The 68,728-nt window shown below is 53.2% G+C and overlaps 4 protein-coding genes and 1 long non-coding RNA gene across 16 annotated transcripts in view; 4 read left to right on the top strand and 1 right to left on the bottom strand.

Annotated features, from left to right (window-relative positions):
- LOC136161762 (uncharacterized) overlaps positions 1–2,278 on the bottom strand; it is a 7,004-nt gene extending 4,726 nt beyond the window's left edge. The window contains exons 1-2 of the long non-coding RNA XR_010661775.1: positions 2,213–2,278; positions 57–223 (exon numbers count right to left, since the gene is read on the bottom strand). This is a non-coding gene — a long non-coding RNA (uncharacterized lncRNA). The remainder of the gene's footprint in view (positions 1–56; positions 224–2,212) is intronic.
- Positions 1,021–9,857, top strand: LOC136161760 (leukocyte-associated immunoglobulin-like receptor 1). 11 transcript variants are annotated; one of them, XR_010661773.1, is made up of 10 exons: positions 1,293–1,444; positions 1,667–1,702; positions 5,137–5,521; positions 6,069–6,119; positions 7,212–7,331; positions 7,426–7,468; positions 7,553–7,590; positions 7,783–7,835; positions 8,234–8,852; positions 8,915–9,837. XR_010661773.1 is itself a non-coding variant. In XM_065926827.1 (9 exons), exons 3-9 carry the CDS (start codon positions 5,137–5,139, stop codon positions 8,378–8,380), a joined length of 837 nt encoding a protein of 278 aa, XP_065782899.1. In that variant the 5' UTR covers positions 1,021–1,266; positions 1,667–1,702; the 3' UTR covers positions 8,381–9,838. The 11 variants fall into 11 exon arrangements, 6 of the variants coding, with proteins under 6 accessions (XP_065782899.1, XP_065782898.1, XP_065782896.1 ...); XR_010661772.1 differs by having other exon boundaries at positions 8,884–9,837; XR_010661770.1 differs by having other exon boundaries at positions 8,234–8,945; positions 8,977–9,837.
- Positions 9,858–25,319: 15,462 nt separating this feature from the next.
- On the top strand, positions 25,320–28,455 carry LOC136158965 (leukocyte immunoglobulin-like receptor subfamily A member 6). 2 transcript variants are annotated; one of them, XM_065920813.1, is made up of 7 exons: positions 25,320–25,403; positions 25,557–25,592; positions 25,957–26,050; positions 26,182–26,484; positions 26,691–27,002; positions 27,210–27,512; positions 28,221–28,455. In XM_065920813.1, the coding sequence occupies exons 3-7, from the start codon at positions 25,957–25,959 to the stop codon at positions 28,340–28,342; spliced, it is 1,134 nt and encodes a 377-aa protein (XP_065776885.1). In that variant the 5' UTR covers positions 25,320–25,403; positions 25,557–25,592; the 3' UTR covers positions 28,343–28,455. The 2 variants fall into 2 exon arrangements, with proteins under 2 accessions (XP_065776885.1, XP_065776886.1); XM_065920814.1 differs by having other exon boundaries at positions 25,355–25,403; positions 25,766–26,050.
- A 5,523-nt stretch (positions 28,456–33,978) lies between these two features.
- LOC136157690 (leukocyte immunoglobulin-like receptor subfamily A member 6) lies at positions 33,979–37,329 on the top strand. Its single transcript, XM_065919495.1, has 6 exons — positions 33,979–34,027; positions 34,437–34,721; positions 34,874–35,179; positions 35,383–35,664; positions 35,947–36,246; positions 37,208–37,329. The coding sequence occupies exons 1-6, from the start codon at positions 33,979–33,981 to the stop codon at positions 37,327–37,329; spliced, it is 1,344 nt and encodes a 447-aa protein (XP_065775567.1).
- Positions 37,330–56,472: 19,143 nt separating this feature from the next.
- On the top strand, positions 56,473–58,156 carry LOC136157689 (tetrapeptide repeat homeobox protein 2-like). The gene is made up of 3 exons (XM_065919494.1): positions 56,473–56,476; positions 57,030–57,181; positions 57,626–58,156. The coding sequence occupies exons 1-3, from the start codon at positions 56,473–56,475 to the stop codon at positions 58,154–58,156; spliced, it is 687 nt and encodes a 228-aa protein (XP_065775566.1).
- Positions 58,157–68,728: the final 10,572 nt, after the last annotated feature.

Here is a 68,728-nt window from a genome sequence, read left to right as displayed (position 1 = left end):
TTCCAGGGGTAGGCAGTCACAAGGCTTTTTCAGCAATTCCAGGAGTTTCTACAAACCTTAGATCTTGTATTCTTTCACCTCAGTGTGATCAGTATCTCTGCTGTTGTAGTCAAGCTTGTTGCCTCATGGCTGCAAGATGGCTGTTGCAGCTCCAGATATCACATCATCATCATATAGCTGCTCATGGACAGGATTAAAGGAGGCAAACGTCTTATGAGACCCTCTGTTAATAAGAGAGAAATGTGACTCCAGAAACCCTGATATATTTCACATTAAGTATCATTGACCATCCACGGTCTTGTGGCCCCTCTGGATCAGTCACTGCAAATGGGATTGTTGGATTGCCTTAGCCCCAAACCGCATCCTCTCCACTCCCCCTTCCCCAGTCCAGGGTGGGAGCACAGCCCCTCGGACAGAACTAGGCTTCTGTCAATAGGAGACTGAGCCCCAGCTGCTGTGGAGACCGCCATCACGGTCTGGCGGAGCTCCTCCCAGGAGAGGCGGCTGTTCCCTGGCCTCGGGGACAGAGGACAAGGGATTCCACGACGGGGCTCCTGTCCTGCAGACTCCGTGAGCACACACACCCTCCCATCCCCCGCCCTGCTCTCATTTCAGCACCCAGCTGGGGGCCCCAGCGGGTGCCAAGCCCAGGGCCAGGTCCCGAGGTCTGTCTCCCCATCACTCAGCTCTGGGATTTTGTGTGTGCTCATTGGCCAGCCCCGCCTTCCCTGGTTCCAGCACCGCCCGGGGAAACGGGCAGAGAACCCACGTGATAAGATATTTTTAATGCACTCGATCCCTCCGGGAATGTACCATATATCGCAATATTAAACACTCAGAGGAGGATGTCGGGGTTCTCCATTTTCAACACGAGGAACCGTTGGCATAGAGTGATGTAACTCTTTGCCCAAGAACAGAGTCGGGACTGACGGTCAAGTTGGCGTGCTGCACAAAGCGTGTTCTGCTCACGGGGGGGAGAATGGGGCTCCCCCCTCGGGGTGCACCCGGAGAGAAGTTGAACCTCGTGGGGGCCCAGAGGGAGGAACAGCTAAGGGGCGCTGCGGCCCCTTAGTGGGAAGTGTGCCGGGCGGGGAGGGCGCTCTTCCCCTTTGTGTGAGGCTGTTGGTGTGGAAACGGCCCCAGAAAGGCCCGGCGGCACATCCCCTTCTCCCGCGGGCTGCAGGCTCCGTCCCTCAGCACGACTCCAGGACGCCCCGGGACAGGGCTGGGCCATGGCGCCCGGACCCTCCACCCTCCTGGGCCTGGGTGAGTCCGGGGGTGCCGGGGCCGGATTCCAGGGGCAGAGGGGCTCCGCTCAGCCCTGACTCCAGCCCAGGAGACGCCGGGGCAACGCGGTTCCCCCTCCATCCCCGGGGGACCCTCAGCTTTGGCCCAGACCGAAGTGATGGGAAGGTTCGGTCCTGGACGCGGGGTCGGGTGTGGGGTGAGTGCAGAATGAGCCGGGCTGGCCTGGAGGAGGGTTGGGGTTGTCTGAGATTACTTCAGAGCGAGGAGACGGCTTGTACTCAGACGTAATGTTGGGGCGGGGGGCGTTGGGACATCATGGGAAGACGCCCGCCCACCCCACGGCTCCTCGAGGCCCCGGGACTGCAGCCCCTGAGGAAACCGCGAGGCGGGCATCTTCTCACTAGCGCTTCTCTTCCAGCGCTCTGTCTGGCCCAGATGGCCTGCACCCAGCAGGGTGAGTCTCCCCCAAACCCCTGTCTCCCCAGGGCGGACCTCGATGAGAGCGGAGCGAACTCTGGGGGTCTGGGGGCCTTGGCTTATACCCCGAGCTGCTAACTGCCCCAGTGCGGGACCGTGGCCCGGGTCTCCCCTGTCCCCTCTCTGCCCTCGATGGCCCCACAGGGACGACCCGACCCTCAGGACCGGGCTGAGCCGGCGAGCTCGCCCCGAGTAAGCCCAGACCGCCCCCGGCAGCCCAGGGCAGAGAACAGTGCTTGCCCTGGCAGACGGCCTGGGTCTCCTCCAGCCTCCCCTGCACATCCCAGTGAGACAGGCCACTCTCTGGGTTTTCTTTCACTTTCTGAATCTCCCCGCCCAGCCTGGCCCTCCCCACGGTGACCCCTCCACCCTGCCCCTCAGCCCGGACCGTCCTCCATGTCTGCTTAGCTCAGGAACCCCCTCCCTCGATCCCCGAGGAGGCAGCTTGGCCTCCCGTCTGCCCCCTCCCTGAGATTCCCACACTCACCCCCAGGGCACGCATCACCACCCGTACCCATGGGTTTGCACAACTGTTTGTGAACGTCTGTCGTCCCTCTGGACTGTCAGCCCCAAGGGGGCAGGCGCCGGGGTGTTTCCTGTATTTGTGAAACGGGAGGCGCCAGTAAATGGATGGGCGGGACTAGATGTGGTGGAAAGAAAGAAGGAGGGGGGTGAGGGGTGAAGGGTGAAGGAGGGGGTGAAGGAGGGGGAGGTCTCCCAGTGTGTGTTGCTGAGTCTGAAGGACAGCTGCCTGTCCTGGGTGTGAAAGTGTGAGGTAAGGGGAACAGTCTGCAGGACGGGGAAGTGAAGGGTGTGTGTGTATGCAGGGGCTTGTGTGTGTGTGTATATGGGTGTATGTGTGTGTGTGCAGGTATGTGTATGTGCATGTGTATATGTGGGTGTGTGGATGAGTGTGCACGTGTGTGGAGGAGTTGGAGCACAGGTCTGGCCCCACATTCCCTGGCGGGTGAGGGTCAGTGTCCAGGGTGAGTCTGCAGAGACCATCCCTAGGTTTTCTCAGCATTCTGTGCCTCCATCCCAGTGTATTTCCATGTCCTTGTCACTGAGGCTTCTGGAAACCCCACGTATCTCATCTAGGGGCGTGGTGGGGGGTGTGGTGGGGGCTTGCAGCCCTGAAGCAGGAAGTTGGCTTCAGAGTCAGTGAAGTCCCCACAGAGGCAGGGGCCGGCAGAGCTCACTCCTCACTCACTCACTCACGTTGTTGTCTTTATTTGGAGGTTAGGTGTGGTTTCAGGAGGTGCACACAGGTGTCAAGTTGATGCTGTGGGGGATGATGGAATTTGTGGTATTTAATTTTGTGTCTTCTCGGCTGGCCCATGGTCATTTACATGGTCAAACATTCTGGGTGTGTCTGCAAGGATGTTTTGGGATGGTCTTAACATTTAAATCATTGGGCTTTGAGCAAAGCAAATTGTCCTCCACAATGTGGGTGGACCTCATCCATTCACTGATAGCCTGAACTGAACAAAAGCCTGACGCCCCCTGAGCGAGGGGGCTGCGCCAGCAGACTGCCTCTGAACCTGAACCACAGCACCAGCTCTCCCGGTCTCCAGCCGGTGGCCACCCTTCAGATTCCGGGCTCGCCCGGGTGCTGTGGAGTGGGCACAGGGACCCTCACCCCCTGGGGTCTATGGGACCAGATCTGTGCTGCAGGTCCTCCACACACACACCCCTGCACACACACATACACACCCCACACACCCCTGCACACACCCACACCCATACACCCCCCACACCCCTGCACACACCCCCACACCACACACATACACACCCCACACACCCCTGCACACACCCCCACACCTGCACACACCCACACCCATACACACACCCCCACACATACCTGCACACACCTGCACACATACACCCCCCCACACACCTGCACGCATGCATACACACATACCTGCACACACACAACCCCCCACATTCATACCCACACCCCAAGCCCCCCACATACATACACACACCCATACACATACACCCATCCACATCCTCCCCACACACATGCACATGTACACCCTCCCTGCACACACACAAATCTGCACACACACACATATCCATACACACCCCTACACACATACACCCCCCCACACACCCACACACATATATACCTGCACACACACACATACACCCACACACACACCCCCACACGGACACACACACGTATATACACCCATCCCCCCCCACACACACCTGCACGTACACTTACCCCCCGACACACAGTCTCTCCCAGGACAGGCAGCTGCCCTTCCCTTCAGACCCAGCCCAGGTCACTCCCACCCACTCAGAGACCTGCTTTCCTCGTCCCAGGAATGACCCGCTCATTCCCACCTGTGTCCCCTCCCCCTCTCTCTGGAGTGGCCGTGAGCAGGGAGGGAGCCGCCCCCACCCCCAGCGGACATGTCCAGGCCCCCAGCTGCTCTGTCACCTCCCATGTCACCCTGAGCGAGATGTGACCAAGTCTCAGGGTCCTACGTCAATGGGAAACTAACCGCAGTGACGGGAATTCACCTGCTCCTGGGGTGGGCGTGGGGGTGGGGCTGTCCACAGCGGGGGTGATGGGAGCGTACTGAAACTGGATTGTGGTGAACACTATACAACTTTGCAAGTTTCCAAAAAGAAAAAGAAGCGAGAGAGTAAATTGTGTTGTGTGGTGACCTCCACTGAGAGAATTGTGTTGTTCAGTTCAATTCAGTCACTCAGTTGTTTCCAACTCTTTGCGACCCCATGAATCGCAGCATGCCAGGCCCCCCTGTCCATCACCAACTCCTGGAGTTTCCTCAAACTCACGTCCATTGAGTCAGTGATGCCATCCAGCCTTCTCATCCTCTGTCGTCCCCTTCTCCTCCTGCCCCCAATCCCTCCCAGCATCAGAGTCTTTTCCAATAGTCAGCTCTTCCCATCAGGTGGCCAAATTATTGGAGTTTCAGCTTCAGCATCAGTCCTTCCAGTGAACACCCAGGACTGATCTCCTTTAGGCTGAACTGGTTGGATCTCCTTGCAGTCCAAGGGACTCTCAAGAGTCTTCTCCAACACCACAGTTCAAAAGCATCAATTATTCTGCACTCAGCTTTCTTCACAGTCCAACTCTCACATCCATACATGACCACTGGAAAAACCATAGCCTTGACCAGACGGACCTTTCTTGACGTTTGGTGGTGTGTGGTGATGTCTACCAAAGTGACTGGATTGTGTTGTGTGGTGATTCTCCACTAAGATGAGTGGGTTGTGTCGTGTGGTGATTCTCCACCAAGGTGAGTGGATTATATTTTGTGGTGATCTCCACTGAGAGAATTGTGCTGTGGTGATTCTCCACTAAAACGACAGAATTGTGTTTGTGGTGATTCTCCACTAAAATTAGCGGATTGTATTTTGTGCTGATTCTCCACCAAGATGAGGGAACTGCGTCGTGTGCTGGTCTCCCCGGGACAGACTGTGGGGTCCTGCTCTCCCCTCCCAGGGACCCTGCCCAGACCCTCCATCTCAGCTGAGCCGGGCTCCGTGGTGCCCTGGGGGCGGCCGGTGAGCATCGTGTGCCGGGGCCCTGCCGGGGTTAGGAGCTTCCGCCTGGAGAAGGACGATAGACACAACTACACGGATGTAGGTATCACGTCCCGAGGTGAACAGGAGACAAAGGCCAGATTCCACATCAACGCCCTGCGTGAAGACGCCGTCGGGCGTTATTGCTGCATCTATGAAACAGAGTCTGGCTGGTCTGAGCGCAGCGAGGCCCTGAGCCTGGAGGGGACCGAGGAGGCTGTCTCTGCCCTGCCCACAGGTGTGCCCGGGACCCCACTGCGCCCTCTGCCCACCGCCCCACCCTGCCCCCCGGGCCCTCTGCCTCCGTCCCCTCTGCCCACGTGTCCCCTGCCTTCATGCCTGGCTCAGCTCCCTGAGCCTGGTCTCACCGGGCAAGTCAGGGACCCCTGACCAGGGTTGGATGGCGCTTCAGGGCACCTTTGGGGTGAGGCCGTCCGTGTCCTGTGTGTGGTCAGCCCCCAGGGTGTCCTGGAGTCGGGGTCCGTCCAGCACATCTGACCACCCCCCTCAGAGGAGGTCACCATGAAGAGTCTGGGCAGTGATGCGGGGCACAGCTCCGGGAGGTGCAGAGGGTGTGGCCCCAGCGCGATGGAGCAGGGGGCTCCGCCTTGCCTGGCCGCGGCCCCATTTTCTCGGGAGTCTCGGGGTGTTGTCCGGGGTTGAGTGAAGGCCATGGGTGGCCCGCGGTCGGATGCTCAGGATGGAGAGGCGCCAGGCTGAGTGGGACAGACCCTGGGCAGCCCACACACAGCACCAGCCCTTCTTCTGTCCCCCCACCGTCACAGGACCCCCTGCAGGCGGCAGCTCCCCCACCGCTCAGTGCTGCTCCTCCACTGGTGAGTAGCTGACCCCGCCTGGAGGGGTGTCTGGGGGAGGGGATCTGTGCTGGGATCAGGGCGCAGCGCCCTCCCGGGCTTGGCTCAGGGACTGCGGGAGCTCAGCACGGGCTGGCAGGCGCAGGGCGCCTGCGTGTCTCTGACTCCTGAGGACCCCGGGAACAGCACCCACGAGGCTGGATGACCCTGCACCGGGCCCCTGATGGAGTCATGCCAGGACGGCCCATCGTGGGCGGCACTTTCCGGACCTTCTCAGAGCCTCCGCCCCTTTTCCTGTGCGGAAAGGAGCTTGCAGGTTCCTGTCCAAAGGCCCAGGCATTGGAAGGGAGGAACCAGCCCAGGGCAGCCAGACTGGACCCAGACTCGGGGGCTGGCCGCCGCTCCGCACCACCCCCTTGTGGTCAGGTCCACGGCGGGCCCGGCTCCGCGCTGAGAGAGGGACGGGGGCTGGGAGCCAAACGGGAGGGACCGCTGATGGTTGCGCCTGAGCAGCCCAGAAGGCAGACCTGCCCTCCCGGAAGGCCCTGAACCCGCCAGGTGTAGGAGTCTAGCTCAGCCCCCTTCCATCTCGCGCCCTCCCTCCCATTTCACGCTGTGGAGACTCATGTCCAGAGCAGAACCCATCACCGAGACTGCCTGGATCCAGTCTCGCCCTCTGCAGCTCTGGGCCCCCGGAGCAAATCGAATCGCCCAATCATTCCACGTTCCTCGTTGCTCGTGTGGAAAACCGGGAGTAAATGCACCGACCCCGCAGCACTGCCTGAGCCTGGAGAAGTGCTGATCTTACTCATACGAGGAAATATTTTCTTCCCTCCTCGTGGTGTGTGCTCTTTGGGGAAAGAGGGAGAAAATGGGCTTTGGTGTTGGTAGTATTCCAGCTCTGCCAGTGCGCTGTGGACACAGGGCTTCAGCCCTCAGACCCAACTTTGTAAAGCAGCGGATGGCAAGTCCCAAGCCACAGGACTGGTGTGCGTGTGAGAGCTCTATATGTGAGTGTGAACACCATAAGCACCCAGCATGTGTGTGTGTGGGTGGTATGCAGCAGGTGCTCCATAAGGGTGTACCACTGATAATCTGATTCCACCGTCCCAGCTCCCACAGGCCTGTCGACGGAGCAGGTTTATATTCTCATTGGGGTCTCTGTGGCCTTTCTCCTTTGTCTCTTCCTCCTGGTCCTTCTCCTCCTCCATCGTCAGCACCGGAGAAAACGAGGTAGTCTCAGGGACAGGGTGGGGTGGCCGGGCAGGCTGTTTGGGGGTGCTGGAAAGAAGGCTTCTCTTCTTAATTCACACCTGACTCTCCTCAGGGCGGCCCAGAAGCAAAGACGAGGAGCAGAGACACCAGGGGAGGTGAGGACCCTGGTGATGACCTCCCAGTCCACCCGTCCTCTGCCCCCAGGCAGCCCTCAGGGCTCACATGTTCTTTCTCCTCAGGCTCAGCCCAGCTGTGGATGTCCTAGATGGGACCCCAGGTAAAGACAAGGATGGGGGACAGGTCTGGGGGGTGAAGCAGGGGTTCAGGGCATGCAGGAAGCAGTGTGCGGGTGAAGCATTCCAGGGCGTTGCAGGTGGGGAGGAGATGAAATATGAAGCTGTGAGGTCAGGCATGTGTGTCTCCTAAGCTCCACCTCAGAGAACTGAGCCCTGGTCGTCCTCCCCTTCAGATGTGGCCAGCTTTGACAGATTTCCTGACATGGATGGAGAGGTGGGCACCTCGGTAAGTGCTTCATCAGCTAATGCCCTGAACCAAAGCCTCTGGAATTTAGCAGCTTAACAGAATCATCTCAGTTTCTTGGGCCAGGAACTTGGAATTGCATCGGCTGGGTAGTTCTGGCTCACGGTCTGTTCTGAGGTTGCCGTCAAGATGCTGAGCAGGGCTGCACTCATCAGAGGCTTGACCGGGGCTGGAAGATCCACTTCCATGACGCTCAGTCCCCCGGCAGCGGGCAGGATCTCACATCCTCACCACACGGGCTTCTTATGGTGGTCAGACTTCCCCAGAGGGAGGGACCCCAAGAGGGAGGGACAGAAGCCACACTGTCTTCTGTGTCCTCACTGTGGAGGTGACATGCCCTCACTCTGCCACCTAAACCCACCCTGCATCTTTATCCTCAGACCCCTGCTGCAGGAGGCCCCCAAGAGGTGACCTACGCCCAGCTGAACCACAAGCCCCTCACCCAGAGGGCGGCCAGAGCTGTGTCCCCGCCATCCACAGAGCCCCTGGCCGAGTCCAGCACGTATGCAACCATTGCCAGACATTGACCCCGTGCCCACCTGGCCTCTGCACTAAATATGCAGGAAGTCACACTTGCAAAAGCCCGAAGTGGACATTGGGATGGTTTCCCTGTGGAATGATTCCTTTCTGTAAAGACATCCCGTCAATTCTCCTGCAGGCAAGAGCTGGAGTCCTAAGACTCCACATTAACTCCTAGGAGATTCATTAACCATATGGTCCCTCCCACAAGCAACTAGCTCCTTGGAGAGAAGATGTAGCACTTGTTTCAAGAGACCCGGCAATGGTGTTTGTTGGCTATTTCCAGAGACCCAGCTACAGTTCTTGGCTGTTTCCAGAGACCCAGCTACAGTTCTTGGCTGTTTCCAGAGACCCAGCTACAGTTCTTGGCTGTTTCAAGAGACCCAGGTGTGGTGCTTGGCTGTTTCCAGAGACCCAGCTACAGTTCTTGGCTGTTTCCAGAGACCCAGCTACAGTTCTTGGCTGTTTCAAGAGACCCAGGTGTGGTGCTTGGCTGTTTCCAGAGACCCAGCTACAGTTCTTGGCTGTTTCTAGAGACCCAGCTACAGTTCTTGGCTGTTTCAAGAGACCCAGGTGTGGTGCTTGGCTGTTTCCAGAGACCCAGCTACAGTTCTTGGCTGTTTCTAGAGACCCAGCTACAGTTCTTGGCTGTTTCAAGAGACCCAGGTGTGGTGCTTGGCTGTTTCCAGAGACCCAGCTACAGTTCTTGGCTGTTTCTAGAGACCCAGCTACAGTTCTTGGCTGTTTCTAGAGACCCAGCTACAGTTCTTGGCTGTTTCAAGAGACCCAGGTGTGGTGCTTGGCTGTTTCCAGAGACCCAGCTACAGTTCTTGGCTGTTTCTAGAGACCCAGCTACAGTTCTTGGCTGTTTCTAGAGACCCAGGTGTGGTGCTTGGCTGTTTCCAGAGACCCAGCTATGTCCCTACAGCTGCCCAGTGGACTTCAGACATGCCCCGTGAATCTGCCACTGGCCCTGGAGATCTGTTTTGTGTTCTCAGCTGACTCTACAAACCTTCCTAGAGTTCGGGTGGGGATCCTGAATCTGGGCTGCACTCACGCGGCTGGTAGCTGATGCCCAGTTTTCTGGACCACTCTTCACCTTGTTCATCAGTCAATGTTCTCACAGGTCCAAGTGCGTCAGCCCTCCATGCGGCGCTGGGTACACAGGTTCTAGGTCCCAGTCTCTGCCTCCACCGTCCCCCAAAACTCAGTGAGGGAAACAAGGCAAAAACAAGACAATCAGTGTTTTTTGGCCCAAGAGTGTGTCTGAGGGGACTTGTGTCTGGGTGAAGGCGCAGAGCTGCCCCACCGGCATACAGCTCCCATCCCTTCACAAGCACACAGCCATGCATGTGCAAAGGCACTCCTGTGTACCCAAACACACCTGCACAGTGTAAAGGGTGTACCTGCATACATACCCCCTGAATGCACGTTTACACACACAGACATATATGCACACACTGTACACACGCATACACTCATGCAGACACCCACACGCATGGACACGTGGGCTGGCCGAGGGAGCTGGCGAGGACATGACTGCACAGGGAGGGCCCTCAGGCTTTAGGTCCACCCCGAGGAACAGGCAGGCCCCCGTCTCCCACCCCCCCGCCCCCCGCCAGTTCATCCCCACTGGATACTATGCATTCCCCAAACAGGAGAGGCCCCAGAAGGCGTAGGACACTGTCCTTGACCTGACCTTCACCCCTCACCGGGCTAATGCCCGTCAGATTTGGGACTGGAGGCCAGTCATCCCAACAAGCATATAAGTGTTGCTGTAACAAATTACCACTCACATAGCGGCACCAAACGATGCAGCGTACTACCCTACAGTTCCGGACGTCAGAAGTCTGAGATCAGTCACATGGGGCTGAAATCCGAGGTGGGCAGGGCTGTGTTCCTTCTGGAGGCTCCAGGGGAGGCTCCATTCTGTTACCTTTTGCAGCATCTGGGGGCCGTCTACACTCCTTGGCTCATGGCCCCTTCCTCCATCTTCGGCTCCTCCCTCTGACTAGGACTCCTGCTTCTGTGGTCACGTCTCATCTCCTCACTCTCTGACCTTCCTGCTTCTCTCTTGTAAGAACCCTGGTGATTACATTGGGTCCACCTAGAATATCCAAGGTCATCTCCCCTTTAATAACCTTAAGACTGAGCTTTAACTCGGTCACAGCTGTAACGACCCCTTTTGCACCTAAGGTAACACAGAAGCTGGTTCCTGTCTGCCAGAGTGGGTGTCCATCTGCAGCACCACCTCCGTTCGTGGGCTCCTCTGGGCTTGAATGCCTCACTCTGAATTCTACGCATCTCCTTGCAGGGATGTTTCCTTCTGTTTCCACTAGCTTGTGAAAGAGTGAATTCCTGAGAGTCTATTTCCTGTGTCCCTAGAACCTCCATGTAAGAGGAGGTCGGGTAGGAAGCAGGGGAGACTAGAAGCACGCCCACCGTGTGACCCGCATGTGCTCATAGGGCCAGGTGGGCCCGTGTGACAGGACTGTGGCTGCCCAGCACTGTGTCCTCCCTTCCTGGGCTCCCAGCGAGATGATCTTCCAGCCTCCTTGCAGTTATGTGTGTCCTGGGATGGCGTTCACAGTGAGCAGGATGCACGGAGCTGCTTCCAGGTCTGGCCCCAAACCCTCCCTCATGAGATGCTCACTGTTGGTCCTTCTGCTGGCGGATGCGGATGCCCTGGGCGACCTTGGTGGCACACACCGAGTGTGGTGCCTGGCTGCCGGATGCCGTGGAGTACAGTTCCCCGTACCTCTTGTATTAGTCCTGTTTCGGGTTCCTGTAAAGTTGATGCTTTAACAGGTGTGATACAGGCATATTCTGGTGTGAACATTAATAAAGGGAAAGCTTTAAAACGGAGCTGGGAAGCCTAGAGGGGCGCTCTCTCGCCTCTCCCCTCTGTTGCAGCTTAGTTTACATTTCTGGGCAGGAAGACAGTTATCTTACTAGGCAGCAGCGGAAGGATGATTTTCTCCTGGCCCAGCAACAGTCCAGCCAGTGAGAAAGAGCAATAGCTCAGCTAATGAGAAACAGCAATAACTCAGCCAATGAGAAAATAGCAACAGCTCAGCCAATGAGAAACAACCATAGCCCAGCCAATGAGAAACAGCCACAGCCTTGCCAAAGAGAAAAAAAAGCCACAGCCCAGCCAATGAGAAGCAGCCACATCCCAGCCAACGAGAAACCATCAGTGACCTGAATGCTTGCTTTTCTTCAAGGGGCTTTGATTCAAAGCAGCCTCTTCCAGCTTCCTCCTTTTTCTCTGTTAAGTAACATTCCTCTCCTTTGTTCTCTGGATTTGACTGTGGTTTGCCATAGTTTGAATGTCCTGAATTGCAATCCCTCTGCCATTCCTAAATAAACTCATACTAATGGATAAAACAATAACAACCCAAACTGGACTTTGAATTTTAAGGCTGATGCCGGATACCTGTTTTCCTGGATGAGCTGGTGATACGCCTGAGTCAACTGTACAGGTCTCCTGCCTCTCTCATTGCGCCCTTACCCCAATTCCTGAGCAAGAATCCTCTTCCTCGGGCGCACATATCAAACACAAACCAGTCAATCCAGGGTCCACACCCCAACCACACCCTTTACGGGGGTCCACAATCTGGGCCACTATCCACCTGCCCTTGTCACCCCAGGTCCAGGTATAGGCTAAGCAGGGACACCCCCTCCACCCCAGAAGCAGCCAGGAGAGCCCCGATTCCGCTGAGCGGTGTGCGTGGTCACCGCCCTGCTTATTGGGGTCAGACTGTCGTTCCCACACGGATTAAAACAGAAACTTTACCCCCAAATCCCGCTAGGGGGCGGCAGCGTCCAGTTGTCGATGTTTTGGTCTTTAGCTCTTAACAGAAACGTAAGAAACCTGCACGCCTCTTACAGTCCTGGTATTTTGAATGCCCTTATACATCTGAAGCATATTTTAACAATTCATCCTCGATTCAGCCAGCTCCTGCTGCTGCTGCTAAGTCGCTTCAGTCGTGTCCGACTCTGTGCGACCCTATGGACAGCAGCCCACCAGGCTCCCTTGTCCACGGGATTCTCCAGGCTCCTCAGCCAGCTCCTACCATGGCTATTTTAGTTCTGTGCAAACACTGGCACATTTAACCCTGGTAGAACCCTGCACAGAATGTCCTACTCTCTTCTCCACTTTTCTGCAAGAAGCGAGGGACTGAAACATTAGGTTACTTGCCCAAGGTCGGCCAGCTCTGAGTGACGGGGCCACAGACCCACGTGGACACCTGACCTGCCCTGACCTCAGGGCGGGCTGTATCTCCACAGCCGGGAGGTTTCCGTCCTGGCTCAGAGGAGGGTGCCCAGCCCCCAACTCATTATTAGCACTGATCTTTCCTTTCTTATTTGCACGGGAGGTTAGTTCCTGCAGAGATCTGCGTCCTAACTCGGGAGTCTTCATCTTTGGTTCCTCCGCTTCCATTCTTGTGCGCAGTTTCTGTTTCATTCTCTGCCTCTCTGCTCCTCTCTGTTATTTTTCCACCATTCTTGTATTATTCAGGATTCTCCAGGCCCGACAGGTCATCACACAGTTGTAGGGGGATTTGGGAGAGGAGACCATCACGGGAACAGACTCTCGGGGTTCAGGAGGTGGCGAGTCCGCCCCAGGACCGCCCTCTGGAGGTGCAGACCCAGGAGAGCGGGTGACAGCGTCAGTGTGCGTGTGTAACGACGTCAGCGTGCGTCTGTGATGGCGTCAGCGCGGGCGTGTGACGGCGTCAGCATGCGTGTGTGGCAGCGTCAGTGTGGGTGTGTGGCGGCGTCAGCGTGGGTGTGTGGCGGCATCAGCGTGTGTGTGTGACGGCGTCAGCGTGGGTGTGTGGCGGCGTCAGCGTGGGTGTGTGACGGCGTCCGTGCGGGTGTGTGACGGCGTCCGTGCGGGTGTGTGACGGGGTCAGCGTGCGTGTGTGGCGGCATCAGCGTGGGTGTGTGGCGGCGTCAGCGTGGGTGTGTGGTGGCCTCAGTGCGGGTGTGTGACGGCGTCAGCGCAGGTCTGTGACGACGTCAGCGTGGGTGTGTGAAGGCGTCAGCGTGGGTGTGTGACGGCGTCAGCGTGCGTGTGTGAAGGCGTCAGCGTGGGTGTGTGACGACGTCAGCGTGGGTGTGTGACGGCGTCAGCGTGGGTGTGTGACGGCGTCAGCGTGCGTGTGTGGCGGCGTCAGCGTGGGTGTGTGACGGGGTCAGCGTGCGTGTGTGACGGGGTCAGCGTGCGTGTGTGACGGCGTCAGTGCAGGTGTGTGACGGCGTCAGTGCAGGTGTGTGACGGCGTCAGTGCGGGTGTGTGACGGTGTCAGTGCGGGTGTGTGATGGCGTCAGCGCGGGTGTGTGACGGCGTCAGCGTGCGTGTGTGACAGCGTTCGTGCGGGTGTGTGACGGGGTCAGCGTGCGTGTGTGACGGCGTCAGCGTGCGTGTGTGACGGCGTCAGCGCGGGTGTGTGACGGCGTCAGCGCGGGTGTGTGACGGGGTCAGCGTGCGTGTGTGACGGCGTCAGCGTGGGTGTGTGACGGCGTCAGCGCGGGTGTGTGACGGCGTCAGCGCGGGTGTGTGACGGCGTCAGCGTGCGTGTGTGACGGCGTCCGTGCGGGTGTGTGACGGGGTCAGCGTGCGTGTGTGACGGCGTCAGCGTGCGTGTGTGGCGGCGTCAGCGTGGGTGTGTGACGGCGTCAGCGTGGGTGTGTGACGGCGTCAGCGTGCGTGTGTGACGGCGTCCGTGCGGGTGTGTGACGGGGTCAGCGTGCGTGTGTGACGGGGTCAGCGTGCGTGTGTGACGGCGTCAGTGCAGGTGTGTGACGGCGTCAGTGCAGGTGTGTGACGGCGTCAGTGCGGGTGTGTGACGGCGTCAGTGCGGGTGTGTGACGGGGTCAGCGTGCGTGTGTGACGGCGTCAGCGTGCGTGTGTGACGGCGTCAGCGCGGGTGTGTGACGGCGTCAGCGCGGGTGTGTGACGGGGTCAGCGTGCGTGTGTGACGGCGTCAGCGTGGGTGTGTGACGGCGTCAGCGCGGGTGTGTGACGGCGTCAGCGCGGGTGTGTGACGGCGTCAGCGTGCGTGTGTGACGGCGTCCGTGCGGGTGTGTGACGGGGTCAGCGTGCGTGTGTGACGGCGTCAGCGTGCGTGTGTGGCGGCGTCAGCGTGGGTGTGTGACGGCGTCAGCGTGGGTGTGTGACGGCGTCAGCGTGCGTGTGTGACGGCGTCCGTGCGGGTGTGTGACGGGGTCAGCGTGCGTGTGTGACGGGGTCAGCGTGCGTGTGTGACGGCGTCAGTGCAGGTGTGTGACGGCGTCAGTGCAGGTGTGTGACGGCGTCAGTGCGGGTGTGTGACGGCGTCAGCGCGGGTGTGTGATGGCGTCAGCGCGGGTGTGTGACGGCGTCAGCGTGCGTGTGTGACAGCGTCCGTGCGGGTGTGTGACGGGGTCAGCGTGCGTGTGTGACGGGGTCAGCGTGCGTGTGTGACGGCGTCAGCGTGGGTGTGTGACAGCGTCCGTGCGGGTGTGTGACGGGGTCAGCGTGCGTGTGTGACGGGGTCAGCGTGCGTGTGTGACGGCGTCAGCGTGCGTGTGTGACAGCGTCCGTGCGGGTGTGTGACGGGGTCAGCGTGCGTGTGTGACGGGGTCAGCGTGCGTGTGTGGCGGCATCAGCGTGGGCGTGTGACGGCGTCAGCGTGGGTGTGTGGTGGCGTCAGTGTGGGTGTGTGACGGGGTCAGCGTGCGTGTGTGGCGGCATCAGCGTGGGTGTGTGACGGCGTCAGCGTGGGTGTGTGACGGCGTCAGCGTGGGTGTGTGGCGGCGTCAGCGCGGGCGTGTGACGGCGTCAGCGTGGGCGTGTGATGGCGTCAGCGTGGGTGTGTGACGGCGTCAGCGTGCGTGTGTGACGGCGTCCGTGCGGGTGTGTGACGGGGTCAGCGTGCATGTGTGACGGGGTCAGCGTGCGTGTGTGGCGGCATCAGCGTGGGCGTGTGACGGCGTCAGCGTGGGTGTGTGGTGGCGTCAGTGTGGGTGTGTGACGGGGTCAGCGTGCGTGTGTGACGGCGTCAGCGTGGGTGTGTGGCGGCATCAGCGTGCGTGTGTGACGGCGTCAGTGCGGGTGTGTGACGGCGTCAGCGTGCGTGTGTGACGGCGTCAGTGCGGGTGTGTGACGGCGTCAGCGTGCGTGTGTGACGGCGTCAGCGTGGGTGTGTGACGGCATCAGCGTGGGTGTGTGGCGGCATCAGCGTGCGTGTGTGGCGGCGTCAGTGCGGGTGTGTGACGGCGTCAGCGCGGGTGTGTGACGGCGTCAGCGTGGGTGTGTGACGGCGTCAGTGCGGGTGTGTGACGGCGTCAGCGCGGGTGTGTGACGGCGTCAGCGTGGGTCTGTGACGGCGTCAGCGTGCGTGTGTGGCGGCGTCAGTGCGGGTGTGTGACGGCGTCAGCGCGGGTGTGCAGGCCGAGACCCGGAGTGTAGCGGTGTCAGTCCCGGCCGGGGCTGGGGAGGCGGGAACCAGGGCTCTGCGTCTGAGGGCCGGAGCCGCTGGGCGTCCCAGCGCAAGAACAGGCGGGAATGCACCCCCTGCCCCTGCTCGGTCTGCGGGCCCCCGGGGGATGGGGTGGAGCCGCCCACATTGTGAGGGTGGACCCCTTCTCTCAGCTCATCTCTTCCAGAGTCGTCTTCACAGACAGGCCCAGAAATTCTGTTTTTACCTGCACAGTAGGCTCCTTAACCCAGGCAGAATGACACACAAATTAATGACCACAGTTAGAATGGTGCATTTCCCCTAAAACCTGGCCTGACTCTGACCCCAGGCAGACAGGCGGATAGGTGGGCGCTTAGCAGAGGGAAGTGTGGAGGGCTGGCATTCCCGGAGAGGTTCCATGCCCGGTTCATGGCTGTCTGCCCCACTAAGAAGGATTTTTATGATTCCAGCCCGCAGCAGGGAGCAGACAGGGTCTAGGAGAAATTAAGAGAAAGGTAAAAGAAAACCCTTTCCCACCTGGGGAGCAGGTGGGAGGAGAAGACGGGCCCAGAGAGAGGACCGGAAACCGGAAGTCAGGGCGTCTCTTCTTCCCGACCCTGTGGCCTCCGGAGCCCGGGGATGGACTCAGGGCGCTGGGGCGCAAGGACGTCCCCACGGGGAGGGATGGCCCCTCCTGCTCCGAGGCCCCCGGGCGCCACCTGGAGGACGAGCCGGGCAGTGCTGCGTGGTCAGGCAGCGAGGCTCCACCTCGCGCTCCGACCCTGCCGGCTCCGGTGTGTTCACGTGAGTGACGGGGTCAGAGTGGGCCCTGTCGTGGTGGGAGGAGAGACGTCGCCCGGGTGCGAGGGGCCAGGGACAGATGCTCAGGCGCTGAGCTCCCGGGGACGAGGAGCTCACCGCGATGACCTGAAGGGTCCCCAGTCCCCCAGGGAGCAGAGCAAGGATGGACCCCCTCGATCGCTGCCCGCAGACGTAAGCCTCCAGCAGCCTGTGAGCGAGGCCCGCGCGGCCGGTCAGCTCGGACCCAGCGCCTGCGGGGGCCCGGAGTCTTCCCCGCAGTGCTAAGGACTGCTCCCTCTCCTCTGGGTACCGTCCTGGTGGAGCGTAGACAGGGAAACACAGGGGCGGAATAAATGCCACAGGGTGTGTTTATACTGGTTGGCAGGGGCTAAGTATCAAACTCCGGCGGGGTGTGTGTGTGTGTGTGTGTGTGTGTGTGTGTGTGTGTGTGTGTGTGTCCGTCCTGCCATTAATCGGGGGCCGCTCCGGGGACCAGATCAGTGACAGGCAAGTAAAGACGTTTCAGGGAGTTCCCTGCTGGTCCGGCGGGTAGGACTCAGCACTCCCGGTGGGCCCGCGTTCCACCCTGGTCGGGAGCTGAATCCCACATGACTAAGAGTTCATGTGGGACAGTCAAAGATCCCGCAAGCTGCAAGAAGACCAAAAATCCCAAGTGTCCCAAAGAAGATCGAAGATCCCTCGTGACCTGGCGCAACCAGATGAATAAATATTAAAAAAGCGCCATTTCTCTGATTCGTGTTGATGTTTGGCAGAAACCAATGCAGTACTGTAAAGCAATTATCCTTCAACTAAAAATGTATAAATTTAATTTTTAAAAAGCCATTTCATTTCTTCTGCTGAACTGCACTGCTAATAATCTACACATACATGCAGACACGTGTACACACCCATGCACACAAATACATGCACACACATGCACATGGGCTTGCACACATGCACACTCACCCAAAACTAATGCATGCCAATGATAGTACATTCATTTATATGCAGTACTACCTAACGTCTCCACATTTTAATTTTCTGAGGCAGGCCATTCACCCCATAAGGCTTCTAACGGTGCTTTGGTTATACACAGCAGAGTCCCATCAGTGGGAAACCATTGATTCCCAAAAGGTGGTATGTTGATTCATAGTATGATAAAAAGATAAAATAGTCACAGTGAATGATTTCTCTGAATTATAAAAAGGAGTCAAGAGTCATAGAAAATTGTACAAAAATTCTTTTTCCAGAGGGGTTTGTGTTTTGTTCTAATGGTACCAAGCGCTCACTGGCAGAACCTCTTATAGAAACCTGGAGCCTCCTGATAAAGAATTAGTGATCAGGGGAGGGGGTAAAATAGGAGACTGGGATTAACACACACACACTACTATATAAAATAGATATCTGGGGCTTCGCTGGGGCTCCAGGGGTTAAGAATCCGCCTGCCAGTGCGGGGGACACGGGTTCCATCCTTGGTCTGGGAAAATGCCACGTGCCGCGAGGCAACTAAGCCTGTGCGCCACTAGAGGGCCCCCTGCTCACCACAACTAGAGAAAGCCCGCACCGCAATGAAGACCCCGTGCAGTCAAAAATAAATAAAGTTATAAGAAAAGAGAGGCAACAAGGACCTACTGTAGACCCCAGGGAACTATATTCAATATCTGGTGGTAATGTATAATGGAGGAGAGCCTGAAAAAGATACATGTCCGAGTCCCTTTTCAGGTGTACACTTTGTAACACCTGAAACATGACATTGCGGGTCAACTATACTTCAATTAAAAAATAATTTTAGAGTTGGTGATTAATAGCTAGTTTAGAATCAAATTATTCAAGACCTGAATGACTCAATGAAAAGACACCCAGTTTGAATAATAGGTGTGATATCATCAGGTCTCCCCTGATGGCTCAGTAAACAATCTGCCTGCCAATGCAGGAGACATGGGTTCGATCCCTGGGTTGGGACGACCCCCTGGGGAAGGAAATGGCAACCCACCCCAGCATTCTTGCCTGGAGAATCCCATGGACAGAGGAGCCTGGCTGGCTACAGTCCATGGGGTTGGAAAGAGTCGCACATGACTTAGCGGCTGAACAACAACAACAAAAACACATGTTCTAACAGGACTTGTTGAACAAGCAACCACGTTGCTGAACTGTCAGAGCTTGTGAGAACAGAACCTACTCAAGAGGTCTGGGGGCAGAATGTGGGTGAGAGTGAGGTTGAGTCGCTTCCTGAGTCTGAATCCGAACCAGACCACAGAGTAAAGGTAACAACATTCAGCCAAAAAAGGGGGCAAGAAAGAGCTAGACAAATGCAAACTCTTGTTATTATTTATCCCCCCCCCCCATTTTTTTCTTTTTTTGCTTCCCAGGTGGCACTAGTGGTAAGAACTTGCCTACCAATTCAGGAGATATAAGAGATGCGGGTTCAGTTCCTGGGTCAGGAAGATCCCCTGGAGAAGGAAATGGCCACCCACCCCAGTATTCTTGCCTGGAGAATCCCATGGAGGAGAATCCCTGGAGAATCCCACCAGAGGAGCCTGACGGGTTATAGTCCACGGGGCCGCAAAGAGTCGGACATGACTGAAGCGACTTAGCATGCATGCATCCCATTTTTTTTGGACGTCTGTATCATTGTTTTCTTTCCCAACAAGAAAAATAATTGAGAGGCCACGTTTATTGCTTTTTCACTTAAAAATCCATCCATGACAACACTCATAGGTTTGTGGCAGGTTCCACAGGGCCCTGCCCTCTGCCAATAACGCCTCTTGCCCCATCTCCCACTGACTTTCCTACCTGGGGTGACATGGTCTAAAAATGAGTGACGGGTCTGGTTGGCAGTAAACGGCGGGCAGGGTTGCCTTGCCTGAGTGTCTGCACAGGGGTGAGTTTCAACACAGAGTGTGTGGCCAATCTCATCTTGATTTGGGGAAGGAAATGATGAGGATGGCTGTTTTCATGCAGAAAGGGAAGTGCTTTTCAGAGGAGAGTGACTGACCACAGAGTCGGCTTCCTGCAGCCCACTGGGGGCCCCCTGTGGCAGCCACGCACCCCTTTCCTGGGTTCCCTCTCGGTGCAGAATTCGGGACTCTGGTCTTTCTGATTCTTGGAGGACCTGGTCAGCTGGGCTGGGGACATGTGGTGGGGAGGAGGGGGGTGTCTGGGCAGATGTGGGGTTTTGGGTCAAGACTCCTAAGGCATGAGGACCTTGATGCCGGCAAGGATTTCAGACACCAAGAGCTTGGCTGTCTTCTCCTTGAACAGAAGCAACCACTGGGGCTTGGGGCCCCTTGGGCTTGAATGCAGCAAGGCTTGGGACCAGCCACAGGTCTGAGCGCTTGGACAGACTGACCCCTCGGACAGGACATCACCGCCCTCCATCTCTATCAGACCTTGCCTTGCTGACCCCAGCATCCCAAGGAGGTCCCTTCCTGAACACCCAGCTCTGCCTGTGAGCCTGTCTTTGGTGCCCTGGGCTCAACCAGCCGCTCTCTGGGGCTGTGACTCTGAGAAACCCCAGGTCTCTCCCTCCCTCCGCGTTGGATTTCCCAATCTCCTCCTCACAAGGCCGGCCCCTCCCCTGGGTGTTGTGATGGTAGGACTCGGGGGGTGGGGGCGCCGGACCACCCCTGCCTTGTCACAGGGCCTGTGTCCTGTGAGCCTCGTGGGGTGCAGGCAAGAATCCAGCCACCGTCCCAGACCCCTCTGGTTCTCTGCACACCCGCCCGCCCATGTTAGGCAAACATAGTTTCCTTAGAGCACCCACGCCTGAAGACAGAAGGCTTTCGGTTTAGAAATGATCTGAGTCAGCTGGGAGGCAGGGGTGAGTGTGGAGAGCGCAGCCCAGGGTCACAGGACACGGGTGGGGTGGGGAGGGGGGCTGGCAGAGACCAAGCTTCACAGTTGAGGTGTGCAGCCTACCCTGGAGGGCATGAGGGAGGCCGGACCGAGAGCCTGTCTCTGCGCCTCCGGCTGGAACAACGTGACGTTGACAGGAGAGTTTTCTTTCTCCTTTTGTGCTGGGAAATCTCAGTGTATGAGCGAGGAAATGAGCGCTTTGAGTACTGTCAGCCTGTTAGGACCAGAAGCGGAGCAGGGAAGTTTCTCCACTGATACGCTACATTGTGGTCTGGTTGTTTATGCAACTGTCCATGTATCTACGTAACCATGTATCTATGTATTTACCTACATACATATGTATGTATCTGTGTAGCTATTTACCTATGTGTCTATGTATCTATCTATGTAACTATCTGTATATCTAAGTATCTATGTATCATCTATAGCTACTTATTAATCAATTGAGGTATTTACCTACTTATCATGTTTCTATCTGTGATGAGTTAATACTGTGCCTGCTTCATCCAGACTCAGGTTGAGTCTGGTTATGACAGATCTCGCTAGAAACACTTATCTGTGTAATTGTTTTGTTCATTTAGTTTTTCTATGACACCAGACCTTCCTTGAGGGCAGAGAATACATAGGTTTTGCTCAATTTTATCTCTTCACTTCCTGGGATGGTCACGGGTTGACATGCTTAAATATTTCTTTAGTGAGCAGGGATAAGATTCCTGAATGGTGAACGGATGAACAAATGGGCAAGTCCAAGCAATCATGGAGCGGTTAAGGAGAGTGGTCTCGAGCAGTCAGAGAAGAGATGATGTCATTGGAAAAAACAAACCTAAAACACATTTTCCAGTCCCTGAGTTACTGTGAGTTACCCTGGAAGCACGGCCTAAGACAAGGATGGAAGTGTAGGTAGTTTTGTCTGAGAAGCAAGAAGGCGGGAGTGGGGCAGGGAGAGTGTGAAGGAAAGGAATTCCTGGCAGAGAAGCACTCCTGAGGTCCGTGCAGGCAGTGATGGCACGGGACTCCACCAGGACCTCGGAGGGTGTAGAGGACGCCCTGCAGGGTCTTCCCTCCAGAGGCAGTGACACTTGGGAGTGTATTCATGGGCTCCTGTTCCCACTGCTTGGAATTGCCCCAGGGATGGTACATTCTTCAAGGTCGGGGCTGAAAGTGGTTCTGACACCTACAGAGCTGTCAACCACATCAAAAATGAAAGAGCAGGTCACCACAGGGATGTGAAACGGAGGCTAAAAACAGATGCTTGAAAACCTCTGTTCAACGGATTGAATCCAGTCTGTGAACTTGACTTCACCCCTTCTGAAAGCCTCTGCGTCTTTGCCTCCTGGAACAGAAGACAATGTCTCTGTCAATCCCCGCTTCCTCTTTTCCCTCCCAGTCAGTGTTTCGGTTCCGAAGTCAGATGGTCTTCTCATCCTCTAAGGAGAACAGAGCAGAGCAGTGGTTACTCACTTCCCAGGTCAGACCACAACTCCAGGGCACTTCAGGCCAGGCCGAACCTCTCTAGCCTCAGAGCACACCCGAGGTCAGGCCGCTGCCTGGGGAGGGAGAGAGAGAGCAGGGTGCTGGGAGCGGCCTGGGCCCCTGCCCCGACTTGGGGAGCAGAACCCAGATGAGGGGGTCTGGAGGGGAGCAGGCCTGCTGGGTGGAGGAAGCAACATGCGAGAACGTTCCGGAAGGCCAATGGGAAGACGGGCGGCAACCAAAGGCCGCCTGTCCAGGGTGTCATCTGGTTCCATCAGCCATTAAGGAAATGTCCCAAATCCTGGCCACAGAGAAAGAGCTTATTCCTGTTGTTTTCGTGACAGTTTCACACTTTTAGATTCTTATTTTGTAGTTTACAGGCTCCCCAAATTAGACACATCTTTATAATTCTTGCATTTACACAGAATTTTCATTGTTCTCTAGGTGCCAGGAAACCTGGCCAGTTGTCCCTTCCCTGCCACCCCCCCCCCCCCCCCGCAAAGTTGAAATATTAGAAGACTCAGAAAAGACCATCACCAGTTTTTGTTTGCTCTTTTTCACTGAACTTTTGGCAGTGCAAGCCCTGTCCTCACATGAACTGTATGTGTTCTTCTCTGGCGGGGACACTGAGGGGCAAACACAGTGGGAGAGGCGGGATGAGACAGTTCTTGCAAGACCATGGACACCAGGGAGAACTTGCAGGTGCAGACCCCGGGGAGCTGGGCCACCAGGGGAGGGGGGAGAGGGGGGAGGGGGGAGGGCATGGGGAGGGGGTAGGGGGGCTGAGTGGTGTGGGGAGCGAGGGGAGCAGAAAGAAGCCGACTGGAGGAGTCCTAGACACACCGCGGTGAGAGTCACTCAGCCATCAAAAAGTCAGACTTGTAGTCACTATAAAATTAATTTCTATGAACCAACCACTTTCAGATCCACAAAGAAATCCCAACTTCCCCTGAGTAGGAACAACAAAAACAACAGCAGAGGAAAATTCCAAGGGATAAATGTAACACAAGACGTGCAAAACAGACCCCACGTAAGTGTGTATGTCTCAAACATTCCTGAGTGGCACAAAAGTCAGATTTGAAGAAATGAAGAGCGGCATCCGATCCTTGGACAGCATCCCTGGACCTTACAAATATGTCAGTTCTTCTTCAGCTAATTTATAAATGAGCCCCAGCCCTCAAAATGCACCAACCAGCATTTTCTCAAAAGCTAGACAAATTGATACTAAACCTTACATGGAAAAATAACAACTAGGAAACACCCAAAGGGAAGCAGTATGCGGGCAGAGGGGATGAGCGCAACCAGAAATTAAAACATACCACTCAGGGACTTCTCTGCCGGTCGAGTGGTTGGACTTCGCCTTCCAATGCCGGGGGTTCCATCCTTGGTTGAGGATCCCATATGAGCTAAGATCCCATATGCCTCCCAACCAAAAAGCCAAAACAGAAAAAGAAACAATATTGCAACAAATTCAACACAGACTTTAAAAACAGTTCACATTATAAAATTTTTAAAGATAGCACATATACCATAGAGCCTCTGAGTCACAGGGCAGTAAGAAAGCCTAGGTGCATCTCCGTACTCTGGGAAAAGAAACAAAAGAATCAGCCGTATACCGCAGGCATTTCAGAGCAGGGGGTATTATAAACAGTGAGGTTTACATGCAAACGGATGCTTCCGGGAGAAGACATGTGGCTACAGCGCAAGGTCAGCAGCTGCTAAAGTCACTAAGCGAATGTTTAATGAGGACCGCGGTATGTTCAAACCCTCAGAGAAGCGATATCTCCCCGCACACCAGGGACTGGTCACCAAGGGCAAACAACAGCTTCACGCCGGGGAAACCCGGGGCACGCCGAGTTCACCCGCAATCACCAATAAGGAGAAACAAGGCCAGCGCGGCCTGGCTGCTCCTCCACCCGCAGTGCACGGCCTGCATCTGGCCAGAGCGCTGTGGTTCCTCCTTTCTCAGCCAGCTCCCCTTCCCCAGCGCCCCTGGGAGGGGAGGAGCCCCGGGTCTCTGATCAGGAGACTGATGGAAACCTCACTGCGTCCACACAGGCGGCCCCGAGCCGGAGACTCGAGATGAACACGAGCCACGCAAGACCAGGAGGGGCTCAGACCTTGGGCAGGAAGGACCCGCTGATCTTCTGACCGTCCAGCCCTGAGCCCGGCATCAGGCTCTTGTCACCTGAGGCATATTTGGACCATGCCTGGAGCACATGTCTGGGTTTATGATGGGTGGAAATTGTTTTCTGAACAAAAAGGATTCTTACATCTTCTGTGGGGTGGCCTCGGAGACTGACATGTAGGGGAAGAGCTGCTCTGCTTCCGGTGAAAATTTCAGCATTGAAACGCATGCTGGGGGTGAGGGCACCTGCCCACGGCATCCTCGTGGTCAGCGCGGCCTCCCAGGCTCTGTCGTCTTATCTCTCTGCTAAGTCCGGGGCAGGCAGGAGACTCGCTGTGATTTCAGCACTCGTCACCCTGCTCTGCTCCACTCCATCGGGAAGGAGCGTGAGTCATAGTTTTATTATCATCATTTAGTTATTTGAGGATGAGCCTTGAATTTCCCTTTAAGATCCCCTAACACACCTTCTCAGTGGTGGAGATGGGGAGAGAGTCCTGGATTATCCAGGAATCAGGGGGTCCCCTGTCACCAACAAGGTCCTTACGGGTGAAACAAGGAGGCAGGGAAGACGGGGACAGAGCACATGTGACTTGAAAGCGGGAGCTGGAGAGCTGTGACTGCCAGCTTTGAAGATGGGAGGGGTGAGGCCAGGGAGACAGTCATTTGTAGAAGCTTGAGAAGGTGAGGGGAGAGATTTCCCGCAGAGGAATCAATTGGGACGAACGCAGCCTGACGACAACGCGGTCTGAATTCTGGGTTTCCGGTTTGGACTTCTGACCTCCAGAACGGAACTCTGTCGGTTTAACGCGGTGACTTCCAGCAGCTGCTCTGCAGCCACAGGAAGCAAACGCAAGAGTTTCTGAGGGGGTTTTGGTGGCCGAAGCTGTTTGCTTGTTCGTTTGCAGTCTGAACTCTGCAAGCTCGGGGTCTGAATCTGTCGTGTCCAGTGATATATCTCTAAGCCAGGCACATGGCCAACACTGAGAAATAGGAGCAAATGCCTGGGGGGAGAAAGGCCATCAGTCCAGGAAGCCTTAGCAGAGCTTAGAGTCACGGGAGGCCCCAGAAGTGGTCAGAAATGTGTCGAACCCACTGCCTGCTCCAGTCTCAGCCTGCAGAAACCAGGGCCCGGCTCCAGGGAGTGTCAGTCCCCTTCCGGTGGGGATGCTGACCTGATGACCATGTGACAGGAAGCCCCAGCCCTGGAGAGGACACACCCTGTGTGTCTGTGAGTCCGGAGGGCACCCAGGTCTCCTCCATCCTCACGGCCTAGACCGCAGGGAGGAGACGCCATGGCCCCCACCCTCTCCGCTCTGCTCTGCCTCGGTGAGATGAGGACGGGCGGGGGAGCCCCGGTCTGGAGGGATCCCCCCCCAGCCAGCCTGCTCCCTCAGGGGACCCAGGGCCCAGGAGGCTCCCGGGGAGGAGAGGCGCTGCTCAGAGCTGAGGGCAGACCTCTCACAGGGCTCTCTCTTCCAGGGCTGAGTGTGGGCCTGAGGACCCAGGTGCAAGGTGGTGAGTCAGTCCCCAGGGCCAGATCCCTCCTCTCGTGGGGACAAGGGTCACCCCTGGGCCACGGGGAGGGGGACGGCAGCTCGGGGCTCACGAAGGGGGAGTCTGGGAGGTCTGGGCTGAGAGTCGGGGCATGCGGGGGACGCCTGGTGAGCCCGCCTCTCATTTCCTTCCAGAGACCTCCCCCAAACCCACCATCTGGGCTGAGCCGGGCTCTGTGGCCCCCTGGGGGAGCCCCGTGACCATCTGGTGTCAGGGTACACTGGGGGCCCAGGAGTTCCGTCTGGATAGAGAGGGAAGCCCAGTCCCCTGGGACAGACAGAAACCCCTGGAGCCCGGGGACAAGGCCAAGTTCTCCATCCCACAGATGACCGATCAGCACACAGGGCGCTATTGGTGCTACTATCTCAGGGGAACTTGCTGGTCAGAGCTCAGTGACCGCCTGGAGCTGGTGGTGACAGGTGAGGGACGCTCGGGGCCTCAGGCTCTGCCCTCGGGAGGGGGATCTGCTCTCGGGGGGTGTCCCTCTCACAGCCCGGCCCTGGGGGGCAGGGGGGAGCCCCGCGGATCCAGCTGCCTCCTTCTCTCCTAGGACCCTCCGGCAAACCCAGCCTCTCAGCCCTGCCGAGCCCTGCAGTGACCTCGGGAGGGAACGTGACCCTGCAGTGTGACTCCCATCAGGGATTTAACAGGTTCCTTCTGACCAAGGAAGGAGAAGACGAGTCCTCTCGGACCCTGGATGGACAGCGGAGCCCCGACGGGCAGACCCAGGCCCTGTTCCCCGTGGGCCCCGTGAGCCCCGGACACGGGTGGACGTTCAGATGCTACGGCTTTAACAGGGACACACCCCGGGTGTGGTCAGCCCCCAGCGACCCCCTGGAGCTCCTGGTCTCAGGTGAGGAAGTCCCATCCTGACCCCACATTTGTGCAGACAAGGCAATGTACTTGGGTCTCTGCTCCCAGGGGAGCCTCTGTGAGGGGGGAGAGAGTGTGGTGCTCACAGGACAGACACACAGACAGAGATGGCGAGGCCTGGGGCCGGGCGGGAAGGGCGTCCACGGGGGACGCGGTCCCAACACCCCGGCGCCCGTCTCTCCCCAGGGCTGTCTGGGAAACCGTCCCTCCTGACCCCGCAGGGCCCTGTCGTCACCTCTGGACAGAACCTGACCCTTCAGTGTCGCTCTGACGTGGGCTACGCCAGATTCGCTCTGTCCAAGGAGGGGGGCCGGGACCTCCCCCAGCGCCCTGCCCGGAGGGTCCAGGTGGGGCTCTCTCAGGCCGACTTCCCCCTGGGCCCGGTGGGCGCCGTCCACGGGGGCCGGTACAGATGCTACGGTGGACACCGCCTCTCCTCCGAGTGGTCGGCCCACAGCGACCCCCTGGAGCTCCTGGTGGCAGGAGAGGGGCCAGCGGGTCAGTCGGGGGCCAGACTCTGCACAGACCCCACCGGGGAGCCCCAGGGGTGATGCTGGGACCAGGGGGAGGGGTCCCTGGGAGGGGACAGGGAGACGGGGTGGAGGAGGGGGGACTCGGAGAAACAGAGACGGCGCTGAGGGTCCAGAGAGGCCGCGGAGTCTCGCTCAGAACCAGGGCCTGCCCGCACCCCCTTCCTCTCTGCAGGACTGCTCAGAGACAGACCTTCCCTCTCGGCGTGGCCAGGCCCCTCGGTGGCCGCGGGGGAGAGCGTGACCCTGCTGTGTCAGTCAGGAGACAGGACGGTCACTTTCCTTCTGTCCCAGGAGGGGGCAGCCCATCGGCCCCTGCGTCTGCCCGCCCAGCACCAAGGCGGGCGGTTCCAGGCCGAGTTCTCCTTGAGTCCTGTGAGCTCGGCCCACGGGGGCACCTACAGGTGCTACCGCGCACTCAGCACAGAGCCCCACCTGCTGTCACGGCCCAGCGAGCCCCTGGCGCTCCTGGTCTCAGGTGAGGCCCCGTCTGTCCGTCTGACTCAGCAGGTCGGGGCTCTGTGCCCTGGGAGGCCCCGGAGGTCATGCAGGAGGGGGTGCCGAGGGAGTGGCCCCCTGAGGGAGGGGCCTGGGAGCCCATCCCCGCCCCTTCCTCACGCACTGGGGTCCCGGAGGGGCCGGTGGGCAGTGGGAGGGTCTCGGGGAGGCCACAGGGCCGTGCAGGGCAGAGGGGAGTGAGGTGGGGACCCCGGGTCAGCCCGGCGCACCCCTCCCTGGGCTCATTCCCAGGACCCATGGGCCCAGCCCCCACCCTCGGGCCCGATTCAACACCTGGGGAGTCCCGGGGCTCTGTTCTCAGGGGAGACAGCCCGCCCCAGGGCGCTTTGAGATTCTCTGGGTGGACAAGGCCCCTCAGATCGTCAAGGGCTGGTGGGGAGTCGGGCAGGGATGGCGCGGGAGCCACAGGCTGCAGGGGCCTGAGGCTGCGGGATGGGGGTCAGCTGGGGAGAAGCAGGCCTGCCCCCGGGAGGCTCCCCGAGGAGGACACGGCCCACCCACAGCCTCCCTTCAGGACCCTCGGGCCCCCTGACACCCTCCCATTACCGCGGTCAGACCCAGAGTGAGGACGAGGACAGCGTCCCCGTCAGGGGCTGGGCTCGGGGCCATGTCCTCTCCCGGGAGGCGGGCGCCTGTGCCGGCGCTGACCTGCCCGCCCTCACCCCAGACTACACGGTGCAGAATCTCATCCGGATGGGCCTCGCGGCCTCGGTCCTGCTGCTGCTCGGGGTCCTGCTCTGCCAGGCTCGGCACGACCGCAAAGAAGCCCGAGACGCGGCCCGGAGCTGAGCACCGGGACCCCGCGACGCGAGCTTCCGGCCCAGGAGCTCGGGAAGAGTCTCTGCCTCGCGTGCTGGGTGCGTGCTGGGTGCGCTGTCTGCGGAGACCCCGGGGGAGAGACGCGCCGCGGGGGCGGGAGGAGGCCTGGGCGTCCCGGGGAGCGGGGGTGGGGTGGGGGGGGCTGGGGGCTCGGCCTCAGCTCAACGGGGTCCCTCCCTCCCTGTGGGGTGGGCGCCCCGACTCCCAGCTCCTCCACCCCTGGCTGGAGGCGCATCCCAATGCAGGGGCGGGTCCTCACTCTGCAGGCCCGCAGGCTCTGTCCGCTCTCTTGGAGGACGTGAGCCTCATTGTTAATGCCCGCTGTCTCCGGTGTGCGCAATGACCTCCATCCCTTCTCAGAAACAGACCATCGTTTAAGTAAATGAATAAATGGGTGGAAGTGGGGCCCCATTGGGAACAGATGGATCCGGAACTCTTCCCTGGACCCCCCGGACCCCTCACGCCCTGCTCTCCTCATCAGATGACACCCGGTGTGGTTTCTGCAGACCCCATCGCTGCGAGGGGACACCCTGACGTTTGAAGCGACAGCCAGGTGCTGTGCTGGTAAACGGCTAAGGAATACAACATTTTATAAGGAGCCCAGGCGTGTGAACTGTGTGTCTGCTTTGCTGCAAACGCTCTCCGCGGCCAACCTCAAGGAGCCGGGGTGAATGTGCTGAAGGCCGCGTGGGAAGGAAGGAGCAGGCTGGCTTTCCCAGAGGAGCAAGTCTGGTCCCCCCAGCCCCCACCGACGGCCCCAGGCGCACAGATGTGTCCTTTGCGTTACACGTCACGGTTAGATCATTCCCATCTCAGTTTCAAGCCCCACTTTCCATGAAATCAGATGCCAAAACCTTAGTCCATTCAGACGAGAGAGAAAGAGAAGACAGTGCAAGTACCAACTGTGGGAGAAAACACGGAGCACTTTGACTCCAATACCTCACAGCTTGGAGTGCAAATCGCCTCAGTCATTTGGGAAGGAAGTAACGACCATCAGGTAAAAGGGAGAAACACACAGCCCCACCCAGAGTTATGTAACCGAGGGGAGAACTGTGTGTAACCACCATCACACAAGCAGGAGAGTGAGCACACAGGGCCGCTCAGATCAGACCACAGAAGACCTCACACACAGGAACGCTTTGGTGCGTACATGCGACGGACTTTAAAATTTCATTTTTAAAAATATTTTACTGATCTATGTGGCTGTGTCAGGTCCCAGCTGGAGCAGGTCAGATCTCGTGGCCTCATCTGGGATCCTTCATTGCAGACCCTGGTTGTGGTGGGCAGGCTCCAGTGAGCACGTGCTTCAGTAGTCACCGCACACGGCTTGAAATTGCCCCTCGGCATGTGGAATCTCAGTTCCCTGACCAGGGAGGGAATCCACGTTGCCTGCACTGGAAGGTGGATTCTTAACCACTGGACTGCCAGGGAAGCCCTGCAACGGGCTTCTATATGAGAGAAAAGTTGAACTACCACAGTAATACAGACCAACCTTCAGGCATGTTACTTAATGAGTGAAGAAAAGCTCTAAGTGTGTGCACGAGGATCTCCATTGCATAAAATTCAAAAGGAGACGGATGAGGGCGTGGCAACCACTCCAGTACTCTTGTCTGGGAAACCCCATGGACAGCGGGGCCTGGCAGGTTATGACCCATAGGGTCGCAAAGAGCCAGACATGACTGAAGCGACTTCACGCGGGCAAAAGGAGACAAAACGTGGTACCTGGGGAGGCAGAACTTTGCTGAATCTTAGGCCTAGAGGAAGGAAAGCCCCCACGGGATCCCCTGGTCCTCACACACCGGGGAGGGGGCAGGGTCGCTGTCAGAGGGAAGCTCGGGAGCTGCTGGAACGCAGTCCTGTCCCTCCTGACCCTTGGGTACTGACTCCTGTCTGCGGCTCCTGACTGGTGAGCCATCCCTTGGCTCCATCACCCTCCCTAGCTTCTCACCCAAGTGAGGAGGGGCTGAAGCAGGCTGGGGAAGCCAACCCCTGCGTAGGGGCCGATTCCCAGCAAAGTGGCCGTTCATCAGTGACAGGAAACCCTCCACACACTCAGTGTATTTTGCACACACCATGACCTCAGCTGCGCGATTGGTATCCCTGAGTTTGGCCAGACGATGAGCCGCTGCCCGGGGGAAAATGGGGCCTCAGACGACATGCTATGCAGCAGAGCAGGTGATGACTCAGGCCTGGGAAGGAGGGGCGTTCTGAGCTCCAGCAGCCCAGGCACCCCGAGCCTCCCAGACAGGACAGCTGCCCCGGTCCCTGCAGCATGGGTACTGCCAGCGTCCCAACAGAAAGTGTCACTGGAGGTGGCGTGGACAGGTCAGGGCCCCCGAGCCCACTCCCCCACTCTCTGCTTCTGTCTTCGGGCTGGACAGGGGCCTGTGTCCCCCAACCCCCCCCCTCCACAGATCAAACTGTGTCCCCTAGAAGTAGTGTAGGGGCCAGGACCAGGTCGTGTTGCTGAGTCTCCCAGGATCCCTGGGGAAATATCCCACGGCAATCTGTGATCTCCTCCAGACGCCAAAGCAACCTGCAGTTGTGTGGGGTGCTCAAGGCGGGGGGCAATCTGCTCCCACTCGTAAGCTTCAGGAAGAAGTGACTACTGTCATCCACGTGTTCACTTGAGGCAGCTGAGGTTCGGAGAACAGGCCGCGGGCTGAGAGCTGCAGAGCGGGGCGGGTCCCGGAACGAGCCCAGTCTGCTGACCCCAGAGCCCTGTCTGGCCAGCACAATGCTCGTCCACCTTGTGCTAGAGCCCGAGGGCCGGGGGGACATTTCCACAATCAGGGAGGATTAGGACAACAGGCGTTGACTCTTTGATCACAATTCCGGAGAAGCCCACCATGAGGGTGTCCCTTTGGCGGTTCTAGGGGCCAATCTTGACTGCCTCTTTGCAGCATCTGTTGGCCAAGGTGCCCCCTGGTTTGGGGAGGAACCACTCCTCGTTCTCCGCCACTCCACACGGCTGCAGCCCCTTGTGCCTCTCTGTTTTCTCTGGCATGCCTCTCCACGCGGCTCTTCAATTCATCTGACTGGAGCACCTAAAATATCACGAGGACTCACGTACTGCAGTACGATCTTAGCATGATGATGCCGCAAAGACCCGACTTCCCAAAAGTCACATCCCCAGGAAGTGAGGCTGCCGATTTCAACACACTCATTTAGGTGAAAATTAACTGCCTCCAAAAGAGAAATATACATAGGAATGACTTTATGGAAGGAGGTGCAATAATTATACACTGTAGTTCTTTTTCATCTGATGAGGAACATCTGAAAAGAGCTGGATTGATGGGAAGACACTCCAGGATGGTAGTGTGGAAGATTAATGTTGTAAAGAGGACAATACTCTCAAGGCATCCTGCAGAATTAATTCAATCTCTGTCTGAATCCCAAAGGCTATTTCTGCAGAAAGAAGAAAGTCATTTCTCTGAAGTCAAGGTCATTGAGAAAGACCCACAGTAGCCAAGCAATCTGGAAAAATAAGAACAAAGTTGGAAACTGCCCACTTTCTGATTTCAACACTTACTGGAAAGTTCCAGTAATCAAACAGAGTAGTGCTGGCTTGAGAAGAGACGCACTGATGCTTGGAATGCCAACATATAAACCTATTCACATGACCAGTTGATTTCCGACAAGACTTCTTCTAAACCATGATAATGACAAGCAAGTCTTCCTGACACATCCCATTTAACTGTGCATATGTTTTGTTCTAGGATTTGTGGATGGCTTACGTGAGAAAACCTCATAAACCTCTTAGATACTGACCCACTCTTCACCTACCGGCCGACTTGACACTGTCGCTGTATCGCTGTTTATCGCCATCACCATCCTCCCAGAGTCCAGGCGCTGCAGGATGGTGACCATCTCAGTAACAGCTGTGTGTCCACACCTTCCTTTCCTGAAAATGAGCCTACTGCCTCAGGGGTGTAATCCTGGCTCACTGGCAGGGAGCATGAGGCCCCGTGTGTCAGGGCGCAGCATCTGGTGACTCCAGTTCTTAGAAAAACCCAGTCCCCTTCCCGGCCCCTTGCCACTCCTGGCTGCCACTAGCAGTCTGGGTCTCTCCTTCTCCAGGAAGCCCCCACGCACCGTCACGAGCTTCCTGGACCTCCACCAGTTCCTGGGTCTCGCTGCCCTGTGGTTCCGCTTCTCTACAACCAACCGAAACCAGAGCCAACGTATTCACCGTCTAAAGGTGCACACTGTCAGTTATCATCATCAGAAGCCCCCGAGTCCAGGGAAGGGACTGGGCAGTTTCACCAAAGAATCTCAAGTCTGGACATAGTAACTGCTCAGCAAACACTGGCTGACTGCCTGGATGGTGGAAGGGAGGGAGGAACTCTGCATTTTCAGAGTCTTAGAAAAGGGAAGCGACTCAAGGTCACACCATTCCCATGAAAAGCAGAATCAGAACTGGAACCAAAAGCAGAGCGCTGGGCAGCACCGCAGATGTGTCTCCTTCCAGGGTGCTCGGACAGAACAGGCCCAGGGACGCCCCTTCCTCCAGCCTCCGCCCACCCTCCAACCATTTTTCCAGTGGCAACCTTGGAACCAACCACTCCTGTCCTCGGCCCCCGGGACCAGCCAACGTCATTTGCAGAGCTTGGCTTCTTGTCGCCGGCCACCCATGAGCTCCCAGATTCCTGAGACTTATTCCCGCAGGTGGAGGCGCCCCGGCCTCCCGGTCCACATGCCGCCTCCGGCCTGCCGCCCTGACCTCTCTCTGGGCTTCTCCGACCACTAGGACCAGGCGGCTCTGGAGGGTGGGCCATCTCCCCGAGGATCGGGGGAGAAACGGGGGGCGGGAGGGGCGCCGAGCTCCATGGGACCTGCAAAGCCAGCGCTGCGGCCGCCCGCTCTTCCAGGACGTCCGTCCAGGACAGGACGAGGGAGTCAGATCCCGGACGCCGTAGGGCCGCCCTGCTCCCGGAGAAGAACCTGAGCCAGGCCTTCATGGACCCGCAGGCCCCGGGTCCTCGCCGCCCGATTCCACCTCTGTGACTTCTGTAGCCACGTCCTGGGCAAGCAGGTGAAACTCATCATGACGATGGGCACCCACCTGACCAGCCTCTGCAGGCCGGCTGGTCCTGGGTGGGGCTGGACAGCTTTCTCCTGCAAAGGTTCAGCCTCCAAAGCACCGCTAGGAGCCTCTGGAGCCCAGTGGCCTTTGAGGAGCCCCTCTGGGGTCAGGGCGTCCGCCGGGAAGCTTCTCTCTGCAACCAAGAGGCAGCTTCTTAACCGCTATGGAGCCATCTTCCAAGCCTTGGACCAAATGGAAACAATAAAACGTTTTCCAAAAAAAAAAAAAAGATGGAACCAATGTTGAGCTAGGTCCCGCCCTGCGTCTCAGCCTCCTGTCCGGAGACCATGTTACTCTCTGGGTTTTGGGGTGGAGTCTGGTGAGACTCCCACGTGCTCTGGAAGGCTCCTGAGCCTGCCGTCTGCTGGGCTCCATGGGGCAGGGCGAGCAGAGTGAGCGGGGTGGGGCTCTTCCTCTTTCTGGGTGACGTGCACCACCGAGCCTGGACCTTCACGCCCAGTGCTTCTGTCCGGCCTGCGGGCTCTGAGCTCTCTGTAAGTCACCTGCTCTGCTGGGGACCATGAGAGGCGGCACCACGACCTTGACCTTCACCGCCCTTCTCTGCCTTGGTGAGCTTTGGGGAAGGGAGAGTGTGGGGACCCCCTCCTCCCACATCTGGTCCCTGAGAGGCCCTAGGATGCAGGAGGCTTGGTGGGGACAGACTTTCTTGGGGGAGAGGGGAATGTCCTCAGCCTGGATCTGACTCCAGCCCTCAGGACGCAGAGCAGACCTGGAGCGTCCAGGACGTGTGGTGGAGCTGGGTGCTCACAGGGAACTCTCTTCCAGGGCTGTGCTGGGGCCCGGGGAACCAGGGACAGCCAGGTGAGCCCCCAGACCTCCTGCTTCCACCCACCACCCCTGGTCACTGGGGAGCACAGCGGGCCGGGGCCGCTGGTGGCCTGTCTGGGAGGGGCGGGTGACAGCTGGGGAACCTGGGGGAGAAAGCGCCCTGACTCCTCAGGTCTGATTCCTTTCCAGAGGTTCTCCCCAAACCCTCCATCTGGGCTGACCCAGGCATCTTGGTCATCCAGGGGAGCCCAGTGACCATCTGGTGTCAGGGGTCTCTGCTGGCAGATGTCTACCGTCTGTATAAAGAGAGCGGCTCTGGATCCTGGCAGGCTCAGGCCCCTCAGGGCTCCAGGAACAAGGCCGGGTTCCACTTCCGATCCTTGAGCTCAAGTGACGCCGGGCAGTATCAGTGTGCGTATCGTAGCAGGAACCGCTGGTCAGGCTGGAGTGACCCCCTGCCCCTGGTGGTGACAGGTAAGAGGGAGGGGTGGGTGGGTCCCTCCCACCCTGGGAGCATGCTCACGGGCAGAGGAGCAGAGTGTGGGCTCGGGGGGCCCCTGCCCTCCCGGCCCACACCTGGGGTCACTGGGGTGGAGGTCCCCCCTTAACACACCCCTCGCCCCCAGGAGTGTACAGGGCTCCCTCCCTGCCCGCCCAGCCCAGCCCCGTGGTGGCCGCAGGAGGCAGCGTGTCCCTCACGTGCAGTTCACAGTATGCAGCGGGCACGCTGCACCTGCTGAAGGAGGGAGGCGCTGACCTGCCCCGATACCAGACGTCGAGGAACTACAGGAACCAAGGGCGGGAAGAGGCTGTGTTCCCTGTGGGCCCCGTGACCAGCTCCCACGGGGGGACCTACAGGTGCTATGATGCTCCCAGCGCCGTGCCCTATCTGTGGTCACGACCCAGTGACCCTCTGCATCTCCAGGTCACAGGTGAGGCCCCAGGCCCCTCTATTTCCGAGACAGAGCCCTGACCTAAGCCTTGTGCCCATGAGCCCTGGGGGAGATGGGGGCAGGGACACTGGGCTCCTGGGGCAGGACGCGGGCGGGAGCCTCGGGAGGGAGCAGGGAGAGCTGTCTCCGCAGCCCCAGGTGCAGTGTGGGCGTGCAGCCGCGAGCCTCCGCCCCATCTGCAGGCCTGTCCAGGGCGCCCTCCCTCTCCGCCCAGCCCGGCTCGCTCGTGCTCCCCGGAGACAACCTGACCCTCCGGTGTGGTTCAGAGGCCGGCTTTGGCAGCTTCGCTCTAACCAAGGATGAGCGGCTCAGCCCGCTCCGCCGCCTAGAAGGGCAGCAGAGCCCCGACTTCCCCCTGGGCCGCGTGAGCCGCGCCCACGGGGGCCGGTACAGATGCTACAGCGGGCACAACGTCTCCCACGCGTGGTCGGCCCCCAGCGCCCCCCTGGACATCCTGGTCGCGGGTGAGGAGCCCCTGTCCCGGCCCAGGTCCCGACTGTCTGCTCAGGGTGCTGGACCAGGGTTGGCCCTGGTGGTGACGGGTCCAGGGAGAGGGTCCTGGAGCAGAGGCCAGGTGGGGCAGGGGTCTAGGGGGGGAACGTGAAAACAGGAGTGAGAGGCACGACGATTAAGGAGACCCACACAGACGGGCTGAGAGGAGCTGGGAGGGCCCACAGGGAGGCCCCTCAGCTCAGGGTCCGGGGTGTGGGGAGGGGCTCTCTGCTCATCACCCTGACCTCCCCCAGGAATGCACAGGAAACCCTCCCTCTCCGCCCGCCCAGGGGCCTCAGTGCCCCGGGGAGAGGACGTGACCCTGCAGTGTCACTCTGAGGTCCGCTCAGACACCTTCCATCTGTCCAAGGAGGGCTCGCTCGCTCCTCCCCAGCACTTGCGTCTGCAGGACACGGCTCCGCCCGTCCGGGCCAACTTCACCCTGAGAGCTGTGACCTCGGCCCACGGGGGGACCTACAGGTGCTACAGCTCACAGAGCACCGCCCCCCACCTGCTGTCGCTCCCCAGCGACCCCCTGGAGCTCCTGGTCTCGGGTGAGGGCCCAGCCCTGGTCCTCTGTGTCCTCCGGGGCAGGCCAGGGCCCTGTTCCCAGGGCAGCTCTGGGCTGAGTGGGCGTGGGGGGTCACAGAAGGGGGGATCAACCCTGAGGGGGCAGCAAAGAGCCAGAGGCCTCCCTTCCCTGCCCGTCCTCGCCCTCATCCCGGGCGTCCAGACCCGCTCCTGGTGATGGAGCAGAGCTAGAGAGGCCTCGGGACCGACCAGCAGGACTCAAGGCCAGCGCCCCCGGGCCCATCCTCCTCTGGTCTCCAGTCCTCGTGGCCCCTCGCCCAGAGGGAGCACAAGAGAGGGGCTAGCAGAGCCCGCGGCCCCCAAGGAGTGAGCAGACAGGCCCTGGCTCAGCTGGTGTCCCGGGGGACCGCGGGGCTCCCGGGGGTGAAGCGTGGATGAAGGGTGGGGGTCATGCAGAGGGAGATGCTGGGGCCCAGCTGGGGGAGGGCAGCCCCTGTCCTGACCCCCAGGAGCTCGGAGGATCAGCTCCTTTCTCCCAGGAGGGAGACCCCCAGAGTGGTCAGTGAGGGAGGGGGTGGTGGGTCCATGGTGGCCAGAGCCGTCACACTCTAGTGACCCCCTAGAGCTTCTGGTCTCAGGTGAGGGGCCGGACACTGTCCTGTCTGAGCTCAGAGTCCTGTCCTCAGAAATGCCTGAGACAGTCAACATGAGGGCGCATGGCGATGGGAGCTCCACCAGGAAAGTAAGAACCGAGAGAAGGGTCACCCCAACTCCTCACCCACACCACTCACTTCATGCTTCTCAGGAGCAGCTGACAGCATCAGCCCACCCCAAAACAAGCCAGACCCGAAGAGTGGTGAGTAAGACAAAGTCTGTTACAGGGCTGGGCTCGGGGCCACGTCCTCTCTCGGGAGGCGGGTGACCTGGGCGCACACCCCAGTTCCAGGTGACGGGCCGGCGCTGACCCGTGCGCCCTCACCCCAGACTACACGGTGCAGAATCTCATCCGGATGGGCCTCGCGGCCTCGGTCCTGGTGCTGCTCGGGGTCCTGCTCTATCAGGCTCGGCACGACCGCAAAGAAGCCCGAGACGCGGCCCGGAGCTGAGCACTGGAGGCCCCCGGCACCACCTAGAGCGCCGGAGCCGAGGACGCGAGCTTCCGGCCCGGGAGTTTCCGGAAAGATCCTCTGCCGCGCGTGCTGGGTGCGCTGTCTGCAGAGATCCCGGGGGAGAGACGCGCCGCGGGGATGGGAGGAGGCTCGGGCGTCCCCAGGGAGGCTGGGGGCTCGGCCTCCGCTCACGGGGGCCCCTGCCTCCGGGGCGGACGCCCCGACTCCTGGCTCTTCCCACCCCCAGCCCGAGGCGCATCCCAGTGGCAGGGGCGGGTCCTCTCTCCTGGAGGACGTGAGCCTCACTGTTCGTGCCCGCCGTCTCTGCTGTGCGCAATGACCTCCACCCCTTCTCAGAAACAGAACGTCGTTAAAGTAACTGAATAAATGGGTGAAAGTGGGGCCCCGTTTGGAACAGATGGATCCAGAACTCTTCCCTGAACCCCCCTCTGGACCCCTCATACCCTGCTCTCCTCGTCAGATGACACCGGTGTCGTTTCTCCAGCCGCCGTCAGTGTGAATGAACACCTTGTCGTTTGAAGAGACAGTCAGGTGTTGCGCTGCTAACTGGTGTTAGCAATACATCCATTTTGTAAAAAGCCCGGATTGTGGTGTTTGTCTGTTTCTTCAGTATAAATACTCTCTTCGTGGCCAACCTCAAGGTGCTTAGGTGAATGTGCTGAAGGCAGCCTGGGAAGTAAGGAGCAGACTGACTTTCTCAAAGAAGCTAAGTCTGATCCAGCGGGCCCCTCACTGATGACCCCCACGTGTACAGATGGGTCCTTCATATTAAACATCATGGTCAGATCATTTCCACTTTAGTTTTTGCCCCAGTTTCCATGAAACCAGACGCCAAAATATCCTAGTTCATCTATTGGAGAGGGAAAGATAAAATGAGGGAAGAGGAAACAATTGTAGGAGAAAATGCTGAGTCTGCTGAATCCTGGCTCATCACCAGGAGGTGTACTAACTACTCCAGCCAATTTGGAGAGTCAGTAACAATTATCAGCTGAAAGGAAGAGGCCCACCTCTGGTCCACAGTTATATAACCCAGAGGAAAATGTGTGCATAACCACGAGGGTACAAGCAGGAGCATATGGACAGAGAGATGGGTTGCTCACATTAGAAAAAAATTATAGAAATCAATCCCATGAAAAATGAATCATTATATGAATGTATATATATATATGACAAAATTTTATATGACAGAAAAATTCACAAAGTTAAACTGCTACAGTAACACAGTTCAATTTTCAAGCATGATGGTGAATAAGTGAAATAAAACTATAGGAGCATATTCCATCACATCAAATTCAAAAGGTGACAACAAGAGACCCAAATAAACAAAGTAAGAAATGAGAGAAGAGAAATAACAGCTGATACCACAGAAATACAAAAAGTCATAAGAGAATATGAAGAGAAACAAATTGGACAACCTGGAAGAAGTGGACAAGTCTCTAGAGACATACAGCCTGCCAAAACTCAATCAAGAAGACATGGGTAACATGAAAAGGGTGGTCACTAGAAGTGAAATAGAATCTATCATATTAAAAATAAAACCTTCTTGCAAACAAAAGTCCAGAACTGGATAGCTTCATAGAGGAATTCTACCAAACAAAGAAGAATTTATACTGATACTTCTTAAACTCTTTCAGAAGTTGAAGAGGAGGAAACAGCCCCCAAAGTCATTCTATGAAACCACTGTCACCTTGAAACCAAAACCAGAAAAACCTAAGGCAAAGAAAGAAATTACAGGCCAAGGCTACCCACTCCAGTATTCTGGCCTGGAGAATTCCATGGACTATATAGTCCATGGGATTGCAAAGAGTCGGACACGACTGAGTAAATTTCACTTCACTTCTATCATTGATGAATATAGATGCAAAAACCCTTAACAAAATATTAGCAAACTGAATTCAACAACACATTAAAAGGATCATACACCATGATCAAGTTGGATTCGTCGCAGGGTCACAAGAGTGGTTTAACAGACACAAATCAATGTGATATACCACAACAACAAAAGACAAAAACAACATGATTGTCTCAACAGATGCAGAAAAAGCAGTTGATAAAATTCAACATCCATTCATGATAAAAACTCTTTCCAAAGCAGGTAAAGAGGGAAAAATTATTTATGACAAACTCACAACCAATGTAATACTCAATGGTGAAAAGCTGAAAATATTCCCACTAATTCCTGGAACAAGTCAAGGATGACCACCACTTTTATTCAACATAGCACTGGAAATCTCATCCCAATTTGGATATCTTTTATTTCTTTTTTCTTATCTAATTGCTGTGACTTGGACTTATATATCATTTTTTAAAAATTTTATTTTATTAGTTGGAGGCCAATTACTTCACAACATTTCAGTGGGTCTTATATATCATTATATGCAGATGACATGATACTCTATATATCATGAAAACCCTGAAGACTCCAAACAAAAATATTAGAACTGATAAATGAATTCAAAGAGGTATTAGGATATATGACTAACATACAGAAATATGTTGCATTTCTTTACATTAGCAATGAAATATCAGAAAGAGAAAGTAAAAAAAAAATCAACCCCTTTAAAAAGTGCATAAAAAATAATAAAATAGGTAATAATAAATTTGACAAAGGAGGTGAAAGACTTATACATTGAAAACTATAAAACATTAATAAAGGAAACTGAATATGATTCAAAGAAATGGAAAGATATCCCTTACTCTTGAATTGGAAGAATCAATGTAGTTAAAATGGCCATATAACCCAAAGTAATCTATAGATATAATGCAATCTCTATCCAGTTACCCATGGCATTTTAAAAAACCGAACTAGAACAAATAATGCTAAAACTTACATGGAACAACAAAAGACTCAAAATTGCCAAAGCAATTGCTGAGGAAAAAGCAGGAGACATAACCCTCCTGGACTTGAGACAATACTACAAAGCTACAGTAATCAAAACAGCATGGTATTGGCACAAAAACAGACATGTCGCTGGGACAAAACAGTGAATCTAGAAATAAATCCACACACCTGTTGTCAAAAAAATCTTCAACAAAGGAGGCAAGGATATACAATAGAGAAAAAACAATATTTTCAGTTAGTGGTACTGGGAAAACTGGACATTTCCCACCTCATCCCAGTGGTCTTTGAGGAGACCCTCTGGTGTCACGGCTTCTTCCTGAAGCCTCTCTGCAGCCATGAGGCAGCTAGCTTGTAGACCACCCTGGAGCCCTCTCCCAAGCTTTGGACCAAATGGAAACAATAAAGCTTTTTACAGCAAAAAAAAAAAAAAAGAAAGAAAGAAAATGAAACAATTTGAACCAAATTAGGGGTGCTCCTAGGCCCTGCCCTGCATCTCATCTTCCTGTCACTCTCTTGGTTTGGATTTGGCACGAGGTGTAGGCGGAGTGTGTGGGGTCTAGTGAGACTCACATATGGTCTGGAAAGTTCCAGAGCCTGCTGTCTGCTGAGCCCCATCCTGCAGGGAGGGTGGAGTCAGGCCTGGGTGGGGCTGGGGCTGTTTTCCTTCCTCTGAGGCAACCAATGAGGAACTTGCAACATGTAACATAGAGGCTGGACCTTGTCACACATCCCATGTGTCAGTCTGACCTTCTAGGCCTGTGGGCTTTTTAAGTCATCTAAAGACTGGGGCAAATCATTCAATATGACAGTAATCCAAGTCTATGCCCCGACCAGTAATGCTGAAGAAGATGAAGTTGAATGGTTCTATGAAGACCTACAAGACCTCTTAAAACTAACACCCAAAAAAAGATTCCCTTTTCATTATAGGGGCCTGGAATGCAAAAGTAAGAAGTCAAGAAACACCTGCAGTAACAGGCAAATTTAGCCTTGGAGTACAGAATGAAGCATGGCAAAGGCTAATAGAGTTTTGCCAAGAGAACGCACTGGTCACAGCAAACGCCCTCTTCCAACAGCACAAGAGAAGACTTTACACGTGGACATCACCAGATGGCCAAAACCAAAATCAGATTGATTATATTCTTTGCAGCCAAAGATGGAGAAGCTCTATACAGTCAGCAAAAACAAGACTGGGAGCTGACTGTGGCTCAGATCATGAACTCTTATTGCCAAATTCAGACTTAAATAGAATAAAGTAGGGAAAACCACTAGACCGTTCAAGTATGACACAAATCAAATCCCTTACAATTATACAGTGGAAGTGACAAATAGATTAAAGGGATTAGATCTGATAGAGTGCCTGAAGAACTATGGACAGAGGTCCGTGACATTGTACAGGAGGCAAGAATCAAGACCATCCTCCAGAAAAAGAAATGTAAGAAAGCAAAATGGCTGTCTGAGGAGAACTTACAAGTAGCTGTGAAAAGAAGAGAAGCGAAAAGCAAACGAGAAAAGGAAAGATATTCCCATTTGAATGCAGAGTTCCAAAGAAGAAAGCCTTCTTCAGTGATCAGTGCAAAGAAATAGAGAAAAATAATAGAATGGGAAAGACTAGAGATCTCTTCAAGAAAATTAGAGATACCAAGGGAATACTTCATGCAAAGATGTGCTCAATAAAGGACAGAAATGATATGGACCTAACAGAAGCAGAAGATATTAAGAAGAGGTGTCAAGAATACACAGAAGAACTGTACAAAAGAGATCTTCATGACCCAGATAATCACAATAGTGTGATCACTCACCTAGAGCCAGACATCCTGGAATGTGAAGTCAAGTGGGCCTTAGGAAGCATCACCACAAACAAAGCTAGTGGAGGTGATGGAACTTCAGTTGAGTTATTTCTAATCCTGAAAGATGATGCTGTGAAAGTGCTGCACTCAAAATGCCAGCAAATTTGGAAAACTCAGCAGTGGCCACAGGACTGGAAAAGGTCAATTTTCATTCCAATCCCAAAGAAAGGCAATCCCAAAGAATGCTTAAACTACTGCACAATTGCACTCATCTCACACGTTAGTAAAGTAATGCTCAAAATTCTCCAAGCTAGGCTTCAGCAATACATGAACCATGAACTTCCAGAAGTTCAAGCTGGATTTAGAAAAGGCAGAGGAACCAGAGATCAAATTGGCAAGATCTGCTGGATCATCAAAAAAGCAAGAGAGTTCCAGAAAAACATCTATTTCTGCTTTATTGAGTATATCAAAGCCGTTGACTATGTAGATTACAACAAACTGTGGAAAATTCTGAAAGAGATGGGAATGCCAGGCCACCCAACCTGCCTCTTGAAAAACCTGTATGCAGGTCAGGAAGCAACAGTTAGAACTGGACATGGACCAACAGACCGGTTCCAAATAGGAAAAGGAGTACATCAAGGCTGTATATTGTCACCCTGCTTATTTAACTTATATGCAGAGTACATCACGAGAAATGCTGGGCTGGAAGAAGCACAAGCTGGAATCAAGATTGCCGGGAGAAATATCAATAACCTCAGATATGCAGATGACACCACCCTTATGACAGAAAGTGAAGAACTAAAGAGCCTCTTGATGAAAGTGAAAGAAGTTAAAAAGTTAACTTACAGCTCAACATTCAGAAAACTAAGATCAAGTCATCCAGTTTCATCACTTCATGGGAAATAGATGGGGAAACAGTGGAAACAGTGACTGACTTTATTTTTCTGGGCTCCAAAATCACTGAAGATGGTGACTGCAGCCATGGAATTAAAAGACACTTACTCTTTGGAAGGAAAGTTATGACCAACCTAGACAGTATATTAAAAAGCAGAGATGTTACTTTGCCAACAAAGGTCTGTCTAATCAAGGCTACGGTTTTTCCAGTAGTCATGTATGGATGTGAGAGTTGGACTATAAACAAAGCTGAGTGCCGATGAATTGATACTTTTGAACTGTGGTATTGGAGAAGACTCTTGAGAGTCCCTTGGACTGCAAGGAGATCCAAGCAGTCCATCTTAAAGCAGATCAGTCCTGGGTGTTCATTGGAAGGACTGATGCTGAAGCTGAAACTCCAGTACTTCAGTCACCTGATGTGAAGAAGTGACTCATTGGAAAAGACCCTGATACTGGGAAAGATTGAGGGCAGGAGGAGAAGGGGCTGACAGAGGATGAGCTGGTTGGATGGCATCACCGACTAAATGGGCATGAGTTTGGGTGAACTCCATGAGTTGGTGATGGACCGGGAAACCTGGCGTGCTGCAGTCCATGGGGTTGCAAAGAGTTGGACACGACTGAACGACTGAACTGAACTGAAAGAGTAGGGACCATGAGAGGCAGTGCCACAACACAGACTCTCACTGTCCTCCCAAGCTTGGGTCTTTTGAGACCCCAGGTCACAGAAGTCTTAAAGGGGACAGACGTTCCAGGGGAAGGGGGATGCACTCAGCCCCAGATCTGACCCCAGCATGCATGGGCCCACACCAGACCTGCAGCGCCTACAATGTGTGGTGGAGGATGGTGCTAACAGGAAACTCTCTTCCAGGACTGTGTTGGGACCAGTGGGACCGGTACAATCAGGTGAGTCCCCACCAGACTTCCTGCTTCCACCCAACCAGCCCCCTGGTTACTCGGCCCCCACAGGACTCCAGTAACAAGGCCAGCTTCTCCATTAGTCTAGGAGCTTGAGCATTACTGGGCAGTGTCAGTGTGCATATCACAGCAGGAACAGTGGGTCAGAGTGGAGTCACCCCTGCTCCTGGTGCTGACAGGTAAGAGGGAGGGCCAGGTCCCTCCCACAGTGGGAGCCTCCTCACGGGCAGAGGAGCAGAGTGTGGGCTCAGGTGAACCCCTCCTCTCCCAACCCACAGCCAGGGTCAGTGGGCTGGAGGTCCCCCTTTAACACAGCCCCTCTGCCCAGGAGTGTACAGGGCGCCCTCCCTCTCCCCAAGCCTGGCTTGCTTGTGCGCCCCAGAGACAACCTGACCCTCTGGCATTGCTCGGAGGCTGGCTTTGGCAGATTCGCTCCGACGAAGGATGAGGGGCTCACCTCTCCCCTCCATCTAGGAGGGTGGCTGAGCCCCAACTTCCCCTGGGTCATGTGACCAGCACCCATGGAAAGTGTTAAGTAAAAGCGTTAGTCACTCAGCCATATCTGACACTCTGCGACCCCATGGACTGTAGTTGAGCAGGCTCTCCTGTTCATGGAATTGTCCAGGCAAGAATACTGGAGAGGGTTGCCATTTCCTTCTCCAGCACCCACGGGGGCCGGTGCAGATGCTACAGTGGGCACAACCTCTCCTATGCGTGGTCAGCCCCCAGCACCCCCCTGGACATCCTGATTGTGGGTGAGGAGCCCCTGTCCTGGCCCAGGTCTTGACTGTCTGCTCAGAGCGCTGGACCAGGCTTGGCCCTGGTGGTGCTGGGTCCAGAGAGAGGGTCCTGGAGCAGAGGCGCAGGTGGGACAGGGGTCTGGGGCGGGGGGCGGGGGGGGGGGCGGATGTGAAAACAGGAGTGAGAGGCATGAAGATTAAGGAGACCCAGACGTGGGACTTCCCTGGCTGTCCAGTGGTTGAGACGCTGCCTGTCCACTGCAGGGGGCACAGGTTCAATCTCTGGTCAAGGAGCTAACATCCCACATGCAGCACTGTGCCACCAAAACTAAAGTGAAAAACAATCAAAGACAAAAAAAGAGACCCACACAGACGGGCTGAGAGGAGCTGGGAGGGCTCACAGGGAGGCCCCTCAGCTCAGGGTCTGGGGTGTGGGGAGGGGCTCTCTGCTCATCACCCCCGACCTCCCCCAGGAATGCACAGGAAACCCTCCCTCTCCGCCCGCCCGGGGGCCTCAGTGCCCCGGGGAGAGGACGTGACCCTGCAGTGTCACTCTGAGGTCCGCTCAGACACCTTCCATCTGTCCAAGGAGGGCTCGCTCGCTCCTCCCCAGCACCTGCGTCTGCAGGACACGGCTCCGCCCGTCCGGGCCAACTTCACCCTGAGAGCTGTGATCTTGGACCACGGGGGGACCTACAGGTGCTACAGCTCACAGAGCACCGCCCCCCACCTGCTGTCGCTCCCCAGCGACCCCCTGGAGCTCCTGGTCTTGGAAGAGGAGTCCCCTGCCCATACCCACTGAGGAGTTAGACCTACAGCTCAGTCCTGTCCCTGGGCAGCTCTGGGCTGCATGGAAAGAAGGGAGACCTGGGGATGCGAGCCACAGGTGACCCCACTTCATGGAGAGATGGATAATATAAGGGGATGCCTCTCCGTCTACTCCACGTACCCTCTCCCAGGGTCCAGGCAGTGCTAGGTGTGCAGAGAGGGGACTGAAGAGTGGAACGCTCTGGGCTTTGAGGGACGACATGGAGCTAAAAGCAGCATGAAGACCCAGACACACCCCACATCCTCCTGTCCTTGTTCCAGGGAGCAGCTGGGGCCTGCAGACCCCACCCACATGGGCCAGCTCCCCGTCCGCTGAGTAACCGAGGCCTCCTAGCCTAGAGGAGACAAAGTCTCCCGGGCCCTGGGCGACCTCCTGTTCCCCCTTTCCCAATAAACCTTTACAGGTTGCTTCCCACAGGATCAAGGGTGGGGTGGGGTGAAGGGAGGGGGCTTCAGGTCCCAAGTATAACTGAGCTCACTTGCCCCAGTATACTGGCTGCTCAGAATGAGAAGAACTGTGTGTTAAGGGGAAGCCACCAGCTGAGGAGAGAGAGAGGAGGCTGCCCCTCTGCCTCTGTCCGTGCTGCTGATTTTTGGGAGCCTGCGCGTCAAGGGCGCCAAGGGACTCAGCCCCGCGGTGTGCAGGGCAGGGTGAAGGTGGCCTCTGTCCGTGGTGCTGATCCCCGGGAGCCTGAGAGTCAAAGGCGCCGAGGGACTCAGCCCCGCGGTGTGCAGGGCAGAGTGAAGGTGGCCTCTGTCGTGGTGCTGATCCCCGGGAGCCTGAGAGTCAAGGAGTTCATGATCTGAGCCATAGTCAGCTCCCGGTCTTGTTTTTGCTGACTGTATAGAGCTTCCCCATCTTTGACTGCAAAGAATATAATCAATCTGATTTTGGTGTTGACCATCTGGTGATGTCCTTGTGTAGAGTCTTCTCTTGTGCTGTTGGAAGAGGGCATTTGCTGTGACCAGTGTGTTCTTTTGGCAAAACTCTATTAGCCTTTGCCCTGCTTCATTCTGCACTCCAAGGCCAAATTTGCCTGTTACTGCAGGTGTTTCTTGACTTCCTACTTTTGCATTCCAGTTCCCTATACTGAAAAGGACATATCTTTTGGGTGTTAGTTCTAGAAGGTCTTGTAGGTCTTCATAGAACCATATAACTTCAGCTTCTTCAGCATTACTGGTCGGGGCATAGACTTGGATTACCATGATATTGAATGGCTTGCCTTGGAAGTGAACAGAGATCATTCTGTCATTTTTGAGATTGCATCCCAGTACCGCATTTCGGACACTTTTGTTGACTATGATGGCCACTCCATTTCTTCTAAGGGATTTCTGCCCACAGTAGTAGATGTAATGGTCATCTGAGTTAAATTCACCCATTCCAGTCCATTTTAGTTGTCTGATTCCTAAAATGTCGACATTCACTCTTGCCATCTCCTGTTTGACCACTTCCAATTTGCCTTGATTCATGGACCCAACATTCCAAGTTCTTATGCAATATTACTCTTTACAGCATTGGACCTTGCTCCTATCACCAGTCACACCCACAACTGGGTGTTGTTTTTGTTTTGGCTCCATCCCATCATTCTTTCTGGAGTTACTTCTCCACTGATCTCCAGTAGCATAGTGGGCACCTACAGACCTGGGGAGTTCCTCTTTCAGTATCCTATCACTTTGTTTTTTCATACTGTTCATGGGGTTCTCAAGGCAAGAATACTGAAGTGGTTTGCCATTCTTTTCTCCAGTGGATCACATTCTGTCAGAACTCTCCACCATGACCCGATCATATTGGGTGGCCCCACATGGCATGGCTTAGTTTCATTGAGTTAGACAAGGCTGTGGTCCTGTGATCAGATTGGCTAGTTGTCTGTGATTGTGGTTTCAGTCTGTCTGTCTTCTGATGCCTTCTCTTAGCGCCTACTGAAAAGTTGGCTTAAAGCTCAACATTCAGAAAACTAAGATCATGGCATCTGGTCCAATCACTTCATGGCAAATAGATGGAAACAGTGGGTGACTTTATTTCTGCAGGCTCCAAAATCACTGCAGATGGTGACTGCAGCCATGAAATTAAAAGATGCTTACTCCTTGGAAGGAAAGTTATGATCAACCTAAATAGCATATTAAAAAGCAGAGACTTTACTTTGCCAACAAAGGTCCATCTAGTCAAGCCTATGGTTTTTCCAGTGGTCATGTATGGATGTGAGAGTTGGACTGTGAAGAAGGCTGAGTGCCGAAGAATTGATGCTTTTGAACTGTGGTGTTGGAGAAGACTCTTGAAAGTCCGTTGGACTGCAAGGAGATCCAACCAGTTCATCCTAAAGGAGATCAGTCCTGGGTGTTCATTGGTAGGATTGAAGCTGAAGCTGAAACTCCAATACTTTTGCCACCTCATGCGAAGAGTTGACTCATTAGAAAAGACCCTGATGCTTGGAAAGATTGAGGGCAAGTGGAGAAGGGGACGACAGAGGATGAGATGGTTGGATGGCATCACTGACTCAATGGACATGGGTTTGTGTAGACTCTGGGAGTTGGTGATAGGCAGCAAGGCCTGGCATGCTGTGGCTCATGGGGTCACAAAGAGTCAGACACGACTGAGTGACTGAATTGAACTGAACTGAGAGTCAAGGACACCAAGGGAATCAACCCCACAGTGTGCAGGGCAGAGTGAAGGGGGCCTCTTCACCCCTGTCCGTGGTGGTGATTTCCAGGAGCCTGAGAGTCAAGGGCACCAAGGGAATCTCCTTCACTGGCTATGCTAAAGCCTTTAACTGTGTGGCTCACAACAAACTGGAAAATTCGTAAGGAGATGGCAATACTAGACCACCTTACCTGCCTCCTGAGAAGCCTGTGTGCAGGTCAAGAAGCAACAGTTACAACCAGACATGGAACAATGGACTGGTTCCTAATTGGGAAAGGAGTACATCAAGGCTGTATATTGTAACCCTGCTTATTTAACTTCTATGCAGAGTACATTATGTGAAGTGCTGGGCTGGATGAAGCATAAGCTGGAATCAAGATTGCCAGGAGAAATATCAATAACCGCAGATATGCAGATGACACTACCTTAATGGCAGAAAGCAGAGAAACTAAAGCACCTCAGTGACAGATTTCATTTTCTTGGGCTCCAAAATCACTGCAGATGGTGGCTGCAGCCATGACATTAAAAGACATTTGCTCCTTGGAAGAAAAACTATGACAAAGCTAGAAAGCAGAGACACCACTTTGGTGACAAAGGTCCATGTAGTCAAAGCTATGGTTTTTCCAGTAGTCATGTATGGGTGTGAGAGTTGGACATAAAGAAGGCTGAGTGCTAAAGAATTGATGCTTTTGAACTGTGCTGCTAGACAAGACTCTTGAGAGTCCTTTGGACAACAAGGAGATCAAACCAGTCAACCTTAAAGGAAATCAACCCTAAATATTCATTGGAAGGACTTATGCTGAAGCTCCAATGTTTTGACCACATGATGTGAAGAGCTGACTCATTGGAAAATACCCTGATGGTGGAAAAGATTGAGGGCAAGAGGAGAAGGGTGTGACTGAGGATGAGATAGTTGGATGGTATCACTGACTCAATGGTCATGAGTTTGGCAAATTGGCAAATATGGAGTCTGCAATAAACAATAAAAAAAAAATGGGGGATGGACTGTGTTTCAAGAATGAAGATGGAGGTAGAGAGCAGTGTCTGGAGACACAAAGTGGAACCCCAGTGACGGAAAGACAGGCCAGAGTTTCCAGAAAGCAGAGATCCAATTCTCTGTTCCCATTTTATCTCTGTCTCCCCACTGTTGTCTTCAAAACCCAGCTTTCTCTTTTTCATCCCTTATGCGGAGTGATGCCTCATTGCGGAGAGAGCAGGGAGAGTCTCCCTGTCCATGAACATCCTTGAGGCTGGAGGCAGAAATGGAGCAACCATTCTGGGAGGATCAGAATCTGGGTTTGCCAGGGAGAGGGCTGCAGAAGAGATCAAGGAACTGATGGATGGAGAGACAGCCATTGTTTCCGTTCTGATTGAATCAAAATGAATGAACTAATTTTTTTCCTCTTAGCACGTATTTCTATTAACTCTCTTCCCAGCTCCTTCTCTTTTGCCCAAGCAGATTCCAGGCCACAGGCAACCCCTCTATCCATCTGAATCTAGGAATTGGACAGTAGCCTGGGAAGCCAAGGAGGAACCCTCAGGAGCTCTTGCTCTCTCCCTACATCCCTCCCCAGCTGTGCTTGGGCGGGCTCTGCCCTCTGGATTTCCATCCGGCCCTGGGATGAATCGGGTCAGAAGAACAGAGGGCAGGGCACCCACATGATCCAAGCAGGATCCAGAACCAGACATTTTTCTTGTTTTCTGCTTTCAAATTTAAAAAGTAATAATAACTAAGCAATAAGAAAGAGAGAAGATGAATATTTAACATTGCCCATGCCTGTGTGCTCAGTCACTCAGTCATGTCTGACTCTGCAGCCCCGTGAACTGCAACACACCAGGCTTCTCTGTCCATGGGATTTTCCAGGCAAGAATACTGGAGTGCGTTGCCACTTCCTCCTCCAGGGGGTCTTCCCTACCCAGGATGGAACCCACATCTCCTGCGTCTCCACACTGGTAGGTGGATTCTTTACCACTGAACCATCCGGGAAGCCCAACATCTGCCATAGTCCCTGGATAATTCATGTTTGCTCCATGTTTTGTTGTTAATTTAAACATATTATAGATGCATGCTATAGATCTTTTGCGTGCTGAACGTATACATCCTCAGAAATGAACAATGTGTATGATTTTGTTCATTTTTTGACATTACTTCCATGTCAAAAACTGCACCTTCATCGAATCATGCAACACAACATTAGCCATCAGCCTCAAGTTTTCTAGACTAGATTTGGGAGCCAAAAAAAAAAAAGTCTAACAAGATGTGTTCCAGACACATCTATTTCAAGCAGAAAGAAGACCCACCAGGTAAACAAAGCAAAAACTACACTGAAAATCATCAATTGTTATTAAAAGTTCTACTCCTCTTTCCTTTTAACTGTTAATTAGCATTTCCGAAGTTGTTAAGAATTATTTAATCATTCTCTCATTCACCAACATGAATTAATCAAATTAACTGAGCTGATTGGTAGTTCAAGTAAATATATTCATGCTTGTTCACAGTAGCCAAGAATTCTCCCAGAAGAAATCCCTTAGGATAAAAACCCAGATGTGAATTAATCCAATCAACTCAGCTGATTGATAGTTCAAGCAAATATACTCATGCTTGTTCACAGTAGTCAAGAATTCTCCCAGAAGAAATCTCTTAGGATAAAAACCACTGAGTCAGTGGGCACTGCACTCATTTGATCCTTATCAAATGTCACCAATTCTGTCTTCAACACCTCCAAAAATTGTGTACCAATGTACACCCAAACAGCAGGGAGAGAAAGCCAAAATTCTCCTCCTGTGTCCCAGATGTCTTGATCAATCCAATGGGCAATGAAATTGGCATTACATTCATTTGTATATTTTTATTGATATGTATTCACATGACACAAAATTCACCCCTTTAAAGAGGGTATCCCCAACCTCCAGGATCTCATGCCTGATGATCTGATGTGGAACTGATGTAATAATAATAGAAATAAAGTGCAAAATAAATGTAATGCACTTGAATCATCCCTAAACTATCCCTCCATCCCTAGTCTGGGGAAGAACTGTCTGCCACAAAACTGGTCCCTGGTGCCAAAAGGGTTGGGGACCAGTGCTTTAAAGTGTATAATACAGGGACTTCTTTGGTGGCCCAGTGGTTAAAAACTTGCCTGCCAATGCAGGGGACACGGATTCAACCCCTGGTCCGGGAAGATTGCACATGCCTCACTCGGGACAACTAGGCTGTGGGCCACAACTTTTGAGCCCACACTCGAGAGCCTGGGAGCCGAAACTACTGGAGCCCACATGCTCGAGAGCCTGTGCTCTGCAACAAGAGAAGTCGCCACAGTGAGGAAGGACACTGCAAGGAAGACGAGCCCCTGCCGGCGGTAATCAGAGACAGGCTGTGCACACCGCTGACCCTGCACAGTGAAAACTAAATACGTACAACTGTTCTTAAAGTGTACAATTTCATGGTTTTCACTTTACTCACAGAGTTGTGTATCCCTCACCACAATTCATTTTAGAACTTTTCATCACCTTAAATAGAAACCCCACACTCACCATTGGGGAATCCCAATTGCCACCCCCAGCATTCCCAATTCCTGGAAACTGCTAGTCTATCTTCTCCCTGGGTTTTTCTGTTCTGGAATGCAGAAGACAAGGGTTCTATCCCTGGGTTGGGAAGATCGCCTGGAGAAGGAAATGGCAACCCACTCTAGTATTCCTGCCTGGAGAATCCCATGGACAGAGAAACCAGGCAGGCTGGCAAGTCCGTGGAGTTGCAAGAGTCAGACACGACTTAGTGACTAAACCACTACCTATGAATGGAATCATACAATTCGTGACCTGTGGGGTCTGGCTTCCTTCAGTCAGTGTAGTGTTCTCATGGTTCTTCCATGTTGTCGCCTGTCAATAGTTCATTCCCTCTTATGATTAAACAGTATTCCATTGTATGAGTGTACGATGTTTTGCTTATCCCTTCATCAGTGGGTGGTCATTTCCATTTAGCTTCCACTTGTGGCTCTTGTGAGTAATGCAGCCACCAACTTTTCCAACTTTAAATTATATACTTCCAGCATTTCCCTGATGATCCGGTGGTCAAGAATCTGGTTTGTGATGCAGGGGACGTGGGTTCGACCCCTGGTCAGGGAAGTAAGATCCCACACGCCTCAGGGTGACTAAGTCTGAGTGCCACAACTACCGAAGCCTGTGCAACACAACTAGAGAGAGTCTGTGCATTGTGACCAAAGATCCCACATGAGCAAAGGCCATCCTGCATGCTGCAACTAAGACCCGGCATAGCCAAGTAAATGAATAAGTAAATTTTATCATATCATGAGACAGTATCAGTGAGTTTCTCCATCTATTCATGATTTTCCTGGCCAGATGAATGCTGCATTGCAGAGCCTTTGAGGGCAAGGGCCTTGCTTTCCTGCTCTCCACTGGCATATTTATGAGGGTTAAAATATGCTAGAGCTGGCTGGTGGACTATGAAACTTCCCTACATCCAACCCAAAGTAGCCACCAAAACAATGAGCCAGACCTATAATAACATCTATGTTCAGTGACTCAGTCGTGTCTGACTCTTTGTGACCCCCGTGGGACTGTATCCTGCCATGTTCCTCTGTCCATAGAATTTTCCAGGCAAGAATCCTGGAGTGGGTTGCCATGCTCTCCTCCAGGGGATCTTCCTGACCCAGGGATCAAACCCACGTCTCTTGCATCTCCTGCACCGGCAGGCAGGTTCTTTATTGCTGCACCACCTGGGAAGCCTGAAGATGCCTATCAGTTCAGTTCAGTCACTCAGTTGTGTCCGATTCTTTGCAACCCCATGAACTGCAGCACGCCAGGCCTCCCTGTCCATCACCAACTCCCAGAGTCTACCCAAACCCATGTCCATCGAGTCAGTGATGCCATCCGACCATCTCATCCTCTGTCATCCCCTTCTCCTCCTGCCCTCAGTCTTTCTCAGCATCAGGGTTTTTCCAAATGAGTCAGCTCTTCCCATCAGGTGGCCAAAGTATTGGAGTCTCAGCTTCAACATCAGTCCTACCAATGAACACCCAGGACTGATCTCCTTTAGGGTGGACTGGTTGGATCTCCTTGCAGTCCAAGGGACTCTCAGGAGTCCTCTCCAACACCACAGTTCAAAAGTATCGATTCTTTTTTTTTTTTTTTTCACTTATTTTTATTAGTTGGAGGCTAATTACTTCACAACATTGCAGTGGGTTTTGTCATACATTGACATGAATCAGCCATGGAGTTACATGTATTCCCCATCCCGAACCCCCCTCCCACCTCCCTCTCCACCCAATTCCTCTGGGTCTTCCCAGTGCACCAGGCCTGAGAACTTGTCTCATGCATCCCACCTGGGCTGGTGATCTGTTTCACTATAGATAATATACATGCTGTTCTCTTGAAACATCCCACCCTCGCCTTCTCCCACAGAGTGCAAAAGTCTATTCTGTACATCTGTGCCTCTTTTTCTGTTTTGCATATAGGGTTATCATTACCATCTTTCTAAATTCCATATATATGTGTTAGTATGCTGTAATGTTCTTTATCTTTCTGGCTTGCTTCACTCTGCATAATGGACTCCAGTTTCATCCATCTCATTAGGCCTGATTCAAATGAATTCTTTTTAATGGCTGAGTAATATTCCATGGTGTATATGTACCACAGCTTCCTTATCCATTCATCTGCTGATGGGCATCTAGGTTGCTTCCATGTCCTGGCTATTATACATTGGGGTGCATGTGTCTCGTTCAGATCTGGTTTCCTCAGTGTGTATGCCCAGAAGTGGGATTGCTGGGTCATATGGCAGTTCTATTTCCAGTTTTTTAAGAAATCTCCACACTGTTCTCCATAGTGGCTGTACTAGTTTGCATTTCCACCAACAGTGTAAGAGGGTTAAAAGCACTGATTCTTCAGTGCTCAGCTTTCTTCACAGTCCAACTCTCACATCCATACATGACCATTGGAAAAACCATAGCCTTGACTAGATGGACCTTTGTTGACAAAGTAATGTCTCTGCTTTTTAATACACTGTCTAAGTTGGTCATAACTTTCCCTCCAAAGAGTAAGCATCTTTTAATTTCATGGCTGAAATCACCATCTGCAGTGATTTGGAGCCCAGAAAAATAAAGTCAGCCACTGTTTCCACTGTCTCCCCATCTATTTGCCATGAGGTGATGGGACTGGATGCCATGACCTTAGTTTTCTGAATGTCGAGCTTTAAGCCAACTTTTTCACTCTCCTCTTTCACTTTCATAAAGAGGCTTTTTAGTTACTCTTCACTTTTTGCCATAAGGGTGGTGTCACCTGAATATCTGAGGTTATTGATATTTCTCCCAGAAATCTTGATTCCAGCTTGTGCTTCTTCCAGCCCAGCGTTTCTCATGATGTACTCTGCATATAAGTTAAATAAGCAGGGTGACAATATACAGCCTTGACGTACTCCTTTTGCTATTTGGAACCAGTCTGTTGTTCCATGTCCAGTTCTAACTGTTGCTTCCTGACCTGCACACGGGTTTCTCAATAGGCAGGTCAGATGGTCTGGTATTCCCATCTTCTTCAGAATTTTCCAGAGTTTATTGTGATCCACACAGTCAAAGGTTTGGGCATATTTGATAAAGCAGAAATAGATGTTTTTCTGGAACTCTCTTGCTTTTACGATTATCCAGCAGATGTTGGCAATTTGATCTCTGGTTCCTCTGCCTTTTCTAAAACCAGTTTGTGTGGCAAGAATACACAGAAGAATTGTACAAAAAAGATCTTCATGACCCAGATAATCACGATAGTGTGATCACTTACCTAGAGCCAGACATCCTGGAATGTGAAGTCAAGTAGGCCTTAGGAAGCATCACTTTGAACAAAGCTAGTGGATGTGGTGGAATTCCAGTTGAGCTATTTCAAATCCTGAAAGATGATGCTGTGAAAGTGCTGCACTCAGTATGTCAGCAAATTTGGAAAACTCAGCAGTGGCAGGGAAAGGTCAGTCTTCATTTCAATCCCCAAAAAAGGCAATGCCAAAGAATGCTCAAACTACCGCACAATTGCACTCATCTCACACGCTAATAAGGTAATGCTCAAAATTCTCCAAGCCAGGCTTCAGAAATACATGAAGTGTGAACTTTCGGATGTTCATGCTGGTTTTCGAAGATGTCTATATGTTTTATTTAATTTTGAATTTGATCCCTCATCTATTTCCAGCATTTTGGACTGTGCTGACCTCTGACCCCATGAGGGCTTGGCCACAAGAGAATGGGAGCACCCACCCAGCTGTCTGGACAGAACAGAGGCACCCCCAGCATCTTCCTGATAACCTCTGGCTGAGGGTATTGGCAGATACTGGGCTTTCCTGCTGGCTCAACGGTAAAGAATCTTCATGCCAATGCAGGAGACCTGCGTTCAATCCCTGGGTTGGAAAAATTCCCTGGAGAAGGAAATGGCAGGCCACCCCAGTATTCTTGCCTGGGAAATTCCATAAACAGAGGAGCCTTGGTGGGCTACAGTCCATGGGGTTACAAAGAGTTGGACACAACTTAGAGAGTAAACAACAACATATCATCAGGATATCATCAAGTCCGTCCCAAACACCAACCCACACTAGCAAAGCATGAGCAAGCCAGATACCCACACCTTCCCCTACCAATCCCAGGCAAAGACCCTCTTCTCAATCTTTGCCAATCTAGTCAATAAACTACACTTAATTTCCTTTAAGAAATCATCAGAGGATGGTCTCTGGTCACATCTTATACACCAAGGAAATTATTGGATTCTCCCCTGTTGACAGTACCGCCATCAACTGTCTTGGTGGCCAGTGTGTTTCCAGGTGCCCAAAAAGCAGGAAAGATGTCCAGTTAAGGCAGAATGTTGGCAAAAAAGGAAGCCAGGTAAATGTCCACTTATAGTGGAATGCAACCCCGAGTGACAGTTCGCAGTGACATAAATCAAAGAACAAGATCTCTTTGCTGTGTTTTGTGTTGTATTGATCACCTATTTAATTTCATCCCATTGCTGATAATCAAAGTCCCTGGGAATGGGCATCCTAAACTGTGCTTTCCTCTGACCAGGAGAGAGAGTGTCCAGGAATTCCCAGGAGACCCTGGCACAAGCCATGAGTTCAACCTGATCTTTAGACCCAGGCCTATGCACTCTGTGGAGTCCAGGAGGGGCTGGACTCCAGGGACCTAAGCTCCTGAGTCAAGCGTGGAAACCCAGTTCATTCACTCACCTCGGGAAAGGGGGCAGGACCCCAGAGGTTTCCTGACAGCCCCCAGGACAGGACTCAGTGAGCAGTAATTGCTCAGCAATGAAAGGATTAATCGATAATTGCATCTCCTGCAAGAGGGTGGGGCAAAAGAGGGTGGGTCCTGTAGGGCGTGTCAAGGTGGGCATAGTATATAAAGCTGGGGTGGAGGACCCTGGCCTCAGATGTTCCTGCAGAGCCCCAAACGCAGAGAGCAGAGCAGCACTGAGGAACTAAGACCCCAGTCTACCATGGGTGAGTATGGGTCAGGGTGAAAGGCCTGGGCCAGAGGCTGGGGTTGCGGCCGAGGCCACAGGCCTCCTGGGCACCCAGAGGAGGGCCCAGCTGTCCGAGAGGGCTTCCTGCGGTGGGGAGGACACTGCAGAGTCTGGGGGATGGAATTACCTTATCTGGAGGAGATGAACAGAGAGCCGGCCCACTGCGGCCTCCTGCAAACATCAGGGTCGCTTCAGCCCTTGGATAGTGAGGGGACCTGGCGCCCAGGAGAGCCCTTCCTTCCTGCCTGCCTCCCCAGGCTGGGGGCCCTGGGGCTGAGATCAGGCCCATCGCAAGGATGTGGACACTGAGGCCCAGAGAGGTGCCAGGGCTGGGGTGGGGGGAGGACAGTCAGGCTGGCACCAGGGGCGGCCGGCCGGATGCCACATGCTTAGCTCTGCGCCGGCCTCTGTCCGCAAGCGTGAGCCCCCCCACCCGCTCACCAGGGCCTGAGCCAGGCCGGGGGAGGCGTGCTGGGGACCATCTGGAGGTGGGCTTCGTCTGACCCTCCTTCTCCCCCAACGATTCTCAGGACCCGCAAAGAGGCAGCGGCGGCAGCGCACTGTGTTCAACAAAGAACAGTTACACGTGCTCGAGGAACACTTCGTAAACGACCAGTACCCGAGCTACCGGGCCCGCGAGGACCTGGCGGCCCGGCTCAACCTGGAGGAGTACAAAGTGCAGGTCAGATCCCACCCCCCGTCCCCACAGCCGTCCCAGGACCAGCTCCCACCTTGGCACTTACCACGCACCGCATCCGGGGGCCAGCTTTCCGCCCCTCCTAGGTCCAAGGGGCCGGAGCACGGCCTGGGTCACTCAGGAAGCAAGGGCTCTCCCGGGGTCCGGATCTCAGGGCCTTGGGGAACCCAGGGAGCCCCTCTGGCAGACCCCCTTCCTAGCGCTCGAGCCCCTGAGTGACCAAGGCCGGCCACTCCCGCCCTCTTCCGGTCTCCTCTGCGGCCTCCTGAAAACTCCAGGAGCCTCTAATTGGAGCTGGGGGACCGAGAGAGCCGCGCGCGAGGCCGGCTTCCGCTCCAACGGCGGGCAGCCTCCGACCCACCCCCAGCGGCCGCAAATGCGCAAGGACCCTCCACTGACGCCTCCTCCCCGGCCCCTCTGTCTCCCCAGGTGTGGTTCAAGAACCGCCGGGCCAAAAACGCTCGGCTGAAGCGACTGACCCAGGGGCCTGGCCAGGGTCCCCGCAGCGTTCCCACCGAAGGCGAAGTCCCCGATGCCCCCGCTCCCGGGACTGCCTCTACCCCTGCCGCCGCGGCTGCAGACTCTGCGACCCCAGAGAGCTCGGGTTTCCGCAGCCCCTCTCCGCCCAGCCCCGCCGGCATGCTCAGCACACCAGCGCCCGGCGGCGTCCCCAGCCAAGGCCGGGCCGGGTGCGCCCAGGCGCAGGGCGCCCAGGAGGACTTCCCTACGGCAGCTCCAGCCTCGACCCCAGGTCCAACTTCAGCCCCGACTCCAGACTGGATTCAGGACCCCTGCGCCGCCTCGGACTCCTGGCCAGACTCTGTTGTCATCTTTGATTTCATAGACCTCTTCCCGCTGCAAGAACCCTCCCACGAATCTCCCTCCGTCTTGTTCTCAGAGTACCAAAAGGGAGATGACTCTGTGGATGACTCGAGCCCCAGGCAGTTTCTGAATTTATAGAACCATCTGTCCCTGCAGACCCAGGCCTGCGCGTGGCGTGTAGAAACCCCAGCGGCTTGGCCAATCACCAGGAAACCGCTAGGTCACTGTCGGGAGGGATGCATCTCCGTGTATCCAGCCTGCGGAGGGGCGTTTGTGTCACTGTGGAGCGCCCCTCGGGGGCCGCGCTGCTCCGAGTGTCCCCTCCACTTTATTTAGGGCGCACGCGGGCAGTTCAGCTGGTTCCTAAGCCGGCCATGGAACTGCCGCTCCCGGTGTGCCTTCGGGTTTGGTGGGTGCTGCCTGGGGGAACTTGACCAGCCTCGATCGCCCAGCGCTCCTGCTGATCCTCAGGGACATTTAGGATGTGCGCCTTTGTGATGTTTGCTCATCTGCTGTCTGGAGACTTCTCTGTGATTTTTCATATTGATTCCCTGATGGGAGAGAAGCTGAGCTCTACTTGTGTTTATTGGGCGTTAGGAATACTTGCAGAGTGCCCTTTATTTTTTGAAATTTTTTGTTAATTTTTCTTGTTTGAATTTATCGTTTTATCTCTTTTGGTAAATAAAGTGTTGCAAACATTTCTTTTCCCACTCGTGTTTTTTGGAAGTAGAATTTCCTGATTTTCCTGTCTATTTCAGTGCCTCTCCTTATCTGTTGTGATCAACCAGTGTGTACACTGATATGCTATAAAAAATGAATTTATTAATAAAGACTTAACATAACCCTCAGAAGCCTCATTCTCAAGTTGACATAAAAATTCAGAAAACCTGACACTCAACGTCAACTTGCCTTATCACAGACTGAAAATAGTTCGGTGGGGGCATCAGTCCTGGGTCCTTGGTTTACTACTTTCAACCCACCTCAAGGTTTGGGCAGCAGGGGACTGGGGAAGACTCTGTTTTAACTATTCCCTTTTACAGTTAATGCTTTGTCTTTAGTCTTTCTTGTTTGAGAAATCTTTCATTATCATAAGAAAGATATTGGTCATAAACATCTGAAATCTGTTCTCTGAAATCTCCCATGTTTAGGTCTTAGTGACAGTGTTAATTGCTCAGTCCAGTTGGACACTTTGTGACTCCATGGACTGTAGCCCACCAGGCTCTGTTTTGAGAGCCAAGACAGAGGAAATGGCTCTGGAAATGGGATTTCCTAGGCAAGAATACTTGAATGGGTAGCCCTTCCCTTCTCCAGGGGATCTTCCTGAGCCAGGGATCGAACCTGTGTCCCCTGCACTGTGGGCAGATGACCATCTGAGTCACTTTGGGTCTTAGGACTTCTAGAATTGATTGTGTGTGTGTGTGGTGTGAGGTAGGGATCCCTTTCTCATTTATCCTCATGAATTTACAGCTGTCAGTGTATGAGAGACTGCTTAACTTGTCGTAAGTCAAAGATCCATTCCTGCATGGATTCAGTACCTACAAAGTCTGCATTCGGGATGGATGGTCCGGTATCCTTGCACCATCTGCTCCTTCGTCTCCAGTTTCTCTGCTGTCTTCTGTGACCATCTTGGCTCTGGGGTCTCCCCACCGCTGGTCCTCTGACCCTGTCCCAGTCCCCTGACCCTGTCCTGGTCCCATTTAGCAAATGCCCCAGTGCTCGTAAGCCAGGGACACCTCAGCTGAGCAGAGAGAAAATTAAATCAGATTGGAGGGAGGGAAGGGAGGCACATGGCAGGTAACAGACGTGGCAAGGGTGGGCAGTCCTGGGGGCTACCAGGACATAAGAGCAGCTGCTCCTGCTTGTCTAACAGAACCTGCCGGGGAAAATACAGAAGCATGCTGAGGAAACAGGAGCAGCGAAAGGAAGCCGAGAGGGAGAAGCACTGGGACTGCCCCGGGGTCCAGTGGCGAAGAATCTGCTTTCCAATGCACAGGACTCAGCTGTGATCCCTGATCAGAGAACTAAGATCTCACATGCTGTGCAGCACGAAGTCCATGCCTGCGTCAACTAGAGACAGCCTGTATACAGCAAGGAAGACCCAACGCAGCCAAAATAAATAAAACAAAAAATACAGTACCATATTAAAATAGATGGGTTTCCCTGATAGCTCAGTTGGTAAAGAATCCGCCTACAACACAGGAGATGCTGGTTTGGTTCCTGGGTTGGGAAGATCCCCTGAAGAAGGGACAGGCTACCCCACTCCAGTATTCTTGGGCTTCCCTTGTGGTTCAGCTGGTAAAGAATCTGCTGGCAATGCGGGACACCCGGGTTCGATCCCTGGGTTGGGAAGATCCCCTGGAAAAGGAACATGCTGGCCACTCCAGTATTCTGGCCTGGAGAAAGCCATGAACTGTACAGTCCATGGGGTCACAAAGAGTCGGACACGACTGAGTGACTTTCACTTCGCTCTGTAAAATAGACAGTCAGTGTGACTTTGTTGTATGACACAGGGCACCCAAAGCTGGTGCTCTGTGACATCCTGGAGGGATGGGGTGGGGAGGGAGGTGGGACCAGGGTTCAGGATGGAGCACACACATGTATGCCTATGGCCAATTCATACTGATATATGGCAAAAGCCGTCACAATACTGTAATTATACTTCAATTATTAAAAAAAAACTTGTACATGAACGTTTGTAACAGCATTAGTCATAAGAGCCAAAAGATGGAGACATCTCAGGTGTCCACCAACTGAAGAAAGAATAAACAAAATGTATATTTCTACAGCGGAATATTATTCCACCATCAAAAGGAATGAAGCACCGACTTGAAAACAAACATGCCAAGTGAAAGACAGCAGACACAAGAGAGCACATATTATATGATTCCATCTCTATGAAATATGCAGAACAGGCAAGTCTGTAGAGACACAAAGTGGATTTATGCCCAGGGCTGGGGGGAAGGGACAATTGGGACTGATTGCTTCACAGGTTCCCGATTTCTTAACAAAGTGGTGAAATGTTCTAGAACTAGACAGTGGTGATAGTTGCATAACATTGTGTTGCTGTGCTACGCTGCTTCAGTCATGTTTAACTCTCTGTGACCCCACGGACTGTAACCCACAAGGCTCCCTGAGATTCTCCAGGCAAGAATACTGGACTGGGTTGCCATGCCCTCCTCCAGGGGATCTTCCTGACCTGGGATTGAACCTGCACCTCTTATATCTCCAGCATCAGCAGGCAGGTTCTGTACCACTAGCGTCACCTGGGAAACTCTATATTGCATAACACTGGGAATGCACAAAATATCACTGAATCAATTGTACACTTTAAGATGGTTCAAATGGTAAATATTATGTTTTGTGTATTGTACCTTGATTTTAAAAAACGGCACGAGGGCAGACACTAAAGGTGGGTGTGCTGACAGGGTGGCTTTCTCCTATTTCTTGTTTTGAACAAAGATGTGGCATCTGGAACTGCAATGGCCATCTTGCCACCATGAGGCAAAATCCAAGCAGATTCAACAAGCTAAAGAAAGGAGAGAATGAAAAACCAGAAAAATTCTAAGACCTTGATTACAATGTTGAGCTGACTGCCAACCACAAGACTCCTTAACAATAAATGTCCTAAAGCTAAAAAAAAAAAAAAAAAAAAAAAAAACATGGGAGGAGCTGCCTGTCATAAGGTACTGCAAAGTGGAGTTGCTAAGGACTGGCAGAAAGGAGAGGAGGACGCAGTCTTCTCCCTGGATGGAAAGAAATGAGGGAAGTCAGACAGCCATAAAAAGCCGTTCTCTACAGTCTTATGGTTGCCAAGGTGGGGGTTGGGGAAGGGATGGACTAGGAGTCTGGAGTTCAGTTCAGTTCAGTCACTCAGTCATGTCCAACTCTTTGTAACCCCATGAATCACACCATGCCAGGCCTCCCTGTCCATCACCAACTCCTGGAGTCCACCTAACCCATGTCCATCAAGTCGGTGATGCCATCCAGCCACCTCATCCTCTGTCATCCCCCCCTGCCCCCAATCCCTCCCAGCATCAGGGTCTTTCCCAATGAGTCAGCTCTTTGCATGAGGTGGCCAAAGATTTGGAGTTTCAGCTTCAGCATCAGTCCTTCCAATGAACACCCAGGACTGATCTCCTTTAGGATGGACTGGTTGGATCTCCTTGCAGTCCAAGGGACTCTCAAGAGTCTTCTCCAACACCACAGTTCAAAAGCATCGATTCTTTGGTGCTCAGCTTTCTTCACAGTCCAACTCTCACGTCCATACATGACCACTGGAAAAACCATAGCCTTGACTAGACAGACCTTTGTTGGCAAAGTAATGTCTCTGTTTTTTAATATGCTATCTAGGTTGGTCATAACTTTCCTTCCAAAAGGTAAGCATCTTTTAATTTCATGACTGCAATCACCATCTGCAGTGATTTGGAGCCCAGAAAAATAAAGTCAGCCACTGTTTCCACTGTCTCCCCATCTATTTGCCATGAGGTGATGGGACTGGATGCCATGACCTTAGTTTTCTGAATGTCGAGCTTTAAGCCAACTTTTTCACTCTCCTCTTTCATTTTCATAAAGAGGCTTTTTAGTTACTCTTCACTTTTTGCCATAAGGGTGGTGTCACCTGAATATCTGAGGTTATTGATATTTCTCCCAGAAATCTTGATTCCAGCTTGTGCTTCTTCCAGCCCAGCGTTTCTCATGATGTACTCTGCATATAAGTTAAATAAGCAGGGTGACAATATACAGCCTTAACATACTCGTTTTCCTATTTGGAACCAGTCTGTTGTTCCATGTCCAGTTCTAAGTGTTGCTTCCTGACCTCAGGAGGCAAGTCAGGTGGTCTGGTATTCCCATCTCCTTCAGAATTTTCCAGAGTTTATTGTGATCCACACAGTTAAAGGCTTTGGCATAGGCAATAAAGCAGAAATAGATGTTTTCTGGAACTCTCTTGCTTTTGTGATGATCCAGCGATGTTGGCAATTTGATCTCTGGTTCCTCTGCCTTTTCTAAAACCAGCTTCAACATCTGGAAGTTCATGGTTCATGTACTGCTGAAGCCTGGCTTGGAAAATTTTGAGCATTACTTTATTAGCGTGTGAGATGAGTCCTTTGTGCAGTAGTTTGAACACTCTTTGGCATTGCCTTTCTTTGGCATTAGAATGAAAACTGACCTTTTCCAGTCCTGTGGCCACTGCTGAGTTTCCCGTTTGCTGGCATATTGAGTACAGCACTTTCACAGCACCATCTTTCAGGATTTGAAGTAGTTCAACTGGAATTCCATCACCTCCACTAGCTTTGTTCACTGATGCTTTCTAAGGCCCACTTGGTTTGGGGTTAGTGGATGCAAACTATTATATATACAGGATGGATAAACAACAAGGTCCTACTGTATAGCACAGGGAACTATTTTCTTTGACAAGTGTCGTGTCACCAAGCCCAAGATGGCGATTCACTTGACTATCCTAAATCTTAGAGCTGGGAAGCGATTCCCTGAGTACACACTGGGGTCCCACATCGATTTCTGGTGATCCCAGGGGATCTGGGAAGATGCAGTTCTCTCAGTCAGCCACAGGGTGTCGCTGTTAGAAAGAATTCACTGTCCAGTGCCCCTTTGCTGAACTCTACTTTTCTTGAAGGCATGACTTGTCTTGTTTAGTTGCTCAGTCTTGTCCGACTCTTTGCGACCCCTTGGACTGTAGCCCCCCAGGCTCCTCTGTCCGTGGGATTCTCTAGGAAAGGAAACTGGAGTGGGTTGCCATTTCCTTCTCTTAGCTAAGCCAAAATAACACTTTCCCTTTCTCCCCCATGCAGAGGTAAAATTAAAATAAAATGATTATGGTATATATTTCTGGCGCTTACCATTTTTTCCAGCTCTCTCCCTCTTCCTGACCACAGTCACCAGGCAGGTTCTACAGGTGGGCGGGGCCGCGTGTCTCTTCTGGCCAATAGGCTACTAGTAGAGGTGATATGTGTCACTTCCTGGCTGGAGTCTTAAAGAGCCAGTGCGTGCGTCTTTATGCTCTTTCCCAGCTGTATGCGCTGAGGGTGCTGGAGTTCCAGGGGTAGAAACAGGGCAACAAAATCCCCCTCAGTCTGGACCTGCACTGGCCGATAAAGTAGTTACCCAGCCACGTGGTAGAGACATTGACTCTACACATACATGAAAAAAGCATTCAGTTCTTCAGTCACACCCACCACATTGCAACTGCTCAGTAGCGTCCTGTGGCCAGGTGCCAGGGTGCTGGACAGAGCAGATGTTTTAAAAGTCCCGTCATCACAGAAAGGTCTACTGGACATTCCACTCCAGATCTCTGAAGGGCTGCAGAGAGAACGTTTGCCCCCAGAGAGAACGCTTGCCCCAGGGAGGCTTTGCATGTGTTGTGTGAATCCATCAATAACTGCGCATTTTGTCTTTTTTGCTTCTTTTCACTGAAGCAAAGGATTTGAGCATCTTGTGCCTTTTAAATTATCAACTGGCGGCACGATGTGGCTTGGCTCACCCAAGCGGAGGGCTGAACGATAACACCATGAGGACCCCGGTGGGAACTGAGCTGGCAAGTGGGGCTAAGGTCAAGCTCCACGGAGCCTTAGTTGCTCATTGAGCTCTCTCTGTGTGATCTTTGTCCTGGCTTAGAACTAAGCAGCCCCAAAACTCTTTTACTAAGAGAAATGTCAGGGTCGCTAGAAGTGAAGACAGCCTGGAGTTCTGTTTCTTGTTGCCACTGTGAGAGAGCATATACCACGCTGCTGTGTGACATATGTGAAAATGTAGGCTTTTCATTACAGATGTAAGTTGAGTCTTTAGCTTGTACACTGCAGGGTTGTGTACCAGTTATAACCCAAGGACACTGGATAGATAGACAATACATGTGCTTAATCACTCAGTCGTGTCCAACGTTTTGTGACCCTTTTGACTGTAGTCTCCAGAATCCTCTGTCCATGGGATTCTCCAGGCAAGAATACTAGATTGGTTTGCTTTTTGTTCCCCATGATGATACATAAATAGATAGATAAATAGTTTTCAATGGCTGGCAATACCACTTCCTGAGGAGGTTGATGACGTTAGCAAGCAGACTTTAGCAGCTTAAAAATAAGGCTCTCTTAGTTTAATTTCACTTTATGGAAATATTTCACATGTATTAATATATGCCACTGTCAATGATCAGGAACTCTGATGAGGACCATTCTAGTCTGAATCCTGGAGTCTCTGTTGGATGAAGAGGAGAGCAAGCTGCAGCATCAAAGGATGCTTTGAAGGGACAGAAATGACTCACATGCTTCACCTCAAGGGGACAGAGACACATCCTGCTTCTTACACACCCTGGCCTGTCCTTGGGAGAAGTAAAGCCTGCCCTCTCAGCCAAAGAGGAAGAGTTGTGCTCTCTTGTGAGAGCAGAGTGTACTTTGCAAATCTCCCCAGCCCTACTCACTCCCCCACCCCACAGTTCACCAGGTCTCTGAGGGCATCGCTCCTGCCTCGGCCCAACCAAGGCAGGGAGTGAAGGTCACACTTACTCTTCCACTCTTGCATCTCGTATTCAATCACCCAGTAAAAGAATTCAGGCTCCAGGGTCCCCCTGACCCCTGCTGTCCTCTCCATCCACATAGTCCAGCCCACAGCCACACCTGGATCCCAGCCATAACCTCCCTCGGTTCTGAGCTCCAGACCCACACTCCTTCTTCAGTTCACCCTCCACATTTCATCTTTCTAACTCACATTTCAGAATCTGCTTTCTGCCCCAAATCCTTCCATGGTACCCACATCTTCAGGGCCAACTCCAAACTCTTCTATTTGAATTCAAGCCTGCTCATGGTTCTCCAGAGGTGACCTCCCCCGCCAACCTCAGCTCTCACCTCTTCTTCCCTCCAAATGATATTGGTGCAGTTACACACACACACACACATGCACACACACACACACTAAGAAAATGGGTCATTTAACATTTGTGTGCTCTCTCATATCCGCTCTTCTCAGAACACTCAGACTCAATTTCCTTTTCCACTCCCAACCAAAAGTAGAGAAAAAGGTAGACTCTATAATTTCTATCACTTGTTGATGGGTTTTTGCCTTATCCTGGGGTAATTTTATTTTTATTTTTTTCACTTTTTTTAAAATTTATTTTTTATTTTTCAGTGGGTTTTGTCATACATTGATATGAATCAGCCATAGAGTTACACGTATTCCCCATCCCGGTCCCCCATCCCACCTCCCTCTCCACCCGATTCCTCTGGGTCTTCCCAGCCCACCAGGCCCGAGCACTTGACTCATGCATCCCACCTGGGTTGGTGGTCTGTTTCACACTTGATAATATACATGCTGTTCTTTCAAAACATCCCACCCTCACCTTCTCCCACAGAGTTCAAAAGTCTGTTCTGTACTTCTGCGTCTCTTCTTCTGCCCTGCATATAGGGCCATCGTTACCATCTTTCTAAATTCCGTATATATGTGTTAGTACACTGTAATGTTCTTTATCTTTCTGGCTTACTTCACTCTGTATAATGGGCTCCAGTTTCATCCATCTTATTAGAACTGATTCAAATGAATTCTTTTTAACGGCTGAGTAATATTCCATGGTGTATATGTACCACAGCTTCCTTATCCATTCATCTGCTGATGGGCATCTAGGTTGCTTCCATGTCCTGGTTATTATAAACAGTGCTGCGATGAACATTGGGGTACAGGTGTCTCTTTCAGATCTGGATTCCTCAGTGTGTATGCCCAGAAGTGGTAATGCTGGGTCATATGGTAGTTCTATTTCCAGTTTTTAAGGAAATCTCCACACTGTTTTCCATAGTGGCTGTACTAGTTTGCATTCCCACCAACAGTGTAAGAGGGTTCCCTTTTCTCCACACCCTCTCCAGCATTTATTGCTTGTAGACTTTTGGATAGCAGCCATCCTGACTGGCGGGTAATGGTACCTCATTGTGGTTTTGATTTGCATTTCTCTGATAATGAGTGATGTTGAGCATCTTTTCCTGTGTTTGTTAGCCATCTGTATGTCTTCTTTGGAGAAATGTTTGCTTAGTTCTTTGGCCCATTTTTTGATTGGGTCATTTATTTTTCTGGAATTGAGCTTCAGGAGTTGCTTGTATATTTTTGAGATTAACCCTTTGTCTGTTTCCTCATTTGCTATTATTTTCTCCCAATCTGAGGGCTGTCTTTTCACCTTACTTATAGTTTCCTTTGTTGTGCAAAAGCTTTTAATTTTCATTAGGTCCCATTTGTTTATTTTTGCTTTTATTTCCAATATTCTGGGAGGTGGGTCATAGAAGATCTTGCTGTAATTTATGTCGGAGAGTGTTTTGCCTATGTTCTCCTCTAGGAGTTTTATAGTTTCTGGTCTTACATTTAGATCTTTAATCCATTTTGAGTTTATTTTTGTGTATGGTGTTAGAAAGGGTTCTAGTTTCTTTCTTTTACAAGTGGTTGACCAGTTTACCCAGCACCACTTGATAAAGAGATTGTCTTTTTTCCATTGTATATCCTTGCCTCCTTTGTCAAAGATAAGGTGTCCATAGGTTCGTGGATTTATCTCTGGGCTTTCTATTCTGTTCCATTGATCTATATTTCTGTCTTTGTGCCAGTACCATACTGTCTTGATGACTGTGGCTTTGTAGTAGAGTCTGAAGTCAGGCAGGTTGATTCCTCCAGTTTCATTCTTCTTTCTCAAGATTACTTTGGCTATTCGAGGTTTTTTGTATTTCCATACAAATTGTGAAATTATTTGTTCTAGTTCTGTGAAAAATACCGTTGGTAACTTGATAGGGATTGCGTTGAATCTATAGATTGCTTTGGGTAGAATAGCCATTTTGACAATATTGATTCTTCCAATCCATGAACACGGTATGTTTCTCCATCTGTTTGTGTCCTCTTTGATTTCTTTCATCAATGTTTTATAGTTTTCTGTGTATAGGTCTTTTGTTTCTTTAGGTAGATATACTCCTAAGTATTTTATTCTTTTTCTCGCAATGGTGAATGGTATTGTTTCCTTAATTTCTCTTTCTGTTTTTTCATTGTTAGTATATAGCAATGCAAGGGATTTCTGTGTGTTAATTTTATATCCTGCTACTTTACTATATTCATTGATTAGCTCTAGTAATTTTCTGGAAGAGTCTTTAGGGTTATCTATGTAGAGGGTCATGTCATCTGCAAACAGCGAGAGTTTCACTTCTTCTTTTCCTATCTGGATTCCTATTACGTCTTTTTCTGCTCTGATTGCTGTGGCCAAAACTTCCAACACTATGTTGAATAGTAGTGGTGAGAGTGGGCATCCTTGTCTTGTTCCTGATTTCAGAGGAAATGCTTTCAATTTTTCACCATTGAGGCTGATGCTTGCTGTGGGTTTGTCATATATAGCTTTTATTATGTTGAGGTATGTTCCTTCTATTCCTGCTTTCTGGAGAGTTTTAATCATAAATGAGTGTTGAATTTTGTCAAAGGCTTTCTCTGCATCTATTGAGATAATCATATGGTTTTTATCTTCCGATTTGTTAATGTGGTGTATTACGTTGCTTGATTTGCAGATATTAAAGAATCCTTGCATTCCTGGGATAAAGCCCACTTGGTCATGGTGTATGATTTTTTTAATATGTTGGTGGATTCTGTTTGCTAGAATTTTGTTAAGGATTTTTGCATCTATGTTCATCAGTGATATTGGCCTGTAGTTTTCTTTTTTTGTGGCGTCTTTGTCTGGTTTTGGAATTAGGGTGATGG

This window comes from Muntiacus reevesi, chromosome 2, assembly GCF_963930625.1.
Source record: "Muntiacus reevesi chromosome 2, mMunRee1.1, whole genome shotgun sequence".
Taxonomy (NCBI): domain Eukaryota; kingdom Metazoa; phylum Chordata; class Mammalia; order Artiodactyla; family Cervidae; genus Muntiacus; species Muntiacus reevesi.
Note: the sequence above shows the minus strand (reverse complement) of the source record. Positions and strands in the feature narration are given on the sequence as shown.

Coding starts and splice junctions, on each gene's coding strand:
- LOC136158965 (XM_065920814.1), top strand. CDS start 25,370: ATGGCCCCCACCCTCTCCGCTCTGCTCTGCCTCG. Junction 26,051..26,181: donor CCTGGAGCTGGTGGTGACAG/GTGAGGGACGCT, acceptor CTTCTCTCCTAG/GACCCTCCGGCAAACCCAGC. Junction 27,513..28,220: donor CCTGGCGCTCCTGGTCTCAG/GTGAGGCCCCGT, acceptor CCCTCACCCCAG/ACTACACGGTGCAGAATCTC.
- LOC136157689 (XM_065919494.1), top strand. Junction 57,182..57,625: donor TGGAGGAGTACAAAGTGCAG/GTCAGATCCCAC, acceptor CTGTCTCCCCAG/GTGTGGTTCAAGAACCGCCG.
- LOC136157690 (XM_065919495.1), top strand. CDS start 33,979: ATGAGAGGCGGCACCACGACCTTGACCTTCACCGCCCTTCTCTGCCTT. Junction 34,028..34,436: donor CACCGCCCTTCTCTGCCTTG/GTGAGCTTTGGG, acceptor ATTCCTTTCCAG/AGGTTCTCCCCAAACCCTCC. Junction 35,665..35,946: donor CCTGGACATCCTGGTCGCGG/GTGAGGAGCCCC, acceptor GACCTCCCCCAG/GAATGCACAGGAAACCCTCC.
- LOC136161760 (XM_065926824.1), top strand. CDS start 1,406: ATGGGAAGGTTCGGTCCTGGACGCGGGGTCGGGTGTGGG. Junction 1,703..5,136: donor GATGGCCTGCACCCAGCAGG/GTGAGTCTCCCC, acceptor TTCTCCACCAAG/ATGAGGGAACTGCGTCGTGT. Junction 7,469..7,552: donor GAGCAGAGACACCAGGGGAG/GTGAGGACCCTG, acceptor CTTTCTCCTCAG/GCTCAGCCCAGCTGTGGATG.